Below are 66,626 nucleotides of genomic sequence, written 5' to 3'. Positions count from 1 at the left end.
AGCCCAGTGTTGCCAATTTTTTCAAGAGAAGTCAAAACCCAAGTCATGTTGTGAAGTCTCTCAATTTTTAAATTTTGACAACTAATTCATATTGTTTTTTAAAATGGCTCAAACAAAATCCATCAGTGGGCTGCCTGCCAATTGCAGCTTCTGCCTTTGATATTTGTTTGGATTGTTTGTCTGCCCTCATCCCCTCCTTCCAGTCCACTCCTTCTACTATTCTGGGGTCACTTCAGCCTGGCCAGCGGTTCCTCTGAAAGAGGAAGAGGTGGGCAGGGAAGAAGGAGAAAGCGGTCTGGGCCCTCAGTGTCTCCTAAGCTTCTGTATGTACCGGGCACCCATCAGGTACCCAGCAGATAATCGCTTCCTCTTCCCTTCTTTTTCCATGTCCGTACCTATATGGCCTTTTAGCTCCACCTGACTATTCAGTCCATCCACCACCCCAGCCTCTGCTCCCTCTGGTTTCCTGAGGATTACGCCTGCTTACTCTCCTGTTACCCTCCAAGTCTTAAAGGGGAAACTGAGGTTCAGACCTGTTCAGGTCTGCGTATTAAAACATGAAAGAGGCCCATTCCTTCCTGATCCCCAACTCCAAGCTATTTCCAAATTCTCCCTATCTTTTCAGGTCTCTGCTGCCCTTCGTCCTGTTTTTGTCTTTTTTTTTTTTTTTTTTTTTAAGCACTGGCTGAAATGCTCTTAGCGCCATCATCATTATTTTCCTGGCTCAGCAAGCAGCGGTTCAGCTTTCTTTTCTACATCCATCTCCCACAAACATCAAACAGTATGGCCTTCCAGCCCTTACCTTGTTTATGGCATCCCAGTTAATGAAACCCAGCTTGGATTTCAAGTTCTGCAAAGAAGAAGAAAAAAGGAGAATGGCCAAATTGGGTCATGATGGAGTTGGCTCAGGGCCTCAGGACAAGACAGGTCTAGGGCCACTGCTGACGGTTGTTATAGAAACAGGACTCTGTCCTGTGGGGCCAAGGGGCCGGGTTTTGGTTTTTCCGAAAGAGAATGAGCAGAACAGTCTTGTCCAACTCACCTTCCAGAAAGCGTCCAACTTCAAGAGTCCAGGAGATGTCTCAGAGTTCTAAGGAACCAATGAGAAACGGGATGACAGTAAGAACCTGCTCTGTGGACAAGAGGCAGGGGTAGGAGCTACGGGTGCTGGGAGGGTCCTGGCCCAAGGTGGGGTGATGCTGCCACTCACCAAGTTATTGATTCCACCGACTGCCTCACCTTCCCCACCGGACCCTTGCCCCTGGGTGGGTGAAAGGGGCACTACTGTTCCAGGCTTATGCATCCCGTCATGCATGCCACCTGTCAGCCTGTTCCTGGCCCACTCATCTCTGTCTTTGCTCAAGCGCATGTACTGTCTGTAAAACCACCTCTCTTCTTACACAGCACCTAAGAACCCCACCTCCAGAAAGCCTTCCTGGAATGACTTGTTATTTGCTCCCTAGAATAACCCTATGCATCCCCTAATGCTAGTCCCACTGCGCCAAGCACTGTGCCTTATCCTGCCACATTCCATGTTACAGATGAGGAAACTGAAACATAGCTACCCAGCAACTGGCCTCAGGGTCTGTCTCCACGGCGGACTCCAGGGTCTGTACCATGAGCCACTCTGGTCTTATTATGATGGAGAAAGCTCTGTACTAATGGGAGGCTGAGCAAGGTAGGCATCACTGTCCCCATTTTACCCAAGAGGAAGCCCAGGCTCAGAGAGGTCAACAGACTTCCCCGAAGACACACAGGTGACAAGTGATCCAGCTGGCATTTAACCCCATTCCTACCTCAAAGTTCACTGCCTTTCCACTTCCCAACACTGCCTTCTTAAGTATGGTTCTACAAACTATCCCCCGGGCATTCTTCTGTTATTCGTCTCTGCTTTTTCCCTCACAGAAATAATACAGCTGTGATTGCCGTTGGAAGGAGGAAGAGAATGGGTGAATCAAGGAGCGTGATGGGAACCCCAGACCCGTTTGGTCTCTCGACACAGATTCAGAGCAGCTTACAAGAAGAAGCTGATACTTCTATTTCTTTTCCCAGGCCTTTGGCATTCTGTCCCTACACTCCACCATCCCTTCTCCTAAAGCCATCCCTGCTCACCTGATAATTGCCTTGGGAGCCCCCAGTGAGGCGACTGCCTTCCCTGCTTATTTCCTGAGGAGAGAGAAAATGGAGAAGAGTTGGCAGGGAGGAGGCAGGATGCAGAATGAGAAGGCAGGATAACAGGTGGTAGGCGAGAGGTTCCTGAATCAGGGGACTGCGACACGAGCATGACCGAGGACCTCCCAGGACCCCAAGAGAGGCCCTTCTCTCTGGGTGGCTCCGTCTCCCTGGCAAATCTTGTTTCACCCCCTTGTGGATCGGGCTACTGCTTACTTACGATGCTCATTGGTTCTATAACCATCTCTGTTTCTATTCATATCTGCAAGCTGCCCCAAATCCAATAGGAACTGCCTTTGCCACCGCAGTACCTGAATTCTCCCCTGGTGTGGTGTCGGGGTGGGAGGCAGCCAGGCTGTTGGACTGAATTGATTCAAACTGCAGGACCCCGTGTGGGCTGATGTTTTGCTTTGGTCAGAAAGGTGACATTAGAGTCCATGGGAGCTGAGGTAGCTCCAAAATAAACTGCCTAGTCTCCTCCTAGTTATGCTGGCCTCCTCTTGAGTCCTGCTTTCACTGTTTGGTGTGAATCCCAGGCCCATCAGCACCTCCTCCTTCCCAGAGCTGAAATCTAGACCAGGCCGGGATGTGGGACTATCTGCTCGGTCAGTATCGCTGCTGGAGAGTTGACTTCCATCCCACTAACGGGTACCACAGCCCCTGCTCTCAGCCTGTCCGTCGCCTTACCCTGAAGTCGCCTGAGCCTCGGGGGCCTCCCTGTCCGCCTCCAAAGCCCTGAGGAGCGAGACAGGGAAACACAGATTATTGTCGTGGATCCTAGTCCATCCCTGCAAATTTCCAAAGGATTTAATATGATTCCTCTTAAACTCCTAATGGAATTCTCTTTTGGAACTTGTCAAAGTCATCTTGAAGTTCATTTAGAAGAATAAATGTCTAAGAATAGGCAAGACAACATTGGAAAAGGTAAGCAGCAAGGGAGGCCTTGTACTGGCAGGTACTGATGTACTGTAGAGCTACCATAAATAAAGCGGTGTGGTTCCTGACCCAGAATAGATGAATCGATTTAACAAAATAGAACTTCTAGAAGCTCTCCCCAAATATTAAGGTATTTACAAGTGACATTTTAAATCAGTGGTAGAAATGATTCAATACACGGGCCTGGGGAGACCAGTTAAGTTTGGGGGAGAAAAACTTAGTTAGACCTTATCCATTTCCTCCCTTCTGTTATTATCTGGTTTTCTCCTAAGGGAGCACCCAGATCTGATCCAAAGTGTAGGGTCTGCCTAGTTGAATGGAGTTGAATGGGACTAGACAGCATACAGCAAAATAAAGCCCAGATGGATTAAAGAATTAAAGGATAAAATTACAGAAGTATTAGTTGTGCTAGACGAAAATAAAGACCTTTATTTTCAAGAGCAGAAACCATAGAGAAAAAGTCTTCAGTATGTAAAAAACTAGAAATAGAGTTACAAACTGGGAGAAGTTTTCTTAGAACCTGTCTACCCATAAAAAGTTAGTATCCCCAGCGTTTAAGGAGCTCCTCAGAGAGCCTTGTCAACGCAGCGCCACGCTTCTCGGCCTGTGGGCCACGCTCACACCAGAGCACAAAGCAGCAGCGGCGGCCTCACCCAGACCTTGTTAGAAACCAGAATCTCAGCTCCACCCCAGAGCTGCTGAATCAGACCGTGCATTTTCACAAGACCTCCAGGTGATCCTGTGGACGTTAGCTGAACACTTCCTCTGTCAGAGCTGCAGCTGCTGACAGAAAGCCCAAATTTCCAGAATAACTAGGAGGGGAATGTATGCTTTCGAAACACCATTTCAAAACTGCCGAAGGAGTCACTGAATTCTGTTCACGGGCCCAGCATAGGACATTTGAAAAAATTAGTGTCTAAAAGGACTGGTTTTCATACGATTTTTCACAGCCCCATCTGTGGTAGAAAGTGGGGTGTATCCCATAAGGATTTGCAATTAATTATTACTTTGGAGATCGGTAGTAATGTTATGCACTTGGTTTCTTCCCCTAAAAGGTAAACTCCCTACAGACAGGGTTGGGACGGAGATTGGCCTTAGAAGTGGGGCCAAGCAGAGTTGAGTGACGCGGAGTGAGCACAGCTGAGTGATGAAGCGTACTCACGACAAGTGTGACTCTCACCTGATTCCCAGGGCCTCCGGACCCTCGGACTTCGTTCCCTGGGTTGTCACACTGTGGGAGAGAGAGAGAGAACTTTCAGTCCCCACCCCGACACCAATTCCAGCCCTCAAATGGCAGCCTTTTAACTCCGAGGCTAGCCCACACCCACCCCACCTCAGTAGCAGTCCACCCCCATTCTCAGCCCCACCTGTCACTCTCCCATCATCTGAGAAGCTTCTTATTTTCCTTCCCCCAGTTTGAGGGAGATCTGACCAGGTGCGAACAGCAGACACTCACCTCCGGTTTATATCCACCACCACTTCCACCTCTGCTACCTGAGGAAGAGCTGGGATTGTAGTCCTACAAGGGAAAGCAAGAGTTCATCTGGTGTCTTAAAAGGACTTGGAAAGGACCCAATAGTTCGCAGCCGTGTTATGTATTTTTAACCCCCTCTCCCAACCTCCATACCTTCCCATCTTTAGCTAGTTGGTCACTGAGGGAAGTTATTTGGAGCACAGAGAAGGCCAGATGTGGCCAAGTGTATTTGGAAAGGTAGGATAATTTGGGATTCTGAGCTATTGCTCTCCACCCCCCACCACATGCCACGGGTAGAAAGGCCTCTGGAGCCTAACTTCACAAAAGCCATGACCCCGCCTGGCTCCTGAGGGCAGGCGGGGGTTCATTCTGCCCTCTCCCTGCCTCTTCCCTCCCCTCACCCTCTCCTAGAACCTAGAAAGAAGAAGGGGCCACTAGAGTCTCTACCTGGGAGCGTGAGTATCTGCTTTGATCAAAATTCTTAGAATTTTCTATGGGTCGCTCTTAGATGGGGGGAAAGCAGGTAGTACAAGGGGCAGTAAATTAAAGCAGCTTACGTTATCTGGCTTGTTCTAGTTGCTTCCCTCCTCTTGCCTGACACCTTTCCCAAGACCCCCCCAAGGAAGCCAAAAGTGCTTTCTCTCTGCAGGCCATGCTCATGGAGCCCCCCCAATCCGGCTGCCAGGTTGTGGTCCCTTTCTGGCCTCTAACCCGCCGTGGAGGAGCGGCACGTGTACGCCGTATTTGTTAGTTCGTCGACACCACAGCTCTGTAAATGTTCCTAAGTCTCCGCGTGTGGGGAGACTTGCCCCCATTCTCCCGGGAGCTACCCTAACAAGCGTCATGTTTTTCTGTGCCCACCTCTCCTCTTCCATCCATCACCCCCAGCTCTAGTCAGATTTGCCAGGTGGATGCGACTGCAGGAATGGGGCTTAGACAGGAGATGAAATATCCTCGCCATCATGGGGCAGGGAGAAGGAATAGCGTGAGCAGGAGTAGGCAGCGCGCCGCTTCTGGACAAACTGGAGAGCGTGTGTAAGGAGCCCTGCTCGGTGGGGCTGGGAAGGTGGGGAACAGAAGCTGACGGAGCCACAGGATGATAAGTGCCAGTGACGCCACCCACCCTGGGGGCTGGCAGCTTCCAGGAAGACCTTGCAGTACGGCTCCTCCGCAGGGGCCACCGGGGGCCTCAGCACCATCTCTGCCTTCAACAAAGGAGCAGAACTCACCCAGTTGCCTCCAGAATTGCCGCCATTGTTGCCACTACTGCCTCTGCCGCCACTGTCGCTGCCGCTGCCGCTGCCGCTACTGCCATTGCTGCCACCACTGTTGCTGCCGCTGCCACCACTGTTGCTGCCACTGCCACCACTGTTGCTGCCACTGCCACCACTGTTGCTGCCACTGCCACCACTGTTGCTGCCACTGCCGCCACTGCTGCCGCTGCTGCCACTGCTGCCACTGCTGCCACTGCTTCCCTGGGGGGCGGGAAGGGACCCAAGCAAGGACTAAAGATGAGAACCCCCCAGATTGCTTCCCTCCATTCCTTCCTCTGTCGCTCGGGCACAGTCCCTTCCCGGTCTGAGGGCAACAGAGTTTCTCTGTTTCCTCCCTGTGCCAAATGCCTCCGGTTGCCCCGTTCTCTTACCCAGGAGTTGCTAGAGCTTCCACCTGAGCCAGACGGCGGGGCGTTGGTGCACTGCGGAGGGAAGGGGACAGGGGAGCTTTGAGACTTGAGTGAAAGCCATCACCACAGGCCAGGCTCTCCTGCGTATAGCTTGGCTTCTTTCCCAGGGTGTTTCTCCCCATCCCCATCTCATTTCCTTTCTTGCCTCCTCCCCACGCCCACCTCTTCCCTGGCCAATCTGCCCCGTACCTCCAGCCCTTCCCTCCCCATTTTTGTTTCCCCTTTGTCTCTCCTGCTCATGCACCCAGACACCCTCTTCTTCCCCCGACTCTTCCTCTTACCTCTATATTTGGGTTGCTGTTGCCTCTCAATGAGCCATAACCAGGTTGGGCCACAGCTCCCTGCAGGGAGGGTGAGACTGAGTGTGGGATCTGAGGGACGGAGGCATTGGAGAGTGTGGGCTTGAGAAGACAGGTGGCAGGATCAGGGCTGGGGTGCTTACTTTACCTGAGTGTTGCTCCCAAAGTTATGCGATTCTCCATTGCCTCCTTGGCCCCAGGAGCTCCCCTGAGAGTTGGTTCCAAAGCTGCCACCTGAGCCTCCCGAGTACACATGATCCCAGGGAGTCCCTGGGCCTCCAGGATTGCCCTGGCTGTGAGCTCCGAGGCCACCCTGAGGGCCTCCACGTGGAGGCTGGCCGTTGGTTCCCTGCAAGGACAACATGCCTGCTCTTAGTCTGGGACCTTTTCACTCTGTGAAGGGGGAGGGCAGGCAGAGCAACTAAGACAGAGAGGAGCCAGAACAGGACATAGGGAGAGACAGGTAGAGACCCCAAGGCGGTGAAGGAAGGACGCATACATGGAAGGAGACTGCCCCACATAGCCACATTCATACATTCAGCCTTTCAACCGATTCCCAAGATTCTCAATCCAGCTGCCCACAAGCTCCCATTTCCACACCCAGCTTCCTTCCAGCCACTCACCCAAGCACCATTGTTGCCAGGCACTCCCTGCCACGAGCTGTGGGCAGCATCTATTCCATGTCGAATGATATCCTCAGCCTGTCTGCCAGCCTCACTCCCAGTCTTTCCAAGAGCATGGGTTGCTTCCCCAATCCCCTCATGGATGGCCTCTCCAACACTATGGCTAAAAGCATCCCCCACCCAGGGGCCAGCAGCCTCCCTGATTCCAGAGCTAGCGGCCTCACCAACCCCTTGGCCAATGGCCTCCCCGATTCTATGGCCAATGGCTTCTCCCACCCCAGCACCGACTTCGGCGCTTCCCCCTCCGCTCACCAATGGGCCAGCCTCCCCACTGCCCAGGCACAGGGCCAGCAGGAGGCAGGTCAGGGACCCCTGAAACTTCATCTCTGCCCTGCTCCTTCTTTCTCCCGAGTGTCTTCTTCCCACCCAAGTTTCCTTCTTTTTGCCCTTTCTCTTCCTCTGAGTCTGTGTGCCCTCCTCTGTTCTCTTCTTCCTTCTGACCTTGTTCTCCCTCCCTCTAGGTCTGCAGTCTTCTCTCTCCTTTCCCAGACTCCCCTGACCTCCCAGAGTCCTCCTCCCTGCCACTACTCCTTATACTGTAGCTTGGGAGAAGGTGACAGGGCTGGGCATCCCAGAGCCCCTCCCCCCGTGACTCAGGGCCAGCCACCGATAGGGTAATGAGCTATAATTGGGAGTCCGAGAGTCTGTGTTGAAACAGAAAGAGAGAGAGCTGTCCATCAGGGAGGGAGAGAGAAATGGAATGAGATGGGTGCAAAAGTGTTCCAATTTCCCAACCCCAGGAATTTGGGGCACAGGGTGGGGATGGGGGCATCTGAGGAGGTGATAGGCTGTTGGTGTCTCCTAGAGGCAGCAGGTGGAGGGGACTTAGGAGAGGGAAGTCATAGGCAGGACCCTGTCAGGGGGTAAGTGTAGGGAACCCAGTGGAACAGGATCCACCATAGGTGTCAGCCAGCCTGAGTCAGGGGCACCAGAATGAGAGTCAGGTGCCCTTTCTTGGTCTCTCAGTTTCAGTCGGCCTTTGCCTCTCCCATCTCTCTCCCCTCCCACACTGCAACCTAGAGGTGACTGCTCTCACCCTCTTTCATACATTCCAGTCCATAGAAAGCCTGGGAGCTGTGAGTCTAGCCTTGGCCCTCCGTGGGGACCCCAAGCGTCCAGAAAGGAGTGGCCACGACCCCGAGAGAGGTCATCAGAGTGTCTCAGCATCCTGGTGGCTCTTGGCTGAGAAAACTGGGTGTGGAGCAGGGTAGCTGGGCGGGCCAGCCACCCCCAGGGAATGAGTGGGAGGGAAAAACCTAGGGAGGGAGCAGCTGACCCAGGCACCTGTCCTGTTTACCTGTTCTGGAGGGAACATGTGTGTGAGTTCACAGCCTCCTGGGAGGGCTGGGACTACACCAACACCAGCTCACCCCCCCCCCACCTCCCAGCCCCCCCCAGGGGACAGGGTATTACTGACAAGGGAGAAGGATTCAGCACAAGGGCAGGAGCCCAAGGTCAGCAGCTCGGTGCTGTCTCAGGTCCAAGCTCAGGACTAGAACTCAGGCATCCTCCCTGGGTCTCATCCCTGCCTAGCCAGGGTGGCTGCTGCTCTACTCCCGGAAGCCCCAGGTCCTCCCACCTGCCACTGTCTCATATCACTGCGATTCATCACCCAGTTAGGAGGGGCCAGTTTCCATCTACCTTTCTCAATGTCTCCTAGTCAGTCTCTCTCTCCACCCCAACACCCGCACCCCAATTTGTAACATTCAACACCTCTTACCATGTAAACACAATCCCTGTCTGTCCTCCGCAGCTCCCATTTCCCTGTTATTCCATCTCTGACTCTAATGATAATAATAATGGTGGTGGTAATAATAATAATGATTGCAGCTCCAGTTTATCAAGGGCTTTCTATGTGCCCAGCACCGGACTGAGCACTTTAGGTCTCAGACAGCCCTGGGAGATTGGTCTTATTATTACTCCTTTTATGGACAGAGAACCTGGGGCTCAGAGAGGACATGGTGAAAGTGTGGTAAAGCCCAAGCCAAGCCCAGGCCTGCCTCACTCCTAAACCCTGGCTCCCAGCATTTTCTGTCATCTCACTGTCTCAGACTTCCCCCCCGCTTTTCTTCTCTGGACAGAATTTGTTTGGGTTTTGCCCGGCCACCTTGTGGAAGGTGGGCAACAGGAGTAAAGCTGAGGCCTCCAGGATTGGTGATGGAGACCCTAGCCCCTGAGCCTGTTGCTTCCCACTCCCACAGGGCAGGACCACAGGCAGGATGGAGCACTTGCTGTCTCAGATGCTTTTCCACACTTCCCTCATGGGACATCACCTTCACAATGGCGTGTATCTGCCCTCTCCATTCTCTATTAGTAATATTTTTCTTTAAGCCTGCTTACTTTCTTAATATGTTTTAAGAGAATACTTTATATTGCTGCTGGAAGTGGAAAGCCGGAATCACTTGCCCATAGATAGAAAGTACCAGAAACCACAGTGAGAAGCAAACCATGGTATTACATTATAGATGGCTGCAGTTCCTGTATCTTCTTTGTTAGAAGGGGAGATGAGTAAGTATGAGAGAGATGTTCAGAAATGGAGTCTTCCTCTTTAACATAATCAGAAAGCATCAAAGAAAATTGAGAAAAGAGTAAGTTTCTCATGGGGTGGTGCAGTTATTTAAAGCCATGTTCACAAAACACCTAAATTTTCTCCTGCCACCAGCAGTCCCATGTTCTACGTTCTGTGAAAAACTGCCCTCAGACATCTCTGGACCTGAGGGTTTACCTCAAATAAATCTTAAGGCATAGTTATGAAATACCTGTCATGAGCCCAATAGAAGGTGGGGTGCTTTCACATGCATGATCTCATTTAATCCTCACTATAACCTCAAGAGGTAGACATTATTCCCATTTTACAGATGAGATAACTGAGGCCTATAGCTGTTGTACACAAGATTATATGTGAAAAGATCATGGTAAAATGCAGTTGTCAGAATGTGAACCAAGTCTGTCTGGCTCCACACAATTTTTCTCTCACATCACCATGCCTCCCTTGTTTTGTACATAATAGCATCCACAAATCTGACATGCTCACATTATGTCCAAGGCCCTCTGATTTCAGTTTTTCTCTCCAATTCACTTCTTGTTTATTCAACAGATGTTTATTGAGTCTGTGCCAAACCTGTTCTAGACATTGGGGATACTGCATGGAACAAGATCATCAAAACCTCTCTCCTTGGGGTGCTCACATGCATTGTGGGGGAAATTGGACAATAAACATATCTGGCAAGGAGTGAGGGAATGGAGAAGACAGAGGAGGTATTTTAAATAGGGTGATCAGGAAAGGGTTCTTTGATACGTGACCTATGAATGAGTCCCAAAGGAAGTGAGAGAGAGAATGAGCCAGGAGGACATCTGGGGATAGAGTATTCCAAGAGAGGGAATGGTAGTGCAAAGGCCCTGAGGCTGGAGCAGGAGGGAAATGGGAGGAGTTAAAGTCAAAGAGGTAACCATTGTGAAGACTTTGACTTTTCCGGGCTTTGAGCTGAGGTCCTCTGTGATCTGACAGGGGTCCACAGGGTTCCTCTGGGGAACAGACTGTTGGGGGAAGTGGGGAGTACAGAGATCGGGGAGGAGGCTTAAGCGATAAGGAGGCTGGAAGCTGGACTCAGGTATAGAGAGGAGATGAGGCCCTGGGTCTGGGCAGTGTTTCTGCTCCATCCTCTGCAGTCCTAGCCCTCAAGCTGACATTGCTGGCTCACCTCGTCCGCTGTGCCTAGCCCAGAGTCTAGGTTGAAATCCTAGCTCCATCACTTACTAGCCACGATCTTAACCCATCAGTACAGCAGATTCCTTATCTGTAAGAGGGGTGAATGTGAGGATTAAATGAGGTGATCCTGCAAAGAGCGTAGAGCAGTGCCTGGCACACGGGAGCACTCAGTGTAGGTTCCTGCTAGTGTTGGGCATATGAATGTTGTTGGGATGTTTTCTCGACATTGTTTAATTTTCAGACATACACACGCACCTCCTGAAGGGGCCGAATTCAGAAACTTATTTGTAAAGAGGACTTATTTTGAAGCAGCCCACTCTCCAAGCATCCCAGGGCAGCATGCCGCCTCACCAACAGAGATGACCAGTGCTCCTGAATAGAGCCCGGCCGTCACCACTTACGAGTTGGGTGGCCTCAGGCGACTCTCTCCCTTCTCTGAGCCTCAGCTCCATCATAAGGGGGATAATCACGGTACCTGCCTCATGGGGAGGTTGTAAGGATGGAATGAATCATGTCTGTAAGTGCTTAACACAGACTTAGTAAGCACCTAATAAAGATGGCTGTGAGGGTCCCGCCCAGATTCCTCTCCCGGTTGTTCCACATCTGCAGAAACTGACCCCTCCCGTCTTTGTTACTCCCTGTCCTGGCTCCACCTCTCTGTCAGGTGCCTCCTCCTGGCTCACACTTATTCCAGTGCTTATCCCAAGTCTGCTCAAGCCACTAGCCTCCCCTCTCCTAGTTGCCAGCCAGTTGTGCCTGGCCTTGAACTCTCCTCTTGGACCTCTTAGTCTACGGGGGAAATGGATATGAGACAAGTAAATCTATAACTACAAATTGTCATAAGCACAATTAAGAAAATAATCAGTGTGCCATGAGAGAGAATAAGAAAGGTGGTCCTTTGTTCAGATTGGGTGGTCCAGTTAACTGAGACCTGAAGGGTGAAAAGGAGCCAACATGGGGGACGAGGGACATGGAGGTGTGTGCCTCTGGTTCCCCTTCACCCTTTTCACCTATCCCCCTACCCCTTTCCCCTCTGGCAACCATCAGTTTAGTTTGTTCTCTGTATCTATGTGTGTTCTGTTTGTTCATTGGTTTTCCTTTTTAGATTCCACATATAGTGAAATCGTACAGTATTTGTCTTTCTCTGTCCGACTTATTTTACTTAGCATGATCCCCTCTAGGTCCGTCCATGTTGTTGCAGATGGATAACTATACATTAATTTTAAAAAGTGGGGAGTATAGAGGATATTCCTAGCAGAGGGAACAGCACTCAAGGCCTTGAGGCAAGAGTGAGCCATGCCTCTTTTACCCTTCAGAACTGGCTAAGCTCTTCTTTTCCAGAAGCCTCCCGAAATTGACCCCCAGTACTACTGATGTATCCCATATCTCTTTGGCAAACAAGCCCAGCTAGATAACATGCATAAGATAAAATCAATGAAAGCTTTTGCTTTATGAAAGGCTGGTTTCCTTGAATATGCCCTTTTTAGCAAGGGACTCCTCCAGTCCATTCGTATGAAATAATGTCCAGCACAGATTAGCCCCTTAATAATGTGTGCTAGGAATGAATGCTTCTGTTTATTAAAATGCAGGAAACAGGTGTCTGTAGTTTACTTTGAAATGCATCAAAATGTATTGCTACGTGGCTAGAGGGATAGGTATGTGATGGACAGATGTGTGATAAAGCAAACATAATAGAATGTTAGTGGTAGAATCTTAAGTGGTGGGTATGCAAGTAGCCACTCTAAAATTCGTTCATCTTTCTGGTAAGTTTGAAATATTTTCAAAATAAAATACTGCGGGGAGCGGGGAGAGAAGGAACATACGTGATAAAAATGATGGCATTCTACAAATAAGGAAACTGCGGTGCCTCTGAGGTGCCTGGAGCATCAGCTTTATGGTGGGCATGCAGGCCCCTCCCCTCTCTGGTGTGTCAGTTAGTTCTTACTGATGCGTTACTTTATATTTGTTTTCATTTTCCGTTTATATGCCTCGTCTCCCCAAGAAGCCTGTAAATTCCCCAAGGGCAAGCACGCTGTCTATTTTCAGTCCCACAACTGGTAGAATTTTGGAGCTGGAAGCTATGTTTGCAGTCCCCTCCTGCAGACACCCGCCCCTGCTTTACACAGAAGGAAATTGTGGCCCCTAGAGGGGAAGTAAGCCGGCAGCCAGGCCCGTGCTTGATAAGTGTTCTAGAGACTTTGTAGGGAACTATGAAAGGTCAGGTTCTGACAATAGACAGGCCTGCTGCATTCTCATGGGTTACCCCAGGCAAGTGCCTGGGCCCCTCTGAGCCTCAGTTTCCTCATCCATACAATGGGGTTCATCAGAGGATTTCTGCCTTTGAGTTGGGGAAGGAAGGCTTAAATGGTTACAGAGCATGAACAGCTCTTCACATAGGATCTGGAACCTAGTAAGTGCTCGATATATAGTAGTTGCTGTCCTGATTCCTCTGGGTTTTGAGTCATCCACAGATTGAAAACTGGGCCTCTGGGTCACCACTCCTGTCATTGTAAAGAGGCCCTCCCTCCTGTCATCAGTGTGCCTTCCCCCTGAGCCTTTGATCCTCCTCCCTCTGAGAGGCACTGCCACAGCTATCCCTTTCCTCTCTCCTTATTCACTGATTCCCCTCCCTAAGGATGGCAAACAGGGAAAGACCTGTGTGTTTTCAGAATATCTCTTGTAGCTCTTAGGCCATTTCTCCCTCCACTTACTAACTGTGTAGCCTTGGTCATGTTTCTTAACCTGCGCAAGCCTCCACGTGCTTCTCTATAAAATGGGATAGTAACAGTACCTCTTACCTAACTGGGTGGTTGGGAGGTTTTAGTGATGTCATGCTCCCTGGCAGGGAGCCTGGCATGCCTAAATTGCACAATAAACCCAAGTGATCATTGTTACTGCGCTGGTACCACATCCCTTGAATGAGGACGCCACCCCCTTGGGTTACCCCTAGGTTCCTGCCATCTCTTCCCTTGTGCTTCCGCCCCCACTACTGGCCTGAAGTGGCTTCCCCACCCCCCCAACTCCACCCCCACCCCCACATCCCCAGTACCCCACACAAACTTTGCACACTGGTGAAGTATGGTGTCCCTGTAACCTCCCTCTTAGATCTGATCAGCCTGAAATCTCCAGCTCAACCCTTTCTGTGCATCAGACCCCCCAGCTATTTCAGCCAAGGAGCAAGAAGAGAAATGACAGCCTCCCGCCGACCCCTCCAGGGAGCACATGGACCATGATGAAAGTATGGTGTGTTGTATTTATTCACAAATCTCAGTACAGTTCCCTTAGGGACTCTGGAAGTCTACCTCCCACCCCCCCACCCCCCACCCCCCGCTCCTCCAGGTCATTTCAGCTGATAGGACAACAGGAATGTCAGTCTGCTCAGCAAGGCCAGTGCATTAGTTTAGGGCATGATGTTTGCGACGCTCTGAAAGAGAGAGAGAGAGAGAGTAAGCACAGGGTATGCAGTCGTAAAGGGATCGAGACCTCTGCACTCACGCCCCCTAGAGAAATAAAAGGGAGACTGACCACTGGCCCCGGGATGACCTGTGTTCTGGGGAATGTCTTAAGGAAGTTGGCACCTAGATTGAGGAGCCAGCCTTCCCAGGCAGAGATGCCAGGGGCCTCTGCAGGAACCGAGAAGCGTTGTCTGCTTTGCCTCAGAGGATCCCTGCCACCCCCATAGTCTGGGAATAAACAAGGTGTGCCTCTGGGTTCCAGGCACCATCTACAGAGCGGCTACCACCCACTCACCCTGCTGCCTCAGCCTCAGGCAGCTGAGGTATTCAATGCAAAGAGGAGAGCTAGGACTTGACTTTGGGCCCAGAGTGAGAACCAGGATCCCACAGGAGCCTTTATAGGTGGGGTGGGGAGTTTGTCAACCAGGAAAAGGATAGAGCTACCAGTTCCCACCACCCATGTATTGCTGCAAGGCAGCAGGGGTGTTCCCGGTGGCTTGAGATAGGGAGGGAGTCAGAGCGGAAATGATGAGGAGAGATGGTGGGCACAGGAAGGAGACAATCTCAGCAGCACCTCCCTTGCTCTCAGATGCACATGCACCCCTGGAGGTCTCCTCTGCTAGCCTATGTTTGCCTCAGTGGGAATGGGAAGCACCCAAAAGATTAAAGCAGGATGTGAAGGGTAAAGAGCGGGTGAAGAAAGAAAGGTAAGAGCAGAGCTGGGAAATATGTTGGATGGTCTCAGAAAGGCTGAGTCTGACCGCAGGGAAGTTGTCCGTGAACAAGCAATGGGAAGGGAGGGTGTACAAATATCTCCCAAGATGGAGAGCAGAAATCTGAAACCATGTGGGCACTCACCCTCCACAGAGCTGGAAAGTTGATGAAGGGCTTGTTGACCGAAGCCTGGAATTCAAGGACAAGAGAGTCAGTCCCCAGCCCCTGTCCCACCACCATCCTAAGAGGGCCTCCCCTCCCCCACCCCTGGGTCCGTGCTGTGCTGGGGAGACTTACTCCAGATGTTAATGTTGTGGTTGCGCCCCCTCCGTGATGGCCGGTGGATCCGCCTTGGTGAGCGCCCTGTGGACAAAGCCCAGACCATCATTACAACCCCTCAGTCCTTGAGGGTCTTCCAAGTTCCTCTACCCTAATGACCGGCTACTCTCTAGGATGAGTAACCCCTGTTCCCTCACTGTCCAGAAGGAAAACCCAAAAGCCTTGTTGCCCTGGAAAATATGTGGGAGATGGGAAGAAAAGCCAGGAAGGATGTTTGCCCCTACTGACGAGTTGTCCCCCAATTCCCTTTTATTTTTGTTAATGAGATGCTCTCAGTCACTGAGAAGGGGCCTGATTGAAAAGGGAACCCAGAGGACCCACACAAATACCAGGACCATAGATAACCTCAGCTCTGATCTTAAATCTACCCCTTCTGCACACACTCGAGCCTGATCGCTAACTCGGGTTCATTCCCATCTTAGTCTTTAATCCTATCCTCAGACACTCAGCAGTGCCTCCCTGCTGCTGCTGCTATCAGCCTGGAATCCTAAAACAAGCCTCCCTCTCCTGGCCTCTACCTGGTGAATCCTGCCATCTGTCTCAGAGCCCTTTTCTCTACCATGCACACTTTCTACATAGTCTCTTCCTCCCCACCCACCATGCCCGGCTCCCTGCCTGGTAGCTAATGCGGTTATGGGTTTTGAGGCCTGGGCCAGTCTTCAAGGTGGTGTCCCAAAGACTCCTCATGGAGATTGGAGAGTGGGGAAGTGAGGCAGGCAAGAGTCAGCCTTCTCCTATTCCCCAGGCCCCTCCTTGGTGCCGGTTCTGCTGTGCATGGCGCTGCTTGCCTCTCCTGCCCTCCACTATCTGTTCCCTCTGCATAACTGGGGATCAGAAATCCTCCAGCAGACCTGCTCTGATGGGGCAGTGTGGAGAAGAGAAAGAACCCTCACCTGTGATTTCCCAAAGCTGTGTGCTGGCCATAGGACCTTGGCGAATCCCCTGAAACCTCACTGAGCTTCGGTTTCCTTATGTGAGAAGCAGGGAGTCAGCCTCCTCACCCTGACTACCTCCGAGGCTTGTTATGAAAATTAAACAGAAAAGGGCTCATCTCCAAAGGTATTCCTTATGCTCACTCTGAAGCTCTCTGTTTTCTCAACACTCATTTTGTTCCCACTGTAATAGACATTGGCTCAATAACTGTTTCCTGCTTCCCAGGAGAGGCTTCTAGACCTCCGTAATTAGGAGGGCTGCTCTGTGAAGGTGGGGCTAGGTCCCATTCACACTGTCTGGTGTAGGGCTCGGTAGATAAGGTGGCTTGATCCATCTGACCAGCTGACCACCAGTTCCTTTGTAAGGAAGAAGGAGAGGAAGGAGGGGGACAGCATCATATAGCTGCCTAAGCTTCTTTCCCCATGTGAGGGTTACCTAGGCTCTCCAAGGGTTTAACGTCTCCCTCCCGCCCCCGCCCCCCATGTCCCCGCCCCTGTTCACCTACATTCAGCAGCTGGGAGGCCTCCTTGCCGGCTTGGTTGACCCCATTATGAGCATTCTGCTGCAACCTGTCCACCTCCTTCCCGGCCTGGCCAGCAGCATGGTGGATACCTTGGCCAAGTTTCTCCGCTTCCTTTCCAGCCTGGCCAGCAGCGTGGTTGACCCCTTGGCCAAACTTCTCTGCCTCCTTCCCGGCCTGGTTGACCCCGTCGGTGAACCCTTGGACCACTTTGTCTGCCTCCTTTCCAGCCTGTTCAATGGCATGGTGAACTCCCTGGCCAAACCGCTCCACCTCTTTCCCAGCCTGGCTGACCCCAGGATGGACACCTTGGACTATTTTGTCTCCCTCTTTCCCAGCCTGCCCTGTGGCATAATGAACATCCTGGCCAAACCGCTCTACCTCCTTCCCAGCCTGGTTGACCCCAGGATGGACACCTTGGACTATTTTGTCTCCCTCTTTCCCAGCCTGCCCTGTGGCATAATGAACATCCTGGCCAAACCGCTCCACCTCCTTCCCAGCCTGGCTGACCCCAGGATGGACACCTTGGACTATTTTGTCTCCCTCTTTCCCAGCCTGCCCTGCGGCATAATGAACATCCTGGCCAAACCGCTCCACCTCTTTCCCAGCCTGGCTGACCCCAGGATGGACACCTTGGACTATTTTGTCTCCCTCTTTCCCAGCCTGCCCGGCAGCATAATGAACATCCTGGCCAAACTTCTCAGCCTCCTTCCAGGCCTCATTAATTCCATGGTGAACACCTTGGCCAAATTTGTCTATCTCCTTCCCAGCCTGGCTGACCCCAGGATGGACACCTTGGACTATTTTGTCTCCCTCTTTCCCAGCCTGCCCGGCAGCATAATGAACATCCTGGCCAAACTTCTCAGCCTCCTTCCAGGCCTCATTAATTCCATGGTGAACACCTTGGCCAAATTTGTCTATCTCCTTCCCAGCCTGCCCTGCAGCATGGTGGAGCCCCTGGCCGAACCTCCCTGCCTCGTTCCCAGCCTGCCCTGCAGCATGGTGGAGCCCCTGGCCGAACCTCCCTGCCTCGTTCCCAGCCTGCCCTGCAGCATGGTGGAGCCCCTGGCCGAACCTCCCTGCCTCGTTCCCAGCCTGCCCTGCAGCATGGTGGAGCCCCTGGCCAAACTTTCCTGCCTCGTTCCCAGCCTGCCCTGCAGCATGGTGGAGCCCCTGGCCGAACCTCCCTGCCTCGTTCCCAGCCTGCCCAGCAGCATGGTGGAGCCCCTGGCCAAACTTTCCTGCCTCATTCCCAGCCTGCCCAGCAGCATGGTGGAGCCCCTGGCCGAACTTTCCTGCCTCATTCCCAGCCTGCCCAGCAGCATGGTGGAGCCCCTGGCCGAACCTTCCTGCCTCATTCCCAGCCTGCCCTGCAGCATGGTGGAGCCCCTGGCCGAACCTCCCTGCCTCGTTCCCAGCCTGCCCAACAGCATGGTGGAGCCCCTGGCCGAACCTCCCTGCCTCGTTCCCAGCCTGCCCAGCAGCATGGTGGAGCCCCTGGCCAAACTTTCCTGCCTCATTCCCAGCCTGCCCAGCAGCATGGTGGAGCCCCTGGCCAAACTTTCCTGCCTCATTCCCAGCCTGCCCTGCAGCATGGTGGAGCCCCTGGCCGAACTTTCCTGCTTCGTTCCCAGCCTGCCCGGCAGCATGGTGGAGCCCCTGGCCGAACTTTCCTGCCTCGTTCCCAGCCTGCCCTACAGCATGGTGGAGCCCCTGGCCGAACTTTCCTGCTTCGTTCCCAGCCTGCCCGGCAGCATGGTGGAGCCCCTGGCCGAACTTTCCTGCCTCGTTCCCAGCCTGCCCGGCAGCATGGTGGAGCCCCTGGCCGAACTTTCCTGCCTCGTTCCCAGCCTGCCCGGCAGCATGGTGGAGCCCCTGGCCAAACCTTCCGGCCTCACTTCCCACCTGGTTGGCCCCATGATGGGCCCCCTGAATCACTTTGTCTGCCTCCTTCCCAACCTGTCCAGCAGCGTTGTTGACCCCATGGACAAACTTCTCGGCTTCTTTTCCTGCTTGTCCGACGCCACTGTTGATTCCATGGGCTACTTTGTCCAAACCGTGGTTGAGCTCGTTGACGCCCCTGTCCAGCTCCTTGCCGGCCTGGCTCCCCAAGTGGCTAAGTCCATTAAAAACTTTCTCCACTTCCCTTCCAGCTTGAGTGATTCCATTATTGATGCCTTCCAGGGCCTTGCCCACCTCTCTCTCTGCATTGCTCAGCCCTCGGTTGATTCCTTCAATGACCTTCTCAAGGGGGTCATTAGTGGCCGCCCATCCAGGCAGGGCCCCCAATAACAGTAGGAGGGAGCAGGAGCTGATCAAACTGGCAAGATGCATAGTGTTGGGAGGGTGGCAAGATGCAGAGAGGAACCAGCGAAGCAAAGCTTCTATTTATCCTCTGCTTCCCTCCCTATTCTCCACCCCTCATGACTCAATTACCCCTGTGAGGCACTGATTTGGTCCCCAGTCAGGGAGGTATTTCTCAGGGAGATTTGGCGTTGAGCAATGAAGAGGAGGAGGAAGAGAGGGTGAGTCATGAATGGAGAACACTCACATGGCATCTTTGCTCCTTGCCCAGTTTGGGCCCTCCACCCGAGCTCAGATGTCTGCCCTCCCAACCACCTCCTCTTTTCATTCCTCACCCACCAGCCAGGCCTCCTCTCTCCCAACCCCACCTTCAATCACCCTGCATCCATGGTTCCTCAGCATCTTCACTCCTCTCAGGATCTAAGGATCCAGCTTCCCCAGGACTGAAATTCTAGAACGATGAGAGGTGCAGTCAGCATGAGGGAAGCACGCTCGGGGAGACGAGCGAGTAATGAGACCTGGTTCTTACTGTTCTTGTTGACTTTCCCCCCAAACTTACTGTCCTCTAGTCACACGGGACTTCTCCTTCCTCCTCAAACACACCAAGCTCATTCCTGCCACCTGGCCTTTGCGCTTGCTGTTTTGTTGGAATACAGAACGCAGATCTTCACATGGCACGTTCCTCCTCATTCTGTTTGTGGCTCAAATGTCACCTTCTCAAAAACCCTTCCTTGGCCTTCCCCCACGTATACTCTGTAATATCATCCTTTGGTTTTTATAGCACTTACCACAATCCAAAATTACCTTTTTAATTGTCTGACCCACCTATCAGATTATAACCTTCCAGAGGACAGAGCCTTTGTCTGTGTTGGCTACTGCTATATGCTCAACTCCTAGAACATTGCCTGGGATTCAGCAAATATTTATTGATTGAACAAATGGATGGATTAGAAGCAGCCAAAGGAAGACAGGCTAGGCCTGAGCCTGAATCTCAAGAGTCTCAACGTGCTGGGAGGGAAGAGTGCCGGTATCCCTAGATCAGCCTAGGGTCCCTTGGGGAGGTTTGTAGAGTTTGGAGCCAGGATCACATTCTTACCACAGAATCCTGGCCTCCTGCCTCCCAGCCCTTGGGCAAGGGCAGGGGGCTGACTGCCATGAGCTGGGACAGGACGCAGTGTCTCCTGAAAAGCCGGTTGAGGCAGCCCTGGGGAGGGGCTGAAGACCTGGGGCAGCAGGAGACTGTCAGCCAGAACCTGGGCTGGGGGCCAGGAGCTCATTCTTCCTGGCCTCCTACCTCTGGCAATGCTTAAGTCACAACCTGAAACCCCAGGTGTTGACATGGTGGCTCTGGTTGGACGGGGAAACAGCTGAGAATCTGGCCTCGGTGTGAAGAGGACTATCACAAGGGCAGGTGGTGGTTGGTGGATCTGTGGCAGAATATCTATCTGGAGCTAGTTTAGAGGGAGGCGGAGACCAGAAGGATGAGAGCCAGTGGGTGGGTATAGCTGGGTGCAGGGGTGAAAGATATTTGGGTTTTGGTGCCAAGGGGAGAGACTGAGAGATGGGGTGGAGGTGGGATTGTTAGTGGGAAGGCCAGGCAAGAAGGAATGTGCAGGGTGTGAGCGAGAGGAGGTGGCAGAGTTATGTGTGTGGGTGCCCAGGTGTGGTGAGAAGCTGCACGTGTTTTCAGGCTTTGCTCAAACAAGAGCAATAAGGCCCACTCCCCTCGAAGGACCCAGGGTTTCACCCCAGATCCTGGATACTTGGCTCCACCCAGAACCAGGCATCCTAGACCCGGAGGCCCGGGAGCTTGTGCCTTCTCTGGGTTCTGCCTATACAGAGTGACTAATGGTGCCACCTCTCCACGATTGAGCTCATCAAATCTGGTTCCCAGTTTCACGCTCCAGGGACAAAACCAAGTCCCTGGGCAACCTCAGGTGTGGCTTTTCTGCCCTGTCCAGTGTCTAAATGAGGGAGTTTCCTGTGCCCGGAGACTGCTGGGTGGGGAACTCCAGAATCCTAATCCACGCCAAGGTTGACAGGTGGGGTTTCACCATTACTCTTTCCACCCTTCTCTCTGCCCCATCCTTCTATCTTCTGTCGGCCCCTCTCTGCAGTGCTGCATTCCCATTGGCCACTATTTGATTCAAGACTTGGGCATCTGTCTCTGTGAGATTGGCCTTGAGTTGTCCTTTCTTTGCCACCCTCTGCTGGTCTTGGTAACTTGGCTGTGCTGCTTTCCTAGAGTGAGTGGAGAAGCTTTCGGGTGCTGTTCCATCACAGCCCCCCAAAGCACTCCCAAGAAGTTTGCGATCCAAGTACACACAGTGTGCTTGCGAATCCATGGGGCCTGCCCGGAGCCTCTGGTTAGGATCTACAACACTTCCTGTAGACTGGCAAATATTTGTTTCCGATGCTTTTTGACAGATCTTGCCATAAAATCATTAGGAGCAGAGTCATCCTTTGGAGGATAGATCTTAACTCTGTCTCTTCTCTTGTTATTAGCCTACTCAGATTTGTCCTTTCTTTTTGTACCAGTTTTGATCCTTCATATTTTCTAAGAAATATTTTAATTACACTGAGCTTTACATATCTATTATTGTAAAGTTGTACAAAATCAGTCCCTTTTCAGTCCTGGTTTGGTGTGGTCTTTTGTCCCCCCTGGATCCTACATGTTAAATTGATCTCCCTTTGTTTACTATCTTTTTTTTTTCTTTTTGGCCTTGGTTTTTGAAATCTCCCCATCTGTACACCCAATTTATTTTCAGTTCCACCTCTCCCGGGCCATCCAAGCAGGAAGGCCTCACCCTCACCCAATCCCACAGCAGGTACTTAGCAAATGGAGTTCCCATGGAGGTTTGGGGAAGGAAGAGGTTATGTCATTCTGCCCCTTCTTGCTTCCACACCTCTCTCTGGGATGGTGACTCCTTCCTGGCCCAAACCTTCACACCCCTAAATCTGTGTGTCGACTGGCCCTCCAGGTAAAGGTGCCTGCCTGTGAGTCACAGATGTGCAAGCAAGCCCCCACCCCCAGTGCTTTAGGCGCAAGGAGCCATCTGTCCATTTGTTCTTTTTCAAATGTTTATGGAACCCTGCTTTGTGCCAGGCACAGTTCTAGGTGCTGGAGGCCCAGCGGTGAACAAAAGAGACAAGAACGCATGCCCTATGGGGGAGACAGTGAACAAGTAAATCAAAATGACAAACTACATGGGCGGACGGGTGGCTCAGTTAGTTAGAGCGCAAGCTCTGGGCAACAGGGCTGCCGGTTCAATTCCCACATGGGCCAGCAAGCTGTGCCCTCTGCAACTAGAATGAAGTCAATGAGCTGCCACTTAGCTCCTGGGTGGCCAGATGGCTCAGTTGGTTGGAGCGCGTGGGCTCTCAACCACAAGGTTGCCGGTTCGACTCCTGCAAGGGATGGTGGGCTGTGTCCCCCTGCAACTAACAATGGTAACTGGACCTGGAGCTGAGCTGCGCCCTCCACAACTAAGATTGAAAGGACAACAACTTGACTTGGAAAAGTCCCAGAAGTACACCCTGTTCCCCAAAAAAGTCCTGTTAAAAAAAAAAAAAAAAAAAAAAAAAAAAAAGACAAACTACATGAAAAGCCACAAGGAAAAGAATAGGTGCTGTGAGAATATGGCCTGGAGGTTGCCTTAAGATTGGAGATCAGAATAAAACCCGAGGAGGTGACATTTATTTATTCATTATGGTATTATTTATTGAGTTGTCACCTATTAAGTGCCAAACAGTCTTCTAGTCAATGGGATATAAAACTGATGAGTTTGACAAGCACTCTGCCCTCCCAGAGCTTGGTCTAGTGGGCAGAGACAACTGGGAATAACACAAATGAATAAACAAGATGATTTTTTAGAGACAGACGTATGCTGTGAGGAACACAAAAATAACAGAGAGTGTAATCCTGGAGTAGTTTTGGCCCAGTGTAACATCTAACTCATGATGGGAGTCAGACAAGGCTTCCTGGAAGGTGAGTACATTGAGGGGGTGGAGGTGATGGCAGATAATGACTGAAAACAGGAAGAACTTCAGATGGGGAGTCAGGAGGGCCTCACTTAAAGGGTGGCATCTGAGAGAAACCAAGAGGCAGCCAGCCAGGGAAGTCCTCATCAGGGCTTCCAGGCATAAGGGAGTAGGGGGACTATGGGGGGTGGGGTGTCAGGGAACAGCAGGGAGCCAATGTGTCTAAGGAAAGAGAGGAGAAAGGGCTTTGAGGACCAGTGTGAAAAGCTGGATTCCATTCTAGACGCCAGTGGTGGCCTTGGAAGAGTAGTGCACAGCATGCAGACGGCACACGCCTCGACTGGATGGGCCTTCGTGCCACCGCCTCTGTGACGTCACTGGGCACTGTGACAGGACGGGAGGAAGCTCTGGCCCCACTTCTTAGTAACATCTCAGCGGGTCCCTGGGCAGCTGGGGCATGAAACTGTAGGAAACCATGCCGAAACGCGACATCATCGTCGCCAATTTCACCGTTCTCCAGCTGCTGCGACCACCATGCCAGGGTGAGGGAGGCGCCGGAACTCCCTCGGGGAGGGAAAGGGAAGGCGGTCAAGGAGCAGCGCTCGCCGGATCGGATCTCCCTTCCGCGAGCGTCCGCGAGGGAGGAGACAGGAGGCGCGGTCTCTTCCATCCGGAGCAGCTTCCCTCCAGTCTCACCCCTGTCGGCCCCCGGGTTTGTTGGCAAAGTGGTTTCCATGGCCCTGGTGGTGGGGACGGGAACACCCCCCCCCCCCAGCGTGGGCTGTGCGCCGCTCGCGCGCGATGGAAGGGTAAAAGCAGGGGCCGGGTTTCGAGTGGACATCTCTGAGCACAGTCGCGGGTGCTTGAGAAGCTCGGCGACTGGGTTTCACATCACTTTGATACTCCTGTCGATGAGTGCAGAAGGGCCGCTTGGGGTTGATGGGCTTTGTCCTCCACCCCGTCCCGCATTGTACGAAGCGAGGACACTTACAGCCTGCCAGGGCCGCGCCAAGCGCTTTACTAGCGTTTGCTCATTGAAGCCTCGCAACCACCTGGCGAGGCCTGTGTGTTTACTGTCCCTATCTCACGGAGCCCAAGCAGCTTCCTTAGGTCTTTCCCACGGGAATAGTAGAGTTGAGACTTGGAGTCCCTGCGTGTAGCCCTAACTCACCCAGCCGGAGGGGCACACACATCTCAACCAGATGAACCCAGGTCTTCCAACCCAGGTCTTCAGGAGGGCAATCCCCATTCCCTCGAGCCCTCCTCACTGAACGCGAGCGAGGGCAGCCGGGCGTGAAGGGCCTGCCCGGGGTGGGGCGTGGCTTCAGGACCCTAGACACCCTGCAAGATGCAGCATCACACAGGGTAAGGCCTATGAACCCCCTTTCTGCTCGACATTTGCCCTGTGGCCTCGGGCCTCGCTTTTCCCTCTGTAAAGTGGATTTGTAGCGCATGCCTCACTGGCTTCTGTGAGCCGGTGCAGGTGGAGCTCAGCACAGCACCTAGCCCATGGTGGAACCCAGGAAATGGGAACAGTCATTTTAATAGGTTGAGAGCGTGCCTGTGCCTCTTTCACCTACCAGGTGATGCTTCGTTGCTGAAGCTCCTCCGGGCTAGACCTTCCTAGTGCAGCAGCTTTTCTCCAGCCCCTATACACCACCCCTAGAGTGGAGGAGAGAGAGGAAAGCTGGGGGAAGTTGGGAGAGAACCACCTGAGTTTTCTTTTGAAAGGTCCCCGAGTGCGCTCAGAGCCCCACTCTTAAGCCAGGTAAACAAATCTTCCCCTTTTGTGATATCAGAAACAGAACCCCAAGGAATGCAAACATCCTTCAGGTCACCAATAATCATGGGATCTCTGCCACCAATAAACACTAATATTTTTATGAACTTGTGCTGCGACTGGAAACACCCACATTCCAGCCTTAGGCCACAAGGTCTGTGTCAGCCCCGAGAGGTCAGGGAGACAAGAGGCCAGTTGGCCCCTGGCTCTGAGCCCCACCACCTCCCCAGTGCTTTTGATTCTGGTACCAAACGCAATTCCCACCTTCATCCTCCAGCCTCTCTCCAGCCCCTTCTCGCTCCCTTTCCACATGAACACTTAGTATTGGACTTCCTCCCCTCTATTAAAATCAGCCCCTACTGGGCCTTGTGATCGCACTGAGTCCTCACAGAAGCCCCAAGTGGAGGGTCAGATGTGATGACAGGAAACAGGCCAGAGAAGTTCCTTAACTTGCCCAAGGCCACACCGTGGGTAGGTGGCTGAGTCAGGGCTGACATCCAGGTCTGATCCCCAAAATGAAACCCTCTGCCAGGCAGGCCCCATGACTACTGTCTCTACATCTCCCCTCTCCTCAGGCTCTCATCTGCAGCTCAGGTAACACACCTCCAAGCACAAGGGTTTTAAAATGCAGTATGGGAGTGCGAATGTGTGGAAAGGTGGAGGCAGATCAGGTTTCTATTAGTTTAATATGTTATGATACACCTATTATTTCCTAAACTTCTCTGAGGATAGGAATCACCTGGAATGCTTGTTAGAAACAGGATCTTTGAGCCTCAGTGCGGACCTATTGAGTCAGATTTCCCTAGGAAAGGCCTCCGTTGATGTGTATCAGAACACTGGGCTACATCAATTATCAGACAACCCAGGAAAAGATCTTTGAAATACTAATGTATGTGGAATGTTCCCAGACTCTTGTGATAAGCACTACATACAGTGGTGCCTCAGTTTTCGAACTTCTCCGTTGATGAACATTTCAGTTTACAAACGCCGTAAATTTTATGGATCTATGATATCATTAGATAGTAAAATTCATGCCAAATTTGCAGTTTTAGGGGTTGATTTTAAAGATCTGGAATGGATTAATCCATTTTGCATTACTTTCTATGGGAAAACCGTGCCTCAGTTTCAAACATTTCAGAACTCGACCGGTCTTCCAGAACGGATTACGTTCGAAAACCAAGGTACCACTGTATATTACTTCATTTAATCCTCATAATGACCCTCTGAGTGCTAGTATCTCCATTTTACAGAGGAGGAAACTGAGGCACAGAGAATATCAACCCAAGCAATTGTTAAAAATACATAGTACCCGTTAAATTAGAATCTACAGGGAAGGGCCCTGGCACTGATATTTTAAAGCAAGCCCACCCCCTGCTCATTCTGTGGATCAGGTAGGTTTGGGAAACAATGGGCTAGACTGGTGGCCACTAGGGGCCAGAAACCAGCAACAGATTCTGGGTGGCAAAGATGGTTCATTTCTCTCACTGTGACGGTGCAGTTCATTGCCGCCCCCATTCCCCCCACAGTGACCAGAGCACCGCCAACCCCACAGGAGACCAAGATTGAGGCAGAGCCCGAGCCCGAGCCCGAGCCCGAGCCCCAGCCCAAGCCCCAGCCTGAGCCCCAGCCTGAGCCCCAGCCTATCAAGGAGAAAGTTCCATCTCCTCCACCTACTCCACCTCCTCCACCTAAGGTTCCTGTGGTTCGGAAACTGACTGTGGGCATCAATGGGTGAGTAGGTCCTGGCTCCTGAGGCCTCCCTGAAGGCTTAGAGTGCAGCTGGTACCACATTGCTTACCATCAGTGCTTTCATTCTGCCCACCCTGGAGAAACAGGGAAAAGGCAGACAGGCTCACATTCTGGTGGGAAGACAACAATCAAAAAAAGAACACAAGTTTGGGGATGTGTGTTATGACCGGTATGGAGTACAGTAAGACTGGAGAGGGCAGTGTTTTGTTAGCTGAGGTGTCAGGGAAGGCCTCAGGGAGTGAGTCCTGAGTGAGAGCCGTGCAGCAAGCAATGGCTCTGGGGTACAGATGGCAGGTCAGTGTGCAAAGGACAGGCAGGAAGTCAGTGCATCTGGTGTGAAGCAAGAAGGGGAGAAGAGGAGGGAATCTCGTGGAAAGCGGGCAGGGGCCTGGTAGGCCATGGGAAGGAATTTGGATCTGGTTTAACTGATGGAGTCGTGGAGGTTTTAGGGCCAAGAGACATAATCTGACCTGAAATTCTACAAGATCCATCCAGCTATGGGGTTAGGAACGGAGTAGAGGATGGATAGGTGAGAAAGCAGGAAAATCAGTTAAGAGGCTGGCGAGATCATCTGGGCAAGGTGACAGTGGCCCACGCAGGGCTGGTTGCCCTCTGCCCCCAGACTGAGTCCCACCCAGTCCCCTCGAGGGGCCTCCTGCGACCCCCTTCTTTCCCATCCCCTCCTCTGCCTGCTGGCTGAGGATTCTGAGGACAACCCCACAACCGTTGTCCTTGAACAGATTTGGACGCATCGGTCGCCTGGTGCTGCGTGCTTGCATGGAGAAGGGCGTGAAGGTGGTGGCAGTGAATGATCCATTCATTGATCCAGAATACATGGTGAGCAGCAGGCAGAGGGTAGGATTGGGGTGAGGAGGGGGTTCAGAGGAGCTCTCCGGAAGGCTCCCAGCTGCAATGTGGAGCCTTCACCAAGGCGAGGACTCCTTAGGGATGCTCACTCCCCCACCCGTCACCCAAGACTAGGAGCCATTCTGTCTCTCACAGGCGTACATGTTTAAGTATGACTCCACCCATGGCCGATACAAGGGGACTGTGGAATACAAGCGAGATCAGCTGATCGTGGATAACCAGGAGATCAGTGTCTTCCAGTGGTAAGGGCTGCTGTCTGATGCACGCCTGCAACACATTCATGGAGGGGCTGTAGAGATGATCAGGATGGGATTCCAGCCTCTCACATGGCGTTCATAACCCCCCCGATTGTGTGTGTGACTGCCTCTGGGTACTGGTTTGGAGAGAGGGTCTCAGAGAAGCCCCTGACCCCTAAAATAGTTAAGAAGCACTAATCTAGAAAGATGCCCCACTGTACTCAAGAATACTTTTTGTTTAACACACAGTTGCATGTTTTCTCACAGGCATATCAGCTCAACTCGTCTAAAACTCAACTCTTCATTCTCTTTCAACCCCCAAATGTATTCATCTCCCTCCCCAGGAAATGGCATCGCCATCTAGCCAATAGCTTCCACTCAGTTCTTACAGAGCAGCCACAGGTTACTCCCCTTCTTAAACATCAACTGGTTACTCCCCTTCTTAAACCTCCAATGGCCTCCCATCACCACACAAAATTCCAGCCCCTGATGGGGTTCCACAAGCACCCCAACCCCCAGCCTTCCTGTGTCACCTCAGGCACACTGGCCATCCACCTTAGGACCCTGATTCAGCACCTCTTATACTTGAGCAATGAATCCTTCTTAGTACCCCTTTCACATAGTTCTCACTATATTAATTTTTCTCCTTCACTTAAAGGTATGTTTAGAATCTGTAAGTGAAGGCAATAATACGTTTCATATGGTTCAAATACAAACATTTTCAAGATATCAAAAAAACTGAAAATTTATAAGACGTGCAGTAAACCTGCTTCATATTTCTAATTAGCCACTGCTGGCCCCAGGGCTGCCTGATTTTACACTTGTGCTTGCTTGTGTGCTCACAAGGCTTGCCAGCGCTCCTCCCAGCAGGTCCGCTCTCAGCCCCTCTCCTTTTATTTGGTGCGGGGGGGGGGGGGGGGGGGGGGGGGGGGGGGAAGGGTGAATGGGAAAGCTTGCAGTGAGGTGGTCAGGCTTGGGTGCAGGCGGTGGGGGGTGGAGAAGGGGACTGGAGCATCAGTGAGCATAGGAGCTGCTTGAGCCAAGTTGAAATCACACCAAAAGCAACGCCAGCACAGCAGTTATTACTCGGATATACCATGTCCTTTCTTTCCTCAGCCGGGGGCTCCATCATTCCGGCCCCTTACAGCATTCCTCCCTTCTTCCCTACCCCCACCCAGCTGCCCCCTCCATGCGCACTCCCAGCGGGGTGCCGCCCTGTCAGGTCACTGCAACTGTTGTTCCCCACTCCTGCCAGCTCTCCGTTACTGCACTGTGGGTGTTTTCCAGGCACTCAACATAAGCCATGTTGTTTTTGTGTGTACTTTTCCCCACTCCACCCTTTCTAGTCAGGTGACCTTGGGCAAGGACTGAACTTCCTTGAGCCTGTTTCCTCGTGCACCTGATGGGGACAATGATCTCACCCACCAAGATATAGCGGGAAGCACAGCTGCCGTAACAGAGGCGTGGGGAGCATAAGGAAGGGCATTTGCCCACAAGGCCGCAGCCTCTTTGCAGGGAGGGCCCCATCAGTTGTCACCACTGTTGCTTTGGCACTTGCATACATAGGCCCTGGCTCTGAGTAGACTCGGCACTTCCTTGAAAAATGAATGGAATCCTCAAAACAGGTCCCTGGGCAGGAAGGCAGGATCCATGACGGCCTAGCGGAAGGGTCTGGGGTCTCCTGGGGTGCCAAGCCTTTGCCCCATGCCAACTCAGCAATTACTGCAGAGAAATTTGTTGAAGAGCCCCCACCAACTTGGAAGGCAGGAATGGGGGAGTGGGGGGAGGGCCTCAGAGAAGAGCTAGTTGGGCCAGATGATAGAAAGTGTGGCCTGACAGAGCAGATGACCAGGGAGAACCATGTGTGGTGGCCCAGGGAGAAGAAGCAACTCATTCATTCATTCATTCACTCACTCTAGCAGTGCAGCCAGTACAGATCCTAGCGCCAGCCTGCCTGTGCTCTCAGCCAGCTCTGCTTCCTACCCCTTCACCTCTGCCCTGGCACTGGCTCTTCTGAAGAATGCCAATAGTAATAGTGGTTCTTCCTCAGGTCGTGAGAGTTAAATGAGTTCAGTACAGGTGAAGCACTTAGAAAATGGGCACATGGCAGGTGTTCAGTAAACATGTAGGACAGCTAATAAAAAATAACCCCACAAACATTGACTGAATCCCTCTGGGGGGAGTAGGCTCAATGATACAGGAAACAGCACTGCTGCCCAAGAGTGGTCTAGAAGAGAGACAGACGCTAACAAATAATCACAAAAGCAAATACTGCAGTTGTTGATAAACGCTTTGAGGGAAAAGACGAGCCAAATAGAAAACAGCGATAATGTAAGATGTTTAATATGTTTCAAATACAAACATCTGATAAAACTTTAAGTAAAAATGTAAATATACAAAATAGGAAACAGAAAAGCTCTTTACCTTTCTGATGTGAACGACTGGCCACTGCTGACCCCAGGGTGGCCTCAGACTGCAGTTACACCTCCCCGCCACCCCCACTGCTCTCAGGATGTAGTGCATCTCTTGCCTAGGGACTTGCCTAGCCTCTGGCAATAGGCTACCTGGTGCGGAAGCTGACTGGTACAGACAAGGGCATGGAGAGCTATGTTAAGGTTGCCAGGGCAGGGGACCAGAAGCAACGAGAGCCCTCCCCCTCCCGGGGTCCACATTCTAGACAGCATATATAGAAAGGGCGTGACCTGGTTGGGAGTAGTCAGGGATGGTCCCCTGGGGACGAGGAGGGGAGTGGTGAGGCCTGAGTCTGGGAGGTGGCAGCTTGTACATAACAGGGATGGTGGTGCAGTCAAGGAAAGTGGCCCACAAAGGGGGTCTGAGATGAGAGGGAAGACCAGCAGGGTCGAATCCATGAGACAGCAAGGTATGTGTGGAGAACACATGGTGGCAGGAAGGTGTCTGGGCAGCCTTTTAAACAGTAAAGGCCATGGGCTACGGAGTAGGAAGGTGAGGCCATGCCAGGGGAGACTGACAGTGCTGCCACCCTCCACAGCAAGCAGCCCAGAGATATCCCCTGGAACTCTGTCGGGAGCCCCTTTGTGGTGGAGTCCACAGGCGTGTACCTGTCCTTAGAGGAAACTTCCGTAAGTGGGAGAGGTGCCCAGGGCTGGCCGGCGGAGGAGGGGGGAGGTAGCACTCAAAGCACCTCCTGAATTCATAACACTAGTGCTGTTTCCTCCTTCCCTAGAAACACATTGAGGCAGGTGCCCTACGTGTGGTCATCTGCGCACCCTCACCAGACGCACCCATGTTTGTCATGGGGGTGAACGAAAGGGACTATAACCCTGGCTCCATGAAAATTGTCAGGTAATGGGCAGCAACATTAAAGTGTGTGGAACCCAGAGGACATGGCAGCCTGTGATGGAGAGGGATCAGACTCACCCGCCCCCACCCCAACTCCCACTAGACCCCTGGTGCTTCTTTCACATTGATCTGCTTCCCTTCCCAAAGTCTTCATAGCCCCGTGTTAACATTACTTTAAAACTGTTAGAAATGCACGACTTCTAGAGAATGAGGAGCTTCCCCCAGTTGCAGCTCTGGTGCCTCCTTCAGTCTGAAGACAACCCCAGTGATCCCTCTCATCCCCATCCCGACGTCACAAAACCAGGCCTATGAGCATACCCCAAAGTGAGCTGGAGGGGTGGCTCTGCAACTTACCTTACAATGCCCTTGCACACTGGCCTGTTTCAGCAATGCCTCCTGCACGACCAACTGCCTAGCCCCCCTCGCCAAGGTCATCCATGAGCGATTTGGGATCGTGGAAGGATTGATGGTGAGTTGGGAGAGGGTTGGGCCAGGATGGATGGCAGGGAAACTCTACCTCTTCCTCCCAGGACTTGCTTAGTGTGTGGAGTTAACAGGAAGAGACTGGTTTCGGGAGGAGAGGCCCACTAGTGATGAAATCTTTTAAAATACTGTGCAACTCTCAGGCAAGGCTGGACCCTGGCCTGCAGGTGACCCGCCTGTGGTCTGTGGTGGTGGCCCTGCCAGCCTCCACACCTGGCTCACCACCCCAGGCCTGGGGGCAAGAGGCAGGGGAGCTTACGAGCAGGAAAGCCTCACCTCAGCCCCCTTCTTCCCCAAGACCACAGTCCATTCCTACACCGCCACCCAGAAGACAGTGGACGGGCCATCAAAGAAGGCCTGGCGAGATGGACGGGGAGCCCATCAGAACATCATCCCAGCCTCCACAGGAGCTGCCAAGGCCGTGGGCCAAGTCATCCCAGACCTCAAAGGGTATGAGGGTGGAGGGCACACTCCAGGAGGGCCAGACTGGCCTCCAATCCTTGAGGTGTCTATTGAGGGGAAAATGGAAGTGAAGGGGGATGGACGGAGAAGTCCCTGGGTTCTGACTCCCACTCCAATGTGGGATTCTCCAGGAAGCTGACGGGAATGGCGTTCCGGGTACCAACACCAGACGTGTCTGTCGTGGACCTGACCTGCCGCCTGGCCCACGCTACCCCATACTCAGCCATCAAGGACGCCATAAAAGCAGCAGCCAAGGGGCCCATGGCTGGCATCCTTGCCTACACTGAGGATGAGGTAGGGGCTAAGGAGAGGGGACTCTGGGAGGAGCACACTGGGAAGGGAACGTGACTTCCCACTTGCCAAGGAGCTGCATGCAGTGTATCAAGATAGGAACTGCAGGGCTGGGCTCTCCCTGCATCAGAATCTTTGCGCTTCCGGCTCCCTTTGGTCTGGAAAGCTTTTCCCCCAGGTGGCCATATAGTCTGTCCTCACCTCCTCCAAGTTTCTACTCCAGTCTCCTTCCTCAGCAAGATGTTCTTTTTGTGGCCCTTTTCCTTACCTGAAATTTCACTTTGTAGTCACTGTTGGTCCTGCTAACATATGCACTCAAAGAAAGCAAGGACTTGGGGACTCTTTTTATATCCATAGTTCCAGCCGTCTTCCCAGGACCTGGCACACAGCAGGTACTCAATACATGCTTAATGAAGAAGACAACAGATCCCATTTTTCAACACTTGCTCATGGCCAGATGCCTTCCCTGTGAGGAGTGGATGTCGCTGTCCCTTTATTCCCAGTAGTGTCATCTCTGGTGCTGTCTTCCTGCTTTAGCTCCTGCAGGTCCATCCTCACACCGCCACCAGGACCTCTTGTTTTAACAAAATCAGATCACGGCCTCCCCACTGCTACAAAGCTTCCTGTGGCCTTCCACCACACCAGGGTCAAAATCCTCCAAGCCCCTGTGCTGCAGCCCTTCCACCTCAGATACCGCTGAGGGCCTGACTTGGCCAGCCCCTCCTAAGTCATCCAGATCCAGCCTCCACACCTCCCCTCAAGGGCCTCTGTGCCAGCCATTCCAAGTGCCTGCATTATTCCCAGAAAATGATACTTATTGGTGCAGCATCAGGGTGTTTGTGGCCTGTGGCCTTTGGCCACTCCCCCACCAGCAAAGCCCCCATGTGCCTTCTTCATACCTCCTCCCCAGAGCCTGGACACAGTAGGGCTCCGTCACATACTGTAGATGAATGGATGGCCAATATGCCTAAGAGTCAGAGCCTGAGCTTTTGGAGGTCCTTGCTCTGCGACCCACACTTACCTTCGAAATTCTGACACCCAGGTTGTCTCCACGGACTTTATCACCGATACCCACTCATCCGTCTTCGATGCTAAAGCCAGCATCGCCCTCAACGACAACTTCGTGAAGCTCATTTCCTGGTAAGGAGGAAGGGGTCAGAGAACGTGGGGGAAACTGGGGGTGATCGGGAGGGATCCCCTGGTCACTCTTACCCCCTCCCTAGGTACGACAACGAATACGGGTACAGCCACCGGGTGGTGGACCTCCTGCGCTACATGTTCAGCCGAGACAAGTAAAGCAAGACAGCCCCACCTCTGCTTCCCCGACTTCACCGGCCAGAACCACCTCTACTTCTCGTTCCCGCCCTTGGCTCCCCAAGAAAGAGGCCCGCGCCACTGGGCCACCAGTGAAATAAAAACCAGAGTGCTCACAGCTGCACCCCGTGTCTGCGCCTCGTATCTCTGCAACGTTCACAGCGGGGTCAGTCCGCGATCGAGGCCCGCTCCACACTGCCTCCCGCGGCCCGCACCCACGGGCCGGGCGCCTAGGCTCCACGCCGGCCCCGGGAGGGATAACGGGCCCGCGCAGGCTCCGGCGGCCGCGCTCAGCGCCGCGGCGGAGCCCGTGACGTCAGTGCGCCGGCGCCGCGGACTCCGCTCCCAGAAGGCCGAGCGGGCGGTGGCGGAGGCTGGGGCCCCAGGCCTGGGCGCCAGGCCGGGAAGGTGCGGACCCGCGCTCTGGATGCCGGCGCCATGACCTTGTTTCACTTCGGGAACTGCTTTGCCCTGGCCTACTTCCCCTACTTCATCACCTACAAGTGCAGCGGCCTGTGAGTGCGGGGCGGCTGCGGGGGCGGGGGGCGCGGGCCCGGGCGAGCCCTCACCGCCCGCTCCCGCAGGTCCGAATACAATGCTTTCTGGAAGTGCGTCCAGGCTGGGGTCACCTACCTCTTCGTGCAGCTGTGCAAGGTGAGGGTGCCCAGAGCCGCACGTCTGGCTCCCAGGCTCGCCAGACCCAGGACTCCTCTCCACCCAGATCCCCCGGTTGTGGGACCGTCCTCAGCACTGGCGTGGGGAAGCTCCAGGATACACATAGAAGACGGACTTTGGGAGGGTGAAACCTGAGGAGAGGTCTCCAAGCAACTTTTGCATAGATCTTTTAGTAAAATTGAAAAATCATTTGTATGGTTCAGAAAGGTTTTGTATGGTTAAGAGCTGCTAACCCCGCCACACACACACACATACGCATATACACACGTTGGTGCTGCTAAGGCCGCCTGGGCAGCCAGGCGAGGCACCTCCAGACCTGACCCTGATCCCCTGTAATCACGGAAAAGCTTCCTGCCCCTACCCTCTCTCTCCACCGGTCCTTATTCTTGCTCCCATCTGATGGTCCCTCTCCACATGAGCCGCCCAGAGTCCCAGTGTGCTGCCCTCCATGTACACGCTGACTTCCCACAAAACTCACATAGTTTAGCCCCCTCACCTTGAGGTGACCTCTCTGTTTTCTGTTCTCAGATGTTGTTCCTGGCCACTTTCTTTCCCACTTGGGAAGGTGGCATCTATGACTTCATTGGGGTAAGTGGGGCAAGGGAGGCGGGAAGGAGTGCAGGAGTGGGGTCCCTTGGCACCTGCGCTTACTCAAGCCTCAACCTGACCCACAGGAGTTCATGAAGGCCAGCGTGGATGTGGCCGACCTTATAGGCCTCAACCTTGTCATGTCCCGGAACGCCGGCAAAGGGGAGTACAAGATCATGGTTGCTGCCCTGGGCTGGGCCACAGCCGAGCTCATTATGTCCCGGTGTGTGCAGCCGTCTGGAGCCCAGATTCCTGAGAAAGGACACCTGGGTTTCAGGGAGTTCTGGAGGGTGGGGGCTCAGATTCTGGGTGCTAAGGGTTTCTGGGTACTGGAGAATACCTCCTTTTGCCTTCTCCAGTTGCATCCCCCTTTGGGTTGGAGCCCGGGGCATTGAGTTTGACTGGAAATACATCCAGATGAGCATTGACTCCAACATCAGTCTGGTACGCACTCCTACTTTCCCATGTACACCGTGTTTGCTGGGGGTGGTACTTCTCCCCAAGGCCCGGCCCTGACTACCTGCCTCCTTTCAGGTCCATTACATCGTCGCCTCTGCCCAGGTGTGGATGATAACGCGCTACGACCTGTACCACACTTTCCGACCTGCAGTCCTCCTGCTCATGTTCCTTAGCATCTACAAGGCCTTTGTCATGGAGTGAGCTGGGTGGGGTTTAAGGTTCGGGCGACATGGGGGGGGGGATCTGTTCTCCTTTCCTCACTGTAATGTTTCCCCACAGGACTTTCGTCCACCTTTGTTCCCTGGGAAGCTGGACAGCACTGCTGGCCCGAGCAGTGGTGACAGGGCTGCTGGCCCTCAGCACCCTGGCCTTGTATGTCGCCGTTGTCAATGTGCACTCCTAGGCTTGGTGTCCCAGACGTTCACATGCCTTTCCTTGTCTCCAGGTTTTAGTGAAGTAAACAGTATTTGGAAAGTTGTTTCCGCTTCTATCTCTCTCTGGAACTATCTACCAATACAGTGTTCACCTGTGTCCCAGAGCCAGCTGGACACGCTGGGAAACTAACTGGCCCTGCTTTGTCCTGTGTCCCTGGAGCAGATCCGCAGCTCCTTGTTTTCCCCGGGTAGACTGAGGGCTTGAAGTAGATGATCTTTGAGCAGTGGCAGAGACCAGGGCCCTCAGAGAGCAAGGGATAGAGAGGAGCTAGAATCCAAGAGAGGGTTCTTGACTTCCCACGGTCTCCACCTGGCCCTCTCCCACACAGGCCCTTCCCTGGCTGGGCACCTCCTAGGCACCTGGCCCTACTCTTCTCCGTTGATCCACCCGTTATATGTCAGCCAAGGGGACTGATCCAAAACCCCAGTCCTACTAGTTCACCCTCCCTGCTTACAACCATCGAGGGATCCCTGCTGCAGAATGAATAGTCCAATCACAACCTCTGGGGCACACTTTTGTGATTCTGAGCTCCTCGGTGCTTTGACTCAGTTCGGTGGCCCTCAGATCAAATCCTGGCCTGAGTCTTTTCAGGATGGAGTTCAGAGACAGCCGTAGCCAAATAGAGCATTTGAACCCCACAATTTGGACTTTTCCTGGCCGCCACCCTCGCCACCCCAGCCCTTCTTTGGTCCAGTGGGGCCAGCTCCCTGCCCCATTCCCCTCCCCCTTCCTGAGAGGGATGTAAGAAGTAGGGTTTTGAATTTTAATATCATGCTTAAACTCCACCTTGATACAAATCCTGCTCACTCAGGAAAGTGCTCCCCAGCCCTGGTGTTCCCAGTGGGATCCCCAGTGTGTGGGATAGGGCAATTGCCCCCTCCCTCCCTCCACTAGACTGTTGAGGTCCTGCCATAATGTGATTTAACCCTGGGCCTAGGAAAGCACTAAGCACAGCTCTGTTCAGCTCTGCTATGACAGTGTTGGTGTTTTCTGAGGGAACATTTACCCTCGGATGGGACAAATACCATCTACCACACTTTCTCATTGCCCCTAGTGAATAAAGATTCCACAGGTGTCTTAGGGAAAGTGCAAGTGATTGACTGGCCACCCTGACTGAATTGAAAAGGGAGTAGACCGGGCACTCCCCCAGCCCAGGTGGGTAGATATGTAGTAGAGTCACTTTCACCCACACCTCCATCCCATGCACCATCTACGCTTTGTCACATATTGGGACAAGTAAAGTTTGCAGAAATTAATTTGACAGCTATTTGCTGAGCAGGAATGAGATTCAGGCCCTTGCTAGTGGCCAACTGAAGTAAGCTTTCATGGGGGTTAGACCAGAGTGGTTGGCACTGAGGTAGGGGAGTATAGGCCAGAGGGAGCAGGGCTGTAATGGGTGAAGCCCGGTCAGAGTGATAGGACTGATGAGCTAGACTACAATGATTAATTAGGGCTGTGATGGAAAAACAAGGGGCTGGCGGGCCCAGAGGAGCCACCTGACCCAGCCTGGGGGGCAGGCTGGGCTCCCTGGAAGAGGAGGTTGGGCTGAGACCTGAAGGATGAGTCAGTGGGGCAAAGGGGAGCAAAGCAGGTGGCAAGGCCTGTATAAAGGCCTTGAGGTCGCAGAAAGGGCCTGGCATTTCCAGTAAAACATAACTGGTTGGAACAAGTTCAAGGGGGCTTGTGAGATAGCAGAAGTCAGCAGGGGCCAGGTTGCAGAAGGCTCTCAGTGCTGGGCTGGGGAGTTGACCAGGAGCAGTGGGGAACCTTGGAGAGTTCTAGGTAGGGGGAGGACAGGGTCATGTTTGGCTTTAGGAAGCTCCCATGGCCCCTGGATGGGGAGACTGAGGCCAAAAGGCCAGGTCTGGGCTGGTGGGGTTTGGAGAAGTGTGGTTAGAAGCCGAATAGAGGTGGTAGTGACCAATGGGCTGTATTTTTTTCCAGGGGGTGGATTGGGGGAGATGACAGGTGAGGAAGGAGTGAAGGAATCCAGGGAAACAAGTAATTTGAGGCTTGTAAGCTCCCCGAGGGCTCACCCCATTTCCTAGGGAGAAGGAACCCACTATGGGACAGTGGATGGGAGCAGGTTTGGAGGAGGATGTAGAGGCCAGTGTGGGTCCTTTCAGACATGCCAGGGCAGGCTGGAGACAGATGTGGGCGTGACTGCAGAGACAGAACTGAGGAGGGGGCGGGGTGGGGGGCAGTGTTGCTGTGGTGACGAGGAGGGAGAAGCCCGGGGCCCAGCCAGAGAGACTCATATTAAAGAAAGGGTTAGAAAGGCAAGAAAGGGGACCAGGAAAAGTATGGCCAGAGGTGGAGAGCCTGGGGACTGGAGTTACTGGGTTAACCTTTCAGGTGAAAGGGTGTGAGGAGGAGCCTGTGAGTTTAACCCCCAGAAGTTGGTTGGGACTGAACCACTGAGAGGGCACCCATTGCAACAGCAAAGGAGTGAACAAGTGGAATCAGAGTGGAAACACCTAGGGGGGTTGGGGGCAGGGGCGCTGCCTGAAGTGGAAAAGATTTTGACACCCTGTATCAAAGAGCCTCCAGAGGGAAAATGGGTGCTGAAAAAGGAGAGCCCAGAGGCAGTGTTCAGGTTAGCAGGGTGGTCAAAGCACTGCTGGGGAGGGTGCCTGTGGTCTCATCCAGCTCTCCTTTAAATGCTGTAATCCTAGGCAAAGAAATGGGAATTCATTTCTCCAAGGGACATTTATTGAGTACCTACTATGTGCCAGGCTATGTTTTGGGAACAAGTAGCCCCTAAATTGTAGGATTGTGGGACCAAAGGGACTCATGAAAAACATTTAAGATGGTGCCAGAAGCTGGTTTATTACTATCAGGCAGACACAAATGTGTTTTAAAGATAACCCCCAGGCTGCCCACCTCACAGGAGCTGCTAGTTCCTGCTCCCCATCAAAGTCCCCAGCCCCTCAGGTGGGGACTTCCCCAGGCCAGCTCAGAGCTGGGCCTCAGGAGTGCTTCTCCAGGAGGGTGCGCCCCTTAGGGATGCGGAAGGGAAGTGGGGAGGGTCCCTCCAAGATTGGGGTGCCATGGGCTGCAGGAGCAGACACAGGTGAGCCTAGGACTCTGGGTGGCCAGGATGTTTCGGTGGCTGTGCAGACAGTCCTGTGAGTCCCTCCTCACCTGGCTGTGGGGGAGGCAGCAGTGCCTCTAATAGTAGAGTTCCTGGTCCCACCAGCCTGGGGGAGAGAGAGAGGGAGAAGACTCAGTGCTGCGGGGTGGGGGGTCGGGGTGGGGGGTCAGGGTGGGGCTCAGAGCTTATGCATCGGTGGCAATTTGATCTGGGGGTCAAGTTTGAAAGGCAAAGGTCATGGCAGCTGCTCTGAGAACATTTCATCCCCCACCCCAGCCCCCCAGTCTCCACACTCACTCCCGGGGCAACAGCGAACTCCAAGTTTCCGGATCTCATCATAGACAAAGATGAGGAGGCCAAAGGGCATGGGGACCAGCCACCACTGGAACCTGAAGGCACAGAAGAGACGGCAAGGTGAAGGCTGTGCCCAGGTCTGGGTCCCGCATGCCCATCCCTCACACCTCTTGGCCCCTCACCGGATGGGCATGAAGTTGAAGATGTTGGGCATTCCGGGGCAGTAGCACAGGAAGCAGCCGACGCAGACCTGGAACACAATGGCGATCACCAGGATCTTGTTCCTGCAGGTGGGACAGGGTGGAACGGGCTCAGACTGCCGGGCTCGGCACAAAGACAGGCCATCAGGAATTGGGGCCAAAGGGAAACTGGGGTACTGGGTCAGAGGAGGTCAGATGTCGTCACCAGCAGGGCAATGTTCTAACATTTAACACCAGAGTGGCACCTCAGCAATAGTGGATGATGGCCCTGTCAGCATCACCCCTTCGGTTGATGAAATATGGAGGGGCCAGCTGAGAGGTACATGGGGGGGGGGGGCACTGGCTGGCTACCAATAAGGAATGTTAGCACCTGGCCCCAGCACATGCACACCTCCGGGGCTGGGGTTTGCTGGCTGCAGTAAGCCCTGGTCAGGATCTGCTGGGAGTTGGGACAAGAGCTTGGGGGGTGGGGCAGGGCTGGGGCCTGCGGGGACACCTGAAGAAGCCCTGCTGGAAGGTAGAGAGGCGGCGCGTCTTGCGGATGAGGACGTCAGCGATCTGGCACATCTCGATGCTGATGAAGAACACGGTGTAGCAGGTGTACTGCTGGTACAGGCGCTGCCCGAACGTCTGTGGGCCGGGGCGAAAGCAAAGCAGCCTGAGCCCAGGCAGCCTCTGCAGCCAGTTGGGCAATTCGGGGCCTAGGACCATGAACCCCTAAAACGCTCTTTCCCCTGCATCAGAGCCTTGGGTGAGAGGAAAGGAAAGACGCAGGATCTGCCAGGTTTGCAGGACCCCACAGTGTGAGGCCCAGAAACCTTAGTCTAGCAGAGCTTGGATGTCAGTGCGTGGGCAGACCAATTACTTTCATAAAGAAACAAGGATGTAGAATTTCCTGTGCACCCAAAAGAAGGGTCCTGGGAAAAGGAACTGGAACCCCGAGGCAGGATTTATAAAGTCTAGTGACTCCAGGACCCAGGCCAATTGTAAAAATGAGTAAAGTGCACCAGGTGGGCCTTTGGGGAACAGAGCACTTAAAGGGGCAGTCAGGATTCAGTCCATTTCTTCAATATAACTGTTTTTAACACCAGTTAATTGTGTAGGGAACATTTCCTGTGCGCCAGGTATCAAGTGTTTCACATGTATTATCTCATTTAATCCTCCCCATATTCCTATTGACGGTACCCAAACTTCAGCGTGTATCAGAACCCCAGAAGGGCCGGTTAAAACAAAGACGTCCAGGAACCACACCCAGAGTTTCTGACCCAGAAGTCTAGGGTGGGGACTGAGAACTTGCATTTCAAATAAGTTCCCATGTGATGCTGCTGCTGCTGCTCTGGGGACCACACAATCCCAGAGGTGACAGAGGTGACATCAGTGTTCTCTCCATTTTACAGGTGAGAAAACTGAGGCACAGCGAGACACAGCAACTTGCTCAGGGTCACACAGGAGTGAGTAGAGGCATACCATGGATCCAAGGAAGCCTGGCTCCAAGGTCTGCACTCTTAATCACGACATTACATATTTAAGGGGAATGTGCTGACCTGTAACTCCACAGGGCAAGCTGAATACACCAGCTAGCTGGGCCTAGCCTCTCTATGCTCCAAACCATCATTAAAGTCGGCCACACACGCAAATACTCTGTGTAAGTGATGCAGGGAAAATAACAGAACAGGGGCCTAGTCCCACAGCTGAGATGATGTGTTACTGTCAGGGCAGGGAGGGGACCCATCTGCAGCTGGGACCAGCAGAAGCAGGAGTTTGGAGCTCGAGATGGTAACAGGAAAGGACTTTACCCCGGAACTGGCAGAGAGTCTGGGTGTCTGGGATGCTCTGGGTAGGCAGCATTGGAAATAAGAGAGTCACGGGACTCACCCACTCCTGGCCATAGCTGTCCTGCAGATCTTGTAGGTGGTGGTTCTCCCACTGCGGCCGCAGCCCCACACACAGCAATGGGAACCAGCCCTCCTGCGCCATGGCCGTGAAATAGTCAGCGAAGCCAGCAAATGACTGGATGGCACCTGGGGAGAGGCAAGGAGATGCAGGGAGACAGAGATGGAGACACAGAGAAATAGGGACACGGAGAGAGACAGGTATGTGAAAAGACAGGAACACAGAGACACATACACAGAGAGAGTCAGGGACACACAAAGAGACAGGGACACATAAACAGTGACATGAGACAGACAGAAGCACAGACACTGACAGACATGGAGAGACATACAGAGAGAGACAAGGATTGCAAGAGATTGATAAGGACACAAGAGACAAAACACAGAGAGAGACAGAGAACCCAAAATAACACAGAAGGAGGCGAAACCCAGAGACAGGGTCATGAAGAACAGGGCCAGAGACAGAGAAGGGACACAGGACCATAGAGACAATCATGTGACTATAAGGACTCAGAGAACGACAGAGACCCAGAATCAAATGCAGACACTGAGATCCAGAACAGACCAGAGCCACAGTTAGCGCCCCCAAGGCAGGTGAGTGGCCCTGCTGGTGAGCCCTGGGCTTCCCAGCCCCTGGGCACTCACCAATCTGGAAGTAGGAGTAGGCAGCCAGGGGCTCATTGACTAATCGGTCACGCTTTGGGTTCCGTGGACGCAGATGCATGATGTCACTCTCAGCCTTCTCATATGCCAGCGACACAGATGGAAACTGGCCAGGAGCAGAAAGAACCGGGGTTAAGGGTTTGCCTAGGTCCCCTGACCCCTGGAGCTCTCCCCGCAGCCAGCGGGCAGGGATAGGACTGAGGTGAGGAAGCAGGACCTGCAGTGACCACACAGCCACACCTGCCTGCACAGCTTGGGCCCAGCTGACCCATCAGGAGCGTTGGCATGTCCACTCCACATCGGTCCTGTGTCCATCAGAATATCTGCATTTATCTCCTCCTTTGCATGTTCTCTCCTTCTCTCTGTCTCCCTCCGTTCTGCCTCCTCCTCTTCCCCTCCTCCCCTGCCCCCTGCTCTCCCTGTCTTTGTGTTTATCTGGGGTACTCTGGTCTTGCCCTCTTTCTGTTGCTCACTCTGTTCCTTTGTCCCTGTCTCTGGTCTCTTTCTCCATGACTGTCTCTGCTTTTGTGTCTCTGTGTCCCTATCTCTGTTTCTGTGTCACTATCTCTGTTTCTCTGTGTCCCTTCTGTGTCGCTGTGTCCTCCTCCCCATCCCCCACCTCATCTGTGTGTGACTAGACAGTGGCAGCAGAGTGCACTGATGAAGAACACAGGCTCTGGGACATCTGACTACCTGGGCTCAATTCCCAGCTGTGCCACTGACCAGCTGTGTGACGTGAGGCAAGCCGCTCAACCTGCCTATGCCTCAATTAGCTCATCAGTAAAATGGGGTGATAAGTAAATAAAGCCCATGTCATAGAGTAGTTATGAGGACAAAATTAAGTAAGCTAATGTGTGCCTGGCCCAGAGTAAGCACTATGAGTGTTGCTGAATAAACACATTGACGTGGCCATGCATCTGGCTGCATTTGTGGGTGTATCTGTGGCTCTTTTCCGTCTGTCTGCCTTGGGGTCTATCCGATGGTGTTTATTTATCCATGTCTGTTGAGGGGTGTCTGTTTGTGATCCAAGTGTATCCAGACATCTGTGTCTATTAAGATCTGTTTGTCTGAGTGTCCATATGAGTCCATGTGTGTCCATGAGCCGTCCATGCCTACCTGAGTGCCCACCTCTGTGTCCAAGTCTGTAATTTTGTCAACCTGTCTGCCTGTCTGTGTCTCCACATCTGGCTGGCTGTTGTACACATGTCTTGTCTGTGTTGCTCTGTGTCTAAGAGTGACCGTGCTGGTCTCTGCCTGTTGTGTGTGTCCACGGGCATACGTCTGTGGGCACGTGTGGGTGGGGGCACTGGGGCAGCATAGACTCACAATGTCAGTGCAGAGTTCTATGAAGAGGATGGTAATGCACCCGAGGGGCAGGGGCACGCTGACAGTGATGTAAATGAGGTACGGCGTCAATTCAGGGATGTTCTTGGTCAACGTGTAGGCAATGGACTTCTTCAGGTTGTCAAAGATCAGTCGGCCTAAGGGTGCACAGCAAGCACCTCAGCCTCCTCACAGCCCACTTCCTCCTGTGCCCACCGCCTCCCCCCACCTCTGACCCAGCCCAGACCCTGCTCCACGCCCGTCACAATGGAGGCGAAGTTGTCATCCAGCAGGATCATGTCAGCTGCATTTTTGGCAGCATCCGAGCCAGCAATGCCCATGGCCACACCAATGTCTGCCTTCTTCAGAGCTGGGGAGTCATTCACACCATCCCCCGTCACAGCCACGATTGCCCCCTGCAGGGAGTGGGTATGGACAGGCAGGTCGTGAGAGGCCAGCCCAGGGCCAGCCCAGCCCATCTGCCCACCTTCATCAAGAGGGTCATACCAGTCGCTGGCAGCTCTCCACAATCACTAGCTTCTGCTGGGGACTGGTGCGAGCAAACACCATCTCAGGGTGGGTACGCAACGCCTCGACCAGCTCTGATGGGTCCATGTCCTTCAGCTGCATGCCATTGATCACGCAAGCACGGGCATCCCTGGGGTAGGAGGTGGGAGGGCATCGCTAGGGCGTCAGTCTGTGTGGGGTGTAGGAAGAACCAGGGGGAGGGCTGAAGGGGGCTTACTTCCGATTAACCTGGTCCACGGGCACACGGAGACGGGCAGCAATGTCCTCCACTGTTTCGCTTCCTTCTGAGATGATGCCCACGCTGGCCGCAATGGCCTTGGCCGTGATGGGGTGGTCACCTGTCACCATGATAACCTGTGGGGAGGACCAGCAGATCTTTGACCCCTTCAGCTCAGCCCAATCTCCCTGTTCTCCCTAGTGGACATCTGCTGAGACATTCATTCATTTACTCAACGATTAATAATTGTGACCACCTGCTATGTGCCTGAGACATAGCAGGGACAAAACAGACAAAAATCCCTGTCCTCATGGAGCTGACATTCTAGTGTGGGAGACAGACAATTTTTTAAATTGAGAAATGAATGATATCACATGTTAGAAGGAGAGGGGAAATTTAACTGGGTAAAGGAGATGGCAAGTGTTGGGTGGAAAATGAGGTGGTTCAATTTTAAGTGTGTCCAGGAAAAGCCTCATTGAGAAGGTGACATTTGAGCAGAGACCTGAACAAGAGGAGAATTGGCCACATGGAAATCTGGGGGAAGAGTGGTACTGGCAGAGGGAACAGCCAATGCAAAATAAGAGGTGTGAACATGCCTGAACTGTTGGAGGAACAGCAGGCAGGCCAACATGACTGGAGTGGAGTGAACAAGAGGTAGAGGGCTGAGGAATGAGCTTAGGACAATAACAGTGCCCAGATCTTACAGGGCCTTACAGACCATGGGAAAGACTTGGGTGATCTTTGGTCAGCATTGGCCCCCCAACTCTTGATTTGTCTTTGGGGAACCACCCCCCTCTCAGGTTGAAGTGGAGGTCCCTGGTCAACATTGGGCAGGTAAGCCCAGACCTGGCCAATCAAGGTATTCCACCCGCAACCACAGTGACTGACTGGTTCAGGGACGGACATGTTACCCAATCTAGTGCAACTACAAAAGAGGCACTCTTTTTCTGTGGGGTGGCTAAGCAGGTAAGTTGGAGCTGCTGTGAGGGGGTCATCTTTGTCCACCAAAATGGAGAGACTGCTTGAGAATACAGCCAGCAGAGAGAAAAGCAGAGCTGAGACATGAAGAAAGGCAAATTCCTAATAACACTGAACATTTGGATCCAGCTATATCTGAAGCTTCATTCTCCAAAACTTTTTCGTTTCATGAGCCAATATATTCCCTTTTGGGTTCAAGGTATTTTCCGATGTCACGGGGTTCCTCATCCCCAAATACTGCCCTCCTCTGTTCTCGCCCCTGCTTGGTGCTTTCCCAGGTGGCATACCCGGATGCCTGCCGTGCGGCACTTGAGCACAGCATCAGGGACGGTGGCCCGGGGTGGGTCTATCATGGATACAAGTCCCGCAAAACACAGGCCACTAGTTGGAAAGTTCATGGCCTCCACGTCAAAGGCATAGCCAGGCGGGTAGTCCTTCTCACTCAGGTAAAGCTGGCAGAAACCTGATCAGAAAACAGGGAAGTCAGAGGAGCCCTGGGAGGACCCTTCTCTAGCAATGCCACATAACAAGTGAAATGACCAGGCCCCTTGCACCGAGCCCCCATGGATGCCTGACCCTGTGCTGAATCCTTCATTCTCGTCATCCGAATCCATCCTCACAACTACCCTCTGAGGCTGTTAGCATCCTCATGTTGCAGATGACGAAACTGAGGCTTAGAGAGGGGACAATTTTTACCAGTGGTCACACAGCAAGTAACATGAAAAATCCAGAACTAGACCACAGGTCTGTGCCTTCTAGGGTTGAGGCAGGGGTTATGGAAGTTTAAGGAGTCAGGACAAAAATTAGGGAATGTCAGAGGTCAGGACAAGGATTAGGGAAGTCTTTTGAGTTGAGGCAGGGACTGGTGAAGGTCAAAGGGTCATGAGGACTGTGAAAAGTGGCGGTGAAAGCAAAGGCAGGTCATCACTTGGGGCAAGAGCTGGGAAAACCAAGGGGTCAAAGGTCAGGTCAGGATAGAAAAGGTCCAAGCGAGAACAGGTTGGGAGGGGCCGGGTCAATTGAGGATAGACAGGGATTGGGAGTGAGACAGGGAAAAGCAAAGGTGAGTGTGTCAGCTGTAAGCCAAGGATAGGAAAGGTCAGGACCAGGGCTGTCCCGGGAAGACTGAGCTGGGTCTGTGCTAGCTCCTTCTCGCAGGCTGGTTCGCCCTCTACCCCACCATGGGGGTCTCACCCAGCACGCGTTCGCCCAGGCCTCCCAGGCTGAGGTAGGCAGTCTGGAAGGCCTCACGCCATTGCTCATCCAGCGGCAGCTCCTGGCCCTTGATGAGGATGGAGCTACAGCGCTCCAGCACACGCTCGGGGGCGCCCTTCATCACCAGCACGTGCCGCGGGTCCCGCGGGTCCTCCAGCGTGTGGATGGACAGCTGTGGGCGGGGGGCAGGGGATGGTGTGGTGGGCGAGGTCAAGGGGGTAGGGAGCTGGGCTGACGTCGGTCCAAAGTGCCTTGGGAGGGTAAGGTAGGGGCTGGGCTGGTCGTAGCTAGAGACCGAGGTTTGGGGTAGGGCTCGGGGTGTAGTTAGGGGCTTAGGCGCGGGGAACGGACCGAATTAGCGTCCGGAGTCGGACTGGGGGAGAACTGGATTGTGAGCTACCCACCACCGAAGGCCTAAGATCCCTGGTCTAAGTGGCTACGGGCGTGGCCAGGCCATACGGCTGTGAACGAGACGGGAGATGTGGGTGGGGTTTGGCTATGGAGAGGGAGGAGACTGGGAGCGAAGCCCTTCACAGGCCCGCCCTGCAGTGGACAGGTCGAGCCTGCAGTGGACAGGGCTTGCCGTGGGTGGGACTGAGCCGCGGGCGGGGCCGGCCCGGCGGGCGCACACCTGGAACTTGTTGGTGGAGTTGAAGGGTATCTCGCAGACTTTGGGGAAACGCTCGCGGTAGCCCATGGCGTTGCCTAGCGTCAGCTCGGAGAACTTGAGCAGCGCCGTCTCGGACGCGTCCCCGATTACGATGCGCTGGGAGCGAGAGCCGGTGTCAGGGGCGAGCCGGGTTGCACCAGGCCCCCGGTGTCCCCCGAGTCTCCCCGGCTCTCACCTTGGGCACGGGTACCGCGTCCTGGCCCGACTTGAACGTAGCGCGGTTGCACAAGGTGAGCACGCGGCACAGCGCCCTCCATGTCTCCGAGGACTGGTCAAATGTCTGCCCTGCAGGCCAGGCGTCCAGGCTGGGCTCGCGAGGGGACTCCACGCAGGCACCAGGCCCAAAGCGCCTGTCCTCCCACACCAGAACCGAGCCCCTCCCCCTAGATTCAGGGCAGGATCCCCTGCCCAGACCTGGATGGGACCCACACCCCTCCTCATACCCCGGGACAGGAGCCTTCTCTCCAGACCCAGTATTGAGTCTTCTATGAAAGTCATATGAGACTCCATCCCAGGCCCCTTCGGAGCTTAGCCCCCTGCCTGGTCCCTGGACCCAGCCCTCTTCCTGATCAGAACGAAGTCCCTGTCCATTAATGCAAAGTCCTGCCCCGGGTCCCTTCAGTAACCTCAGAGCTCCCATCTAGGCCTGCCACATCCTGCCCCAGCACCTGTCTCCTTCCGCCCCCGCACCTGACTGGTCTTCTGTAGTGTCAGCTGAGTGGACGTGATTGTCAAACCACAGATGGGACACAGTCATGCGATTCTGAGTGAGGGTCCCCGTCTTGTCAGAGCAGATTACTGAGGTGGAGCCCAGTGTCTCCACTGCTTCCAGGTTCTTGACTACACAGTTCTTGCTGGCCAGCCGCTTGGCTGTCAGGGACAGGCAGACCTGGGGGAAGGGTGAGAAACACCGGCATGGAGGCCAGTCTTCCAGTCCTACTTCCCTCCTCTCACAGCACTGGAGATCCTTTAACCCAGCCATAGTGCTGCGTATGCAGCATTCCTCCACAGCACCCAGGCTTTTTCTTGTCTCCACGCTTTTGTCCATCCCATGCTTTCTACTTGGGATTCCTCCCTAAGCTGCCCGGATAAATGTCGCCAGGCACCTCTGTAAGCTGCTCTAGCTGAGGTTCTGTAAGTTGTCTTATCAACACAATCAATATGAGAAAATGAACATTCCCTCAACCTCCTCTGAGCTGACTATTGAAGGACGCCTACACCGGACCTTGGCCTCCTCCAGTCAAGGGCTCTGTCTGTTCATCTCTGTGTCTTCAGTGTGTGGCACAGGAGGACAGGACCCAGTGTAGCCTCTGTGACTGTTTGCTGAGTGAATGGATAGGTGGAGAGATGTGGGGTGGGAAGGTGGAAAGTTGGATGATGAGAAGGTGGGTGGGAGGATGGGAAATAAATGGACAGATGGACAGACAGAGAGATGGTGGAGAGAAGCCTGCATGAATGGACAGAGGGACAGTTCTCTGTACCCCTCTCTGGCCTCCCCAACTCACCGTGACAGTGGCCAGCAGCCCCTCAGGCACATAAGCTACCACGATGGCCATGAAGAAGACCATGGCCCGCAGGAAGGTGTAGCCGATGCACATGGCCACCACAAAAAATGTGGCACCAAAGAGGATGGCCAGGCCTGCGATGATGTCCACAAAATGTTCGATCTCAATAGCAATGGGTGTTTTCTCATTTTCTACTCCAGATGCCAGTGACGCGATGCGCCCGATGATGGTGCGGTCCCCCGTGTTGACCACCAGGCCCTGTGCTGTGCCTACAATGGGGTCAAGAGGACTCAGGGCCGGACTGGCAGCAGTGGGGGCATGCACAGCCATGGGAACTGAAGGAGGGGGCAGTAATGGAAGGCAGTCATGCAGGCAGTGTGACCTTGGAAGAGGGTAGCAACCGTGGGAGCTAGAGAGGTATTGTGACCCAAAGAGGTAGCAGTCATTGAAGTGGGGAGGCAGTGTGTCATAGAATGTAGCAGAAAAGGGGCAGTGTTAGCCATGGGGAGTGTGGAGGCCGTGTGGTCAGCTGGGTGGACAGGCCGGGGCCTCACACACCCTCAAGGCACATGGTGGAGAAGAAGGCAATGTTGCGGGTCTCCAGGGGGCTCTCGTGTGTACACTCGGGCGAGCGGGTCTGTGGCTCAGACTCTCCCGTCAGCGAGGAGTTGTCCACCTTGCAGCCCTGGGCCTGGAGTATGCGGATGTCGGCTGGCACTCGATCCCCACCTTTCATCTCCACCAGATCACCCACCACAAGCTGATCTGCGTTGATCTGGATCTTGTCCCCATCTCGGATCACAGTTGCTTGCTGTGGGTGGAACAGGAGCACCAGAGCTAAGGCGGGCCGTGAGTGGGAGCGGAAGTTGCTCAGGACAGTGGGGATGTGGGGAGATAAAGGGGGAGAAATGGAGACCAAGGATGAAGGCAGGTGGGGCTTGATGGGAGGGGCCACACAGAGATGCCAGGAGCCTGCCTGAGCTGGTGCGGAGTCTCTGGAACTTGAAGTGGCCAGGGCTGGGGGACCCACCTGGGGCACGAGGTTCTTAAAGCTGGCGATGATGTTGGTGCTCTTAAACTCTTGGTAGTAGCCAAAGCAACCGGTGACCACAACCACAGCGATGAGGGCCACAGCCAGGTACAGCTGGGGGAGGAGGATCGGGGGCTGGCTATGAGTCAGCACTGGAAGCTCCCTGCTTAATGCCACCTGCCTGCTCCCTGGTCCCCTGGTGTTCTTGGGGTCACTGCTGCTATGGTTTTCCCCACTCTACTGAGAAGCCTCGTGCACTATTCCCTGGGGCCTTTGTCTCCTGTCCCCATATTCTTCACATCCTACGTTGAAGTGCCATGTATTTTCAGGGTCTTGTGTCCCTCGGTCCCTGCATCCCATATCCTCTGGCCCCTGAATCCTAGGTCCCCATGTCCCCATATCCCAGGACTTGTGCCCATGTCCCCAATACCCTATGATTTGTGCACCTTGGTTCCACGTGGTCCCTTTTTCTGTGTCCTCCAAGTTGTGCAGCCCACAGGCCCACTACCGTGTGTCTCCTCATGTTCCCGGGTGCTATATTCCCTGTGCTCCAAGTTGCATATTCTGTGTTTTCATAATCTGTGTGCCATCCTCTGTGTCCCTTATACCCAATGGTTCCTGTGCTCTCATGTCCCCATTTCCATGTATCTGTGTGCTGTCGATATTATCATGCTTCATATTCTGAACTCCATGATCAGCGTCTCATGTTCCAAATTCCAAGTCTCTATGTCCAGTGTCTCCCATGTCTAACTACCTCTGGGTTCTCATCCTATGTCACATTCAATGTCACATGTCCCTAAGTCCCCAAGTTCCTTGTTCTGACCTCTGTCTATATCCAGTGTCCTCTCATCCTGCATCTTGATATTCTGTGTCTCTGTGCTTCCATGTCTAATGTCTTATGTCTGTCCATGTACTGTGTCCTGAGTTTTGGGTCCCTTATGTCTCTATGCCCTTGCGTACCACGTCTGTGTCCCAATGTCCATTGTGCCCTCTGTTCTTGATCTGCCCAATGTTCTATTTCCCAAGTCCCATATCTTAAGTATTGTATTTCTTTGTCTTTGTATCCCCACCTACATCCTCCATATCTGAGACACATTCTCCCCTGTGTCCCCTGTGACCTTGGGTCTGTTCCATATCCAAAAGTCCTTCATCCCCCATGACCATGTCTTGGAACTGCATTTCCATGTCTCTGTATCCCCACCCTATGTCCCTGTGTCCCGTGTCTGTCCCCCCAGCACCCACTACTCACATTGTCATCAGTGGTAAGGTCACCCTCACTGGCCTGGATACCAAAGGCAATGAGGCAGATGGCAGCAGCTACCCACATGAGGCACTGCAGACCGCCTGCCAGCTGCCGTGCGAACTTGACATACTCCGGGGTACCCTTTGGTGGCCGCAGTGCGTTGGGCCCATCACGCAGCAGCAGCTCTGCTGCCAGGCTGGCAGACAGGCCCTGGAGACAGGGTAGGGTGGGGGCAGTGGTGGCTGCTAAGGCTTTCCTCTCCCCATATACTTCCTCAGCGGGGTGGCTCTTCTGTCTCTCCTTCCCCTCTTTCCCTCTATCCATCTCCCCCACCTCAGCTGTCTTTTGCCTCTTCATTTCTTTCTCCTTGTTTGTCTCTGTTCCTGTCCCTTCACCATTCCCTCCTTTGTGTCTCTCTCCTCTCCCATCTTTCTGTTTCTGTCTTCCTGTTGTCTCTGCCCCTATTTCTCTTGCCAATTTCTCTGCCTCTCTGTGTCTCTACTTCTCTCTCTTTCTGTCTCTTTTTATCTGCTTCTGTTTCTCTCTCTCTCTCTCTCTCTCACCCCTCCTTCTCTCTCTCTAATGCATTTTCCCTTTTTCCTCCCCCTCTCTCCCTCTCCACCCCTCCCCCTTCTCTGTACCCACTCCTCCCTCTGCCCCCAGCTCACCTTTGTCGCACTGGTCTGGTATTTCTGTTCCAGCTCTGTCACTGACAGCTGGTGGTCATTCTGTGTGATGGGGGCAGGACATTTGCTGTCCAGCTCTCACCGGCTCCCACCCCAGGCCCCCACCCAGCCCCATAGCCCCACGCTCACGATCTCCATCTCCTTTTTCATGTGCTCCAGCTTCTCCTTCTTCTTGCCCCCACCACTGCCTGCCTTCTTCTTGCTCAGTTTGGCTGCCATGTCCCCACCAGGGCCAGGTCCCAGCTCTACTGAGTATAGCTCGTAATTCTCCTGGGGACAGGGGAAGGAGAGACATCAGATCCCACTAGAACCCCTGCCTCCAAACTCCAAGCCCCGGACCCCTGACCCCAGCCCCCACTCACTGCCTTCCCCATGGTGCCCAGTGCAGCTGCCCTCCTTTGCCAAGACAGAGCCTGGGGTCTGGACCAGCCCTGATATACCCAGGGAGGGAGGAGGTGGGGCAGGACTGGCCTGATTACAGCTGATTACAGGGCTCCTTTGGGTGACCTCCAGGCCTGGGCAGCTCAGGCCTTCCTTTCTGGGCTGCCCAACCTGCCCAGACCCCATCACAACCTGCCACTGAGATCAGGGAACTAGTGGGAATATCCATAGTAACAAGAAGAATAGCAAATATGTGGAGCTCATTATGTTCCAGGCACTGTGCTGAGGGCTTGCATGTTTTACCTTATTTAACCTCACAACAAGCCTTTAAGGTGAGTACTGTTCTTATTCTGCCTTACAGGTGGGGAAACTGAGGCACGAGAGTAAATTCACTTGCACATGGTCCCTAAGCTAGAAAGAGTCCTGAAAGAGGACTCAGAATTAGGTAGGTTGGCTGCAGAGTGTCCATTTTTAGGCCATATTGCACGTGCCATGCCTGGAGGTGGGAGGGCTCACAACCGTCACTATAATGGCTCTCATTTAGGGATCACTTACTGTGCACTGGATCTGCCCCACATGCTTTGAGCAGATGTTTCATTAGCTCCTCACAACAACCCTATAATGTTATGTCCTCTTAATAGCCCCCATTATACAGATGAAGAAACCAAGGCACAGAGAGGTTAAAGACTTCACCTAAGGTTGCAATGACTAAGTATTAGGGACAGAATTGCAGCCCAGGTTGGACCCAGCAGTCTGGCTCTCATAAGGGATCACCAATGAAAAAACCTGAACTTCACAGCTGCAGTGCCAAGTACTACATCAGCAAACACAACCAGATATGGGCCAGGTACTACATGTATGTGACCTCAGAGGTCCTTGCAAGAAACCCCTGTGAAGGCAGCACTCTCATTCCCATTGTGCAGAGGAGGGTTCAGGGAGGATTCCCAGAGGTACCCCACACACCCAGCTATAGCTATCAGCTATCAATCATTCCCATCTCCACCCCAACCTGCTCAGATGGGAAAACCCAGGTGCAAAGTGGGGGAAAGCTGTGTCCAAAGGTCCTGGCTCAATCTTGGTACTTAGGGTCAGGTTTGAAGTCTGGGTCCCCCTCCCAATCACCCAGGCAGAGACCTCTGTGGGCAGCAGTGAGGGGCTGGGCTGGTGGAATGGTGGGGCCTTGATATCGCATGCTTGGGCCTGGTGGGGGGGTGGATGTGCCTCTAGGGGCAGGTGTGCATATATCTGATAAGCTAATTGCCTTGGTGATGTCCTTCTCTGGGGTAGGTCACTTGGGAAAGTCAAAGCTGTTGAGCAGTCCCAGCTCCTCCCCCACACCCACACAGCTGGTCATCCCCACCTGCTACAGGAAACCCCAAGAGAGAGGCAGGTGGGGCTGCAGTCACACTGACTGCCCTTACAATGTGGCCCCTTGCTCACTGGGACTTTCCTCGCTCTGGGCCACACATGTAAAACAGCTTGTGTCGCTCCCCTGCTTATAACCTTCCAGGTGCTTCCCTTTTCTCTCAGAATAAAGGTCACAATCGTCCCTACAAGATATGGCCCCAGCTTACCTCTCCTGGCTCAGTCTCTACTATGGTTCCATGGGCAAGGCCTCTTTGCTGTGCTTTGTACAAGCCAAGGTCATTCCTGCCACAGGGCCTTTGCACTTGCAGCTCCTTCTGCCTGGTTCTCTCAGATATCTGCATAGAACCTTTCTCACCTCCAGGTCTCAGCTCAAATGTCACCTCTGCAGAGAGTCCTCACTTGCAATATTGCTCCCCCATCAGGCTCCATCCGCTCACCCTGCTTTACTTACACCCCCTAGCCCAATGTGACATTGTCTTTTATTTTCCTTTGTTTGGCGTCAGTCTTGGTGCACTAGAGGGAAGACTAGGCCGTGTTTGCTGATGTCTGCACAGCACCCAGAACAGTGCCCCAGACACATAGTAGATGCTCCATAAACATTCCTGAATGTTGAACAGGAGCCACGTCACGCAGTGGTTGGGAATGTTCACCTGAAGCACTCAGGAAGTCTGTCATTGGGGATCCTCGGGTGCCCCTCACTGGCTCCAGCGCTCCCCTAGTGTCCAGGGCCTGGGGCGGAGATGGGGTCATGCCTACACAGACTAGGGAACCCCATGATCCAAGTCCCAGATGGAGAGACCAGGCGCCATGACCGGCAGCCAAAGGCTGACCCATGATATTGTGCAGAACTTTGGCAAAACTCGGGCCTCTGGTCTCTGCCTCATTTGTTTTATTTCTTGTTTCTTCATTTTATTATTTGATGTTCATTTTCAACTTTTTATTTTAAATATTTCAAACCTTCAAGTGACAGGGATAGTAAAATGACCACCTGACTACCCTTCACCTGAAATTAATGATTTTACCACATTTGTACTTTCTAGATAGAAAGACAAATTTTTTTTTTTTTTAATTTTTGGCTGAATCATTTGAGAGTAAATTGGAGACAGGATGCTTACGCATAAGTACTCAGGCATGTGCCTCCTATGAATAAGGACACTCTCTTACGTAACCACAGTCCAATGACCAAATTCAGGAAATTAACATTGATAGGACACTAACTACTCTAGAGAATTATTTGAATTTCCCCAGTTTTCCCACTCATGTCCTTTTCTTGGTCCAGAATCACACTTTGTATTTCATTGTCACGTCTCCTGAGTCTCCTCCAATCTGTGACATTTCCTCAGTCTGTCTTTGTCTTTCATGACCTTGACATTTTAGAAGAGTATCAGTTATTATGTAGAATTCCCCTCAGGTAGGATTTGCCGATGGTTCCTCGTGCACTTTTGGCCGGAACACACTGTGCCCTTTGCAGAGCATCTTGTCAGGACAGACCTCATTTCTGACTCTGGAATAAGGTAGACATTTGAGGATATCAAGAGGTTTAGGGAACGACCAGAGGGCTATTCTATGATCTCTTTATTTTCTGTTCGAAACACGGTGACAACCACGCTGGCACTCAGCTGTACTGGTGATTAACGTAATGGAAACAGCCACTACCTGAGCCCCCAGACCTCCCACACTGGATCACCCCAAAGGGCTGCCAGCCAGACCCTGCTCCAAAGCCCAACGGTCTTGTCCATTCCGACGGGTCAGTGCCCAGCCATGTTGACAGTTAAATATTTTCACCAGCCCCCCGATCACACAGCCTTCAGATGCTACTCAAGTTCTATGTCTTCGGCAGTGGGGTCTTGTGCATTTCTTCTTTCATCACATGTCCAAGCAATCCTAAGCTGTTTCTGGTGGGCAGGAACAAGCTGTTGCCCAGAGGCAGGATCTGGATAAAGCGGGGGTGCCCCAATGCCTTTGTTACCCTGGAGTGGAGCCCGGGTGGGCTGTGCGATGCCATTTCAGGCTGACAGACCACTCCTGACACAACCTGGGGCGACAGGCTTCTCACAAGAATGTTGCAAGCTAACATGGTCCATTTAGCACAGTACTGCAAGATTTCTCTGAGCCTGGGCACAAGGATCGTTGGAGAGGTTTTTTTTCTGAGGACAGGCTATCAAATAGATGGTTGGTGAACACTGAGTGGGTTTTAATGGGAATTTGAACAAGTCTCCTGGAATCATTACCACACACACTTTTAGGGACGCAGCACCCTACAAGGCCTAACGGGATCAGACCCTGGCTGTCGTTCCTCCTTTTTGTGTGCCACGTTCCCCTTCCATGCTTTGGGACTCAGTGCCTCCTCCTACTCCCTTCTATTTGTCCTTCTATTTGTCAAAGTAGCAGTTTAAGACCTTGGCACATGTAGTTTCCTCTGCCTAAAACGCTCACCCTGCCTCCTTCCCAGGTTCTACTGTTTCTCCTTTTACCTGTTCCCGTTTCCTCCAGGAAACCTTCTTGGACCACCCACTAACCTGGATCAGGTACTCTCCGGGGCCCCCACAGACCCAAGGCTTCCCCTCCCAGCCCTGACTGCTCTGACCCATAATTCCTCCATCACAAGCCTGACCACTCTGGCTGTCACTATTTGGTGACATTTCATCTCTCTCCTGGACTCATGAGGACCTGTCCAGGATGTCTCAGTGCCCGCTGTGCCCTGCATTTCCCAGCCCAGGGCTGGCCCAGGCTGGCCTCAGGGAGTGTTTGCTGAGGGAAAGAACTCATTGTGACGTGACTTTCAGTTTGTGTTTGGTCTCTGATAAGATAGTGGAGTCAGCAATGCCCTTCACCTCCTGGGCAAGTCACCTCCCACCCCCACATCCAGACTGAAGACTGAAGACAAGGGGCTAGGCAGGCAGGGACCTTCTCCCTCCTCTCCAAGCTGGCATAGGAGCAAGCAGTGGGTCAACAAGTGGGGGTCAAGGTCTGGCCTGAGCCTGGTTAAGCTGGCAGCCAGGTGTCCTGTGTTCTGCTCCTCTCCCACCTTTGTCCAGATGTGGAAAGGTCAACTGTCCTCAGGGAATTGCCTGGTTGTCCTTATCTGGGATCTTAAGATTATATCCAGAATCCAACCATCTCTCCCATCTCTGTTCCCACTCTGGTACCACCTTCCTCCTCTCCCTCCTGGACCTCACAGACGCCTCCTCCCCACACAGCCAGAGGGAGCTAATGAAACCGAATCAGGTCAGGGCCCTCTGGGCTCAGAGCCTCCCAGGCTACACCTCACTCCTGGTAAAAGCAAAGTTCTCACGTTGGTGCCGAAGCCCCTGGTAATCTGTCCTGTTGCCTCCCGGACCTCTCACCTCCCACTCTCCATCTGATGCATTCCATTCTAGCCACACTGGCTCCTTGCTATGCCTCCTGCCTCCTGGCCTTTGTATCTGCTGTTTCCTCACCCTGGAATGCTGTCTCTCCCTCCATCAGGTCTTTACATAAACGCTGTCTTCCCAATGAGACTCCTTGGCTAGCCTAATTAAAATTGTAAACCACAGTCTTCCTCCATCTCCATTACCTTCTCCACTTTTCTCCCTATTGCACTTATCACCCTCTAACATACTATATATTTTTCTTATTGGGTTTCTTGTGTATTTTATGAGTCCTCAATAGAATATGAGCCCATGAGGGCAGGGATTTTTGAGTGATTTATTTTGTGTTTGTTTTGGGGGGTTTTGTTTTTGTTTTTTGAACTGATGTATCCCTGTGCCTAGAATGGCACATAGGGCCCCTGGGATACTCAACAGCATGCAGCAGCTGTCATAGCCACAAATACTGTCATGGACACATGGTCCTGCCTTAGGATGATGTTCTTTTTCCACCAAAGACACATAACTCCAACATAAACAAAGGGACAGACACACCCAGACACAATGACAGGAAACCCATGATAACAGCTGACACTCATTGAAACTCACTGTGCTCAGCCGTATCTTCCATACTTTACATGTGTGAGCTCATTTCATCCTCACAATAACCTTACAGGGAAGGTACTGTTTTTAATCCTATTTTCCTATGAAGAAGCTGAGGCACAGAGAAGTTAAATGACTTGCCCAAGGTCACACAGCTAATAAGTGGCAGAGCCAGGAACCCAGGCAGCCTAGCTGGAGAGTCTTCACAGACCTGTGGATATACTGAATCACACCAGACACCACTTGACAAACAGGCCATTAAAACTATCCTCCATTTAATTATTTACTGAATGTTTATTGAGCATCTATTATGTTCCAAGCTTTTTGTTGAGCACTGGGATTTTCAGTGAACAAAATCGTCATAGTCCTTCCCACAGCCCTTGCACTCTGAGGGAGAGACAGGCATTACTAAGTAATCAGAAAAATGAATATTTACCAGCAAATTGTGAGAAAACGAAGTAAAATAACAGGGTACTTGAGGAGAGAGGCAGAGGGGAGTAACCTGAATTAGAGGGGGGTATCACAGAAGGGTCTCTGAGGAAGAAATATTTGAGCTGGGGTTTTAAAGATGAGGAAACAGCAGGACTGATCTAGATGAAGGAGAAACAAACAGCATTGAGATAGGAACAGTGTTCCTATTGTGTAAGGGTTAGCAAGAAGGGAGGTCGAGAGGCTGGAGTGAGATTAGTGAGGGGAGGGTGGCAGAAGTTGAGGACAGGGGTTCATGTGGGGCCTTGTAGGCCAGGGTAAGGATTGATAGATATGTAGTTATTGCCATTTTATTCATATTTTTTTATTTTATTTTCATCTTGAAGAAGTCCCTCTAACATTCCTTACTATACTGATTTGGTGGCAATGAACTCCTTCAGTTTTTTCTTGTCTGGGGAGCTCTTTATGTAGCCTTTGATTCTAAATGATAGCTTTTCTGGGAAGAGTCATCTTGGTTGTAAACCCTTATTTTCCATCACTTTGAATATTTCCTGCCATTCCCTTCTGGCCTGCAAAGTTTCTGTGGAGAAATCAACTGACAGTCTTATGGGAGCTACCTTGTAGGTAATTAACTGCTTTTCTCTTGCTGTTTTTAAGATTCTCTCTTTGCCTTTAACCTTTGGCGTTCTAATTATGATGTGTCTTGGTGTGGGCCTCTTAGGGTGCATCTTGTTTGGGACTCTCTGCATTTCCTGGGCTTATATATCTATTTCCTTTGCCAGGTTACAGAAGTTTCCCATTATTTTTTCATCAAATAGGTTCTTAATCCTTTGCTCTCTCTCTTCTCCTTCTGGTACCCCTAAGATGTGAATGTTGTTACACTTGACGTTGTCCCAGCAGCCTCTTAAACTATCTTCATTTTTTTGTGTTCTTATTTCTTTTTTTTTGTTGTTCGGACTGGGTGTTTTCTGCTTCCTTATTTTTCAAGTTGCTGATTTAATCCTCTGCTTCACCTAATCCCCTGTTGATTCCCTCTAATGTATTCTTCATTTCCATGATTGTATTCTTTACTTCTGACTGGTTCTTTTTTGTTTCCTGTCTCCATTTTTATGTTTCCTATTTCTTTGTTGAAGTTCTCCCTGAGATCACTGAGCATCCTTATAACCGGAGTTTTGAACTCTGCATCTAGTAGATTGCTTGTTCCTATTTTGCTTAGTTTAGTTGGTTAGTTTCGTTTTTGTTTTTGTTTTCCTGGAGCTTTGTTCTGTTCTTATGTTTGGGACATGTTTCTTTGTCTCCCCATTTTGGCTGCCTCCTTGTGTTTGTTTCTGTGTATTAGCTAGGACTGCTATGTCTCCCAGTCTTGGCAGGGTGGCCTTAGGTAGTAGGTGTCCTGTGGGGCCCAGTGGCTCAGTCTCTCAGGTCACCAAAGCTGGATGCTCCAGCTTGTGTGTGTTGTGTTTGTCGTGCTGTTGTAGTTGAGACTTGGTTGCTCCATATGTGTTTTTAATACAGTTTTTGGAATAGACATAGAAATATATTCTTTTGTACAATTCTAAGAAAGATAGTATTTAAATTCACTGGAGCAGCATTTTTGCATATTACATTAAGAGTATGAGCTGAGCAACATACACATTTAGCTGAATCATGTATTGGAGAGATAATGAAATGTACACCCTTACATATATCTGCTATGTTTGCTCCATTATCACACCTTGTTTTGTAGTTCATGGTCATGTTTCCTTAGCCTCCTCTGATCTGAAAGTTTCTGTCTTTCCTTAGTTTTAATGCCCTCAGTGTTGAAGTCAGGTATTTGGATAATGTCCTTCAATTTGGGTTTGTCTAATGTTTTTCTCATAGTTAGCCTGAGATTAGAAGTTTGCAGGAAGAACATCCAGAGATGAAGTGCTCTTTTCATCACATCTTATCAGGGAGTACATGATATCAACCTTGACTTGTCACCCATAACATTAACCTTGATCACCTGGCCAAGGGAGTGTTCGCCACTGTAAAGTTACTGTATATTTCCCCCTCTCCATATTCATGTTTTTTGTAAGCAAATCACTGTATGCAGCCTAAACACAAGTAGATCAAGGAGCTATTAAGATCCACCTCCTGGGGAGGGGGAGCTACATAAATTATTTGGAATTCTTCTGTCAAGAATATCTGTCTATTTTCCAACATTTATTTATTTACTCAATCATGTATTTATATAAATATGAACTTTTGGATCTTTATTATATACTTTGGGTTATAATCCAATACTTTATTATTTATTTTGTTGTTCAAATTGATCCAGCTTGGCCATTGGGAATTCTTTCAGGTTGGCTTTGCATCCATTTGATAAGCCCACAACCTTTTGTTTTGTAAGCATTTCCTTAGGTTCTGGCACTACAAGATACTCCAGGCTCATCTTGTATTTTCCCTGACCCAATTCTAGAATCAGCCATTTCTCCAAGGATCCCTGGTTTCTTTTGTATTTAGAAACAAAGAGCTAAACTATGGGAATGTGGGAAGGTTTTTTTCCTGTCTGCTGCAAAACTTTATTGCTCTTTTTTAAATTAAATGTATTGGGGTGACATTGATTAATAACATTATATGAGTTTCAAGTGTATAATTCTATAATACATCATTTGTAAATTGCTCACCACCCAAAATCTAGTCTTCTTCTGTCACCGTATATTTGACCCTTTTACCCTCTTCGACCTCCCCATCCCCTTTTCTCTCTGATAATCACTATACTGTTATCTGTGTCTACAAGTTTTTTGTTTGTTTGTTCATTGTTTCCTGTTTTATATCCTACATATGAGTGAAATGATATGGTTCTTGTCCTTTTCCATCTGACTTATTTTGTTTAGTATGACACGTTCAAGATTCATCCATGCTTTCTCAAATGGTATTATTTCATTCTTTCTTATGGCTGAATAGTATTCATATTATTCATATATCTTCTTTATCCAATCATCCGTCAAAGGACACTTAGGTTGTTTCCATGTCATGGCTTATTGTGAATCATGCTGCAGTGAACATAGGGGTACATATATCTTTATGAATGAATGTTTTCAAATTTTTCCAGTGTATACCCAGAAGAAAGATTTCTGGGTCATATGGTAGCTCTATTATTTATATTTTGAGGAAACGCCATACTATTTTCCACAGTGGCTGTACCAATTTACATTCCCACCAGCACTGTAAGAGAGTTCCTTTTTTTCCACATCTTCTCCAACATTTGTTATTTTTTGTCTTGTTGATAATAATCATTCTAATAAGTGTGAAGTAGTATCTCATTGTGGTTTCGACTTGCGTTTCCCTTTATAGCTAGTGAAGTTGAGCATCTTTTCATATAACTGTTGGCCATTTGTATGTCTTCTTGGGGAAAGCGTCTGTTCATGTCCTCTGCCCATTTCTTAATTGGATTGTTTGTTTTTTTATTGTTGAGTTGTATGAGTTCTTTATATATATTGGAGATTAGCCCTTTATCGGAGGTGTTGTTGGCAAATATCCTCTCCCATTCAGTGGTTGCCTCTTTGTTTTCTTGATAATTTATTTTGCTGTGCACAAGACTTTTACTTTGATGTAGTCCCATTCACTTATTTTTTGCTTTTACTTCCCTTGTCTTTGGGGTCAAATTCATAAATTTAGTACCTGTATTTTCTTCTATGTATTTTATTGTTTTGGGTCTTTTATTTAGGTCTTTCATCCATTTTGAGTTAATTTTGTGTGTGGTATCAAACAGCAGTCTAGTTTCATTCTTTTGCATGTGGCTATCCAATTTTCCCAGCACCATTTATCGAAGCGGCATACCTTTCTCCATTGTATGTTTTTAGCTCCTTTGTCAAAAATTATCTGCCCATATGTATGTGGGTTTATTTCTGGGTCCTCAATTCTATCATATTCCATTGGTCTGAGTGTTTGTTTTTCTGCCAATACCATGCTGTTTTGATTATTATCATTTTGTAGTATTAATTGAAGTCAGGGAGTGTGATGCCTCCAGTCTTGTCCCTTTTTAATTAGGACTGCTTTGGCTATTCAGGTTGTTTTGTGATTCCATACAAATCTGATGATTGTTGTTCTATTTTTTTTTAAGCCATTGGGTTTCATTTGTTCTTCTTTTTCTACTTCTTTAAGATATAATGTTAGGTTGTTTATTTGGGATTTTTCTTGTTTCTTGAGATAGGCCAGTGATGATATAAATTTCCCTCTTAATATTGCTTTCACAGTATCCCAATAATTTTGATATGATGTATTTTCATTCTCATTTGTTTCTATGTATTTTTTATCTCTCCTTTTATTTCTTTGACCCAGTCATTCTTTAGTAGCCTGTTGTTTAATCTCCATGTATTTTGTGGTTTTCCTGCCTTTTTTTTTTTTTTTCAGTTTATCTCCAGCTTCAAAGCATTGAAGTTGGAGATTTAATATGATTTCAATCTTCTTAAATTTGCTTAGGCTAGTTTTATGTCCCAACATATGGTCTATCCTTGAGAATGTTCCATGTGCACTAACTAGGAAAGAATGTGTAGTCTGATAGTCTGGTGTTCTAGGATGAAAGGCTCTGTAAATGTCAATTATGTCCATCTGGTCCAATGTGTCATTCAAGGCTGATATTTGTTATCATTTTTCTGTTTGGATGATCTATCCATAGCTGTCAATAGCATGTTTAAGCCCACTACTATAATTGTGTTATTGTCAGTTTCTCCTTTTAATTCTGTTAGTAGTTGCTTTATATATTTTGGTGCTCCCTGATTGGAAGCATATATGAGTATATTGATGTTATGTCTTCTTGTTGTATTGTCCCCTTTATCATTATGAAATATCCATCTTTGTCTCTTGTTACCCTTTATATCCTGAAGTCTGTTTCATCAGATACAAGTATGAATACACCCGCTTTTCTCTGGATGCCATTTGCTTGGAGTATCGTTTTCCACCGTTTCACTTTGAGTCTGTATTTGTCCTTACAGCTGAATGTGTCTCTTAGAAGCAGTATATGGTTGGGTATTGGGGTTTCTTTTACCCAATCTGCTACTCTGTGCCTCTTTATTGGTGAGTTCAGTCCATTTACATTTAGGGTGATTATTGATATCTGAAGGATTTCCTATAGCCATTTTATCTTTTCTTTTCTGGTATCTCAGTGTCTCCATTGTTTCTTTGCACCTGTGTTTCTGTCTGTTATTTTAGTTTGGTTGTATTCTATGATTTTCCCCCTGTTTCTTCTTTTCATCCATTATGTGTCTCAGTGGTAGTTTGTTTTGTTGTTGTTGTTTGTTGTTGTTACTATTAACTTTATGGAAAAGAAAGTTTCATATATACAGTCATCCTTTTTCTTCAACATGCATCTTATCTCCATTCCCCTTTGCAAATTCAGACTTTTACCCCCACCCCTTTTATGTTTTTGTTGTCACAAATTATTTATACTGTGAGTTCATTTCTGAGTTGCAGTAGCAAATTGTCTTCTTTTTTTCTTTTTAATGTTTTTATCTCCTTTACACTTTTTGTTATGTTTCAGTGTATAGTGCCCTATTCTGTGTAGGGGTTGTCATTTTCTGCTTCTGCCTGTCAGTTAGTAATCTTACTCATAGTTTTGTATCATTTTGTCTTTTTTTTCTGGTAGAATAACCTCCTTCAATATTTCCTGTAATACAGGCCTTGTGGTGAAAAATTCCCTCAGCTTCTGCATGTCTGGAAAGATCTTTATTCCTCTTTCATATTTAAAGGATAACTTTGCAGGATATATTATTATTAGCTAGTAATTTCTCTCTTTCAATAGTTTGAATATTTGATTCCACTCCCTCCTGGCTTATAGAGTTTCTGCTGGAAAATGTGATAATAATCTAATGGGCTTTCCTTCATAGGTTACTGTCTTCTTTTCCCTGGCTGCCTTGAGAATTTTTTTTGTCATAATTTTTGACAGCTTCAATATAATGTGCCTTGGAGAAGGCCTTTTTGGATTGAGGTAGTTAGATGTTCTGTTTGCTTCTTGGGTTCAAGGATCCAGTTCTTTCCACAGGTTTGGGAAGTTCTCATCGACTATTTGAATAGGCTCTCTGTGCCCTTCTCCCTCTCTTTTCCTTCTTGTATACCTAATATTCTTATATTGCTCTTTCTAATGGAGTCAGTCCTTATAGAGTTCTTTCATTTCTTTTAACTTTCAAGTCTCTCTCTTCTCCCATCTGTGTCATTTCCACACTTCTATCTTCTATATCACTAATTCTTTCTTCCATCTGGTCAGCTCTATTTCCTAAGCTGAATATTTCATTCTTCATCTCTTTTATTGAGTTCTTCAGCTCCAGAGTTTCTATTTGGTTCTTTTTAAAATTTCAATTTCTTTAGTATTCATTTTGTTCATTGATTTTATTTGAGTTTACTAAACTGCCTATCTGAGTTGTCCTGCATCTCATTGAGTTTTTTCAGAACTGCAATCTTGAATTTTCTGTCATTTAAGTCACCTATTTCCATGTCTTTAAGTTATTTTCTCTAGATTTTTCATTTTCTTTCTGAACTGCCTTATTACCTTGGTTATTCTTAGTAATTGATGAATTATTTCTCTTCCTGGGCATTTACAGGAATGAATCCTGCAGGATGTTGATATGAAGAGGTCTTTCTTTTGTTTTCCAGTAGGTAGTGGTGGAGCATTTTATTTTCTCTTGTCCTGTTCTGGCTTCTTGAGGTGGAAGATTTCCTGGGGAAGTGGGTGTCTCCTCTGTGACCAGGTCTCCTCAGTCTCAGGGCACCACCCCTGTGGGAGCATGTGGTGGGTGATGGGGTTCTGAGCCACTGAAATCCCAGTGCTGCTCCTGCAGCCAGATGCAGATCTGTGTGCCTCAGCAGCCCTGGGTGCCCCTGCTGGGATCAGCCATGAAAGGTGAGGGTAGGGTGCGCTGGGAGAGGCGGCTGGTGTGTTTATGTCTTTGACCTCCTCCAAGTAATGACAACTGCCAGACCACAGCTGCCTTCCCCCTAGATCTCCTCTCTTGTCACTGAGATTAGCCGCAGTATGTGTCTGCCACACAGAAACTGTCTCTCAAAGCTGTAGATATTCTGCTCTTTAATATGACACTGCTACAGGTTTTTCTGGGGCCCACTGCTAACACTGGGAGGGTGGGGGGGAGGTGGCCAGGCTCTGTGGCTTTGTTTTCTGCCTGGCAGTGAGGGCTGATGGGCCACAGTTATTGCACTTCTGTAGTCAGTCTTTGCCCCCAGGTCTCTAATCCAGTTTCTGAGTTCAGCTGTATTTTATGCTGATTACTCAGACAGGATTATTTGGGGCTACAGAGAGTACACCTGACATCTCAATCCTCCCCTCTCCTATGACTGCAGGGAGCTGCAGGCTGGGTCGGCGGCCTCCATCTTTGTACTTCTCCCTTCCCTCCTCCCGTTTGCCCCGGCTCGCCCACCTTCAGATGTTTCGATGTGTGAATCTCTCAGATGTGTTTGTGTGTTGTGTAGGAATCCTTTTTTGAATTATAGCTGATCAACATGTTGTAACTTCAAGGGGGAGAGTTCAAGGAGGACCCCTCATGCCACTATATTTCTGATGTCACTGTTGAGGCAGGCTAGTTTTGTGTATCAACATATGGGCTATCCTAGAGAATGTTCCATGTGCACTAGAGAAGAATGTATATTCTAGTATTCTGGGATAAAAAAGCTCTGTAAATATCGATTATGTCTATTTGGTCTAATGTATCATTTAAAGCCAATAGTTCCTTACTGATTTTTCTGTTTGGATGAGCTACTCATTGCTATCAATGGGGTAATTAGGCCCCTCAGTATAATTGTATTTTTGTCAGTTTCTCCCTTTAGTTCTGTTAGTAGTGGCTTTATATATTTTGGCACGCCCAGATTTGGTTCATATATATTAATAAGTTATGTCTTCTTTTTTTTTTTGTCTCATAATGACTTTATGTTATAAATTGGAATTATCAAATACACACTACAGACACTCATAAATCATGCTTTCTACGAAAATTTACATAGAATATTTGAAAAAGAAACAACTATATTGTTTCCATCTTTGTAGTCCCTACAACAATTACCACAATATTTTACACATAAAAGGTATTAATTGATGTTTGAGGATTTTTTTTTAAAGTTTATTGGGGTGACAATTGTTAGTAAAGTTACATAAATTTCAGGTATACAATTCTGTATTACATCCTCTATAAATCACATTGTGTGTTCACCACCCAGAGTCAGTTCTCCTTCCATCACCATATATTTGATCCCCTTTACCCTCATCTACCACTCCCCTCCCCCCTTACCCTCTGGTAACCACTAAACTATTGTCCATGTCTATGAGTTTTTGTTTCTCATTTGCTTGTCTTGTTCTTTTGTTGTTTTTGGTTTATATACCACATATCAGTGAAATCATATGGTTCTCTGCTTTTTCTGTCTGATTTATTTCGCTTAGCTTAAGTTATGTCTTCTTGATATGTTGTCCCCTTTATCATCATAAAATGTCCATCTTTGTCTCTTGGTACATTTTTAATCTTGAAATCTATTTTGTCAGATATAAGTATAGCTACACCTGATTTTCTCTGGATGTCATTTGATTGGAGTATCATTTTCCACTCCTTCACTTTGCATGTGTGTTTATAGTTGCAACTGACATGTGTCTACTGAAGGAAGCATATCTTTGGGTTTTGTGTTTTGATCCATCCTGTTACTCTGTGCCTTTTAATTAGTGAATTCCATAGTTTTGGGAAGTTCTTGTCAATTATTTCTTTAAATAAGCTCTCTATTTCCTTCTCCTGCTCTTCTCCTTCTGGTATTCCCAATATTCTTATATTGCTCTTTCTAATAGAGTCAGATTGTTCTTATAGAGTTTTTTCATTTTTTTTATTCTCAATTCTCTCTTTTCTTTCTAGACTCATTTCTAGATTTCTATCTTTTATGTCACTAATTCTTTCCTTTATTTCATCTGCTCTATTTTCTAAGCCCTCTAATTCATTCTTCATTTATTGAGTTATTCAGCTCCAGAATTTCTGTTTGGTTCTTTTGTTATAGTTTCAATCTCTTTGGAGAAGTACTCCTTTTTTTTTCAACCCATGGGAATAGTTTTGAATTTATATTTTATTTAGGATATTTATCAATTACATGTTAT

At 50.9% G+C, this 66,626-nt stretch overlaps 5 protein-coding genes and 1 long non-coding RNA gene across 15 annotated transcripts in view; 2 read left to right on the top strand and 4 right to left on the bottom strand.

Moving 5' to 3' along the window:
- DMKN (dermokine) overlaps window positions 1-7,891 on the bottom strand; it is a 14,210-nt gene extending 6,319 nt beyond the window's left edge. For 5 of the 7 annotated variants that reach the window (XM_074315765.2, XM_074315767.2, XM_074315766.2 and 2 more), the window contains exons 1-12: window positions 7,189-7,891; window positions 6,714-6,914; window positions 6,548-6,607; window positions 6,228-6,278; window positions 5,812-6,057; window positions 4,565-4,627; window positions 4,289-4,339; window positions 2,860-2,907; window positions 2,113-2,166; window positions 1,211-1,261; window positions 1,043-1,090; window positions 803-850 (exon numbers count right to left, since the gene is read on the bottom strand). In XM_074315765.2, coding sequence (XP_074171866.2) covers window positions 803-850; window positions 1,043-1,090; window positions 1,211-1,261; window positions 2,113-2,166; window positions 2,860-2,907; window positions 4,289-4,339; window positions 4,565-4,627; window positions 5,812-6,057; window positions 6,228-6,278; window positions 6,548-6,607; window positions 6,714-6,914; window positions 7,189-7,572 — 1,305 coding nt within the window. In that variant the 5' untranslated portion in view covers window positions 7,573-7,891. The remainder of the gene's footprint in view (window positions 1-802; window positions 851-1,042; window positions 1,091-1,210; window positions 1,262-2,112; window positions 2,167-2,859; window positions 2,908-4,288; window positions 4,340-4,564; window positions 4,628-5,811; window positions 6,058-6,227; window positions 6,279-6,547; window positions 6,608-6,713; window positions 6,915-7,188) is intronic. The other 2 variants (XM_074315771.2, XM_074315769.2) reach the window with 2 other exon arrangements.
- Window positions 7,892-14,289: 6,398 nt separating this feature from the next.
- Window positions 14,290-19,400, bottom strand: SBSN (suprabasin). 2 transcript variants are annotated; one of them, XM_088800630.1, is made up of 4 exons: window positions 16,900-19,400; window positions 15,424-15,489; window positions 15,271-15,315; window positions 14,290-14,381 (listed from the first exon to the last, which is right to left on the bottom strand). In XM_088800630.1, exons 1-4 carry the CDS (start codon window positions 19,250-19,252, stop codon window positions 14,353-14,355), a joined length of 2,493 nt encoding a protein of 830 aa, XP_088656756.1. In that variant the 5' UTR covers window positions 19,253-19,400; the 3' UTR covers window positions 14,290-14,352. The 2 variants fall into 2 exon arrangements, with proteins under 2 accessions (XP_088656756.1, XP_088656757.1); XM_088800631.1 differs by having other exon boundaries at window positions 16,904-19,395.
- A 4,085-nt stretch (window positions 19,401-23,485) lies between these two features.
- Window positions 23,486-33,830, top strand: GAPDHS (glyceraldehyde-3-phosphate dehydrogenase, spermatogenic). Of its 2 annotated transcripts, XM_019710665.3 has the most exons (11): window positions 23,487-23,745; window positions 26,510-26,714; window positions 27,473-27,569; window positions 27,735-27,841; window positions 30,846-30,936; window positions 31,041-31,159; window positions 31,544-31,625; window positions 31,938-32,089; window positions 32,233-32,395; window positions 33,435-33,532; window positions 33,616-33,830. In XM_019710665.3, exons 1-11 carry the CDS (start codon window positions 23,679-23,681, stop codon window positions 33,686-33,688), a joined length of 1,254 nt encoding a protein of 417 aa, XP_019566224.2. In that variant the 5' UTR covers window positions 23,487-23,678; the 3' UTR covers window positions 33,689-33,830. The 2 variants fall into 2 exon arrangements, with proteins under 2 accessions (XP_074171913.1, XP_019566224.2); XM_074315812.2 differs by lacking the exons at window positions 30,846-30,936; window positions 31,041-31,159 and having other exon boundaries at window positions 23,486-23,745.
- LOC141567641 (uncharacterized) lies at window positions 30,161-33,961 on the bottom strand. The gene is made up of 2 exons (XR_012490488.2): window positions 33,824-33,961; window positions 30,161-33,529 (listed from the first exon to the last, which is right to left on the bottom strand). It is a non-coding gene; the product is annotated as an uncharacterized LOC141567641 (long non-coding RNA).
- A 78-nt stretch (window positions 33,962-34,039) lies between these two features.
- Window positions 34,040-35,905, top strand: TMEM147 (transmembrane protein 147). Of its 2 annotated transcripts, XM_019710671.3 has the most exons (7): window positions 34,040-34,221; window positions 34,291-34,360; window positions 34,910-34,969; window positions 35,056-35,192; window positions 35,329-35,413; window positions 35,504-35,625; window positions 35,708-35,905. In XM_019710671.3, the coding sequence occupies exons 1-7, from the start codon at window positions 34,145-34,147 to the stop codon at window positions 35,829-35,831; spliced, it is 675 nt and encodes a 224-aa protein (XP_019566230.1). In that variant the 5' UTR covers window positions 34,040-34,144; the 3' UTR covers window positions 35,832-35,905. The 2 variants fall into 2 exon arrangements, with proteins under 2 accessions (XP_019566230.1, XP_019566231.1); XM_019710672.3 differs by lacking the exon at window positions 34,291-34,360 and having other exon boundaries at window positions 34,075-34,221.
- Window positions 35,906-38,676: 2,771 nt separating this feature from the next.
- Window positions 38,677-51,796, bottom strand: ATP4A (ATPase H+/K+ transporting subunit alpha). The gene is made up of 22 exons (XM_074315730.2): window positions 51,764-51,796; window positions 51,531-51,671; window positions 51,384-51,443; window positions 50,722-50,925; window positions 49,473-49,586; window positions 49,001-49,253; window positions 48,443-48,711; window positions 47,628-47,826; window positions 47,113-47,222; window positions 46,899-47,033; window positions 46,247-46,439; window positions 45,340-45,515; window positions 44,075-44,211; window positions 43,837-43,987; window positions 43,577-43,745; window positions 43,333-43,487; window positions 41,989-42,112; window positions 41,327-41,472; window positions 39,948-40,081; window positions 39,434-39,535; window positions 39,255-39,346; window positions 38,677-39,063 (listed from the first exon to the last, which is right to left on the bottom strand). Exons 1-22 carry the CDS (start codon window positions 51,773-51,775, stop codon window positions 39,035-39,037), a joined length of 3,105 nt encoding a protein of 1,034 aa, XP_074171831.1. The 5' UTR covers window positions 51,776-51,796; the 3' UTR covers window positions 38,677-39,034.
- Window positions 51,797-66,626: the final 14,830 nt, after the last annotated feature.

Source organism: Rhinolophus sinicus, chromosome 8, assembly GCF_057876585.1.
Source record: "Rhinolophus sinicus isolate RSI-liver-muscle chromosome 8, RSI-T2T, whole genome shotgun sequence".
Classification (NCBI taxonomy): Eukaryota; Metazoa; Chordata; class Mammalia; order Chiroptera; family Rhinolophidae; genus Rhinolophus; species Rhinolophus sinicus.
Note: the sequence above shows the minus strand (reverse complement) of the source record. Positions and strands in the feature narration are given on the sequence as shown.

What these genes read in the sequence shown, in the direction of transcription:
- TMEM147 (XM_019710671.3), top strand. Translation starts at nt 34,145, where the DNA reads ATGACCTTGTTTCACTTCGGGAACTGCTTTGCCCTGGCCTACTTCCCC. An exon ending in GCATCTATGACTTCATTGGG is followed by an intron (nt 34,970 to 35,055) that starts GTAAGTGGGGCA and finishes CCTGACCCACAG; the next exon opens with GAGTTCATGAAGGCCAGCGT. An exon ending in TTGACTCCAACATCAGTCTG is followed by an intron (nt 35,414 to 35,503) that starts GTACGCACTCCT and finishes GCCTCCTTTCAG; the next exon opens with GTCCATTACATCGTCGCCTC.
- SBSN (XM_088800630.1), bottom strand. Translation starts at nt 19,252, where the DNA reads ATGCATCTTGCCAGTTTGATCAGCTCCTGCTCCCTCCTACTGTTATTG. An exon ending in CCACAACATTAACATCTGGA is followed by an intron (nt 15,316 to 15,423) that starts GTAAGTCTCCCC and finishes CTTGAATTCCAG; the next exon opens with GCTTCGGTCAACAAGCCCTT. An exon ending in ACTTTCCAGCTCTGTGGAGG is followed by an intron (nt 14,382 to 15,270) that starts GTGAGTGCCCAC and finishes TCTCTCTTTCAG; the next exon opens with AGCGTCGCAAACATCATGCC.
- GAPDHS (XM_019710665.3), top strand. Translation starts at nt 23,679, where the DNA reads ATGCCGAAACGCGACATCATCGTCGCCAATTTCACCGTTCTCCAGCTG. An exon ending in CTGACTGTGGGCATCAATGG is followed by an intron (nt 26,715 to 27,472) that starts GTGAGTAGGTCC and finishes GTCCTTGAACAG; the next exon opens with ATTTGGACGCATCGGTCGCC. An exon ending in TCATTGATCCAGAATACATG is followed by an intron (nt 27,570 to 27,734) that starts GTGAGCAGCAGG and finishes TGTCTCTCACAG; the next exon opens with GCGTACATGTTTAAGTATGA.
- ATP4A (XM_074315730.2), bottom strand. An exon ending in ACCTTACCACTGATGACAAT is followed by an intron (nt 49,587 to 50,721) that starts GTGAGTAGTGGG and finishes CTCCTCCCCCAG; the next exon opens with CTGTACCTGGCTGTGGCCCT. An exon ending in ACAGCTATGGCCAGGAGTGG is followed by an intron (nt 40,082 to 41,326) that starts GTGAGTCCCGTG and finishes CCCGGCCCACAG; the next exon opens with ACGTTCGGGCAGCGCCTGTA.